The sequence below is a fragment of the Polyodon spathula genome, chromosome 21 (assembly GCF_017654505.1).
Source record: "Polyodon spathula isolate WHYD16114869_AA chromosome 21, ASM1765450v1, whole genome shotgun sequence".
NCBI classification, from domain to species: domain Eukaryota; kingdom Metazoa; phylum Chordata; class Actinopteri; order Acipenseriformes; family Polyodontidae; genus Polyodon; species Polyodon spathula.
Window position 1 is genome coordinate 22,360,826 of NC_054554.1, and position 72,089 is coordinate 22,432,914.

The window sequence follows — 72,089 nt, forward strand, 5'->3', positions numbered from 1 at the left end:
GAGGAAGGTGGCATAAACATGCAGCTAATATTGACTGTTGATTGTCCACATGATAAGATTTCAATGCAAGTTTTGTATTGCCCACCCTATGATTTTATCAAGCTACAGTCAAACTGACTAGTGCTAATGTCACACCCTGTGTTTGATATCATCACATTGAAATGTCGCTGTCAATAAGTAGCTCCTGAAAATATCACTTTGGTTATTAACATGAATCACATTTTACAGTTTCACGACTGATCTTCAACCCACATAATATCACTTCATGGAAATAAAAGCATATTTCCATGAAGTGTTTACATGTATGCTGCTGTAAATATAAAGTTGCACAATATAGCATGTAGAACCCTGTAATGTGTATATTTCTAATGATATCAATGTATAATATTGATAGTAAATTGTAGAGTTTGAAGTGCTATAAATAACTGTGTATTTTGGGTTCTACAGAAATAATAAAAAAACAATATGCCAGTTTTGTTTTGACATATTTGTGTTTGTTTTACTGTTTGTTTGAACTTCTGATGAAGCCAGCTCTGCTTATTGTCACCATAGTGCTAGTAATATTAAAAGGGTTTGACTATATATAATGATGCCTCTGCAGAATGTTCCAGAATGTTTCACACAGGAGGAGCCAGGGTTATCCTCTGTGGCAAAAGCTGGGAGAAGTTAGAAGCCCTCTATGACACCCTCAATAGTGCAGCAGACCCCAGTGTGGTAGGTATTGGGGAAAACAATGTGTGTTTGTATTTACCTATTGTCAACAAGTATTGAATAATAAACCAACCCAATCACTGCCCTGGATAAGACTATTCAGCTTTAGGGTGCAAGTCACTAACTGGTAGTTAAAAAATGGTCTACTTTCATATTCCTTATAAAAATGAGTTTTGAAAGATTTACTCATGCTAGTTGTTTATCTTTTTACTGATAATTTGTAATATCTATAGTTCTTTCAGCTTATTTCACAATTTGGCTGTTCATGATCTCAAGGTTGGGCTATGGTGACTGTAAACACTATGGGTATTATTCTATTTTTTTTTTTTTTTGCCAGGGAATGGTAAGTGCATGGAATTGGTTACCAAACCATAATGTGGCACTGGGATACTTACAGCAAAACGAAGTTCAGGGATCAATCAGCAACTAGGAACCAGGCGAGCAATGATGGGCAAAATGGCCTTTTCTTCTTTGTAACTTATCTTTTTAAAGCTCCAGTGAGACCAATCAGTAATAATCAAAGAGAAAGAGAGAAAACACACTAAAAGGGCAACAGATCAGAGTGATTTTCATATTGATTTTCAAATTGTGTCAACCTCAGATTGGTAGCCACAGAAGCCAGGCTGCATTAGAGGTCTACAGCAAAATCACTTTTGTAGGAACTGTATTGTAGCAAATAGGGGTAACAAAACACTACTTCATAGCTCTAAAATCTAGTATTTCAAGTAAACTTTAAATTTAAATCCATCTACATACCACTTTGGTCTATATTTTACAATACTGGCAGATTATACGAGTGAAGCAGCGCCTACTGTAAGGAAACCCAATAAAGTTGTACTGTAATGGATTAGCAGTGTTTTTTGGCATGTAAAAATAAGAACATTATGTAACATTCATTCAATATTGGATTTTGTGATGTTGTTTATGTATTTTCATGTATTTAGTGTGACAATGAACCATCAGGATTAATTTGGAGTATGTTTCTTTTCACCGTTTAGACATTTACACCAAAGTTAGTTGTTCTGGATTTTAGTGACATTGATGCCATCCCTGATGTGACCAAAGAAATCTTAGAGTGCTATGGCTGTGTGGACGTGCTGATCAGCAACGCCAGTATGAAAGTGAAAGCTCCGGTTCAAAACGTGTCATTAGAAATGGACAGAAGGATGATGGATACTAATTACTTTGGACCAATTACATTAATTAAAGGTAAACTGATGATTTTGGGCACTTAAATGGTCACTGTAAAAAATGCCATAATAATGAAGTAATTTGTTCTATGTAATTAAGGTCACTTTGGTTTACATTCTTATACCCTCAATAATAAGAACGTTTAATCCCAACTGCCAGTAGTTCCCTAGTAGTTCCCTCAAAATATAATCATTGACACCTTCCATTATTTGAATATGATTCCCCTAAATCGCATGTAATTAATAGTAGATTTTGAGCAATGCTTCTGAAAAGACTCCTAAAGCGGAAATTCTGAGGTAAGGTGGTCTCGGAAATTATCTCTGGTCATTTCTGTGGCAACTGAGAGTTAAGAAATAGACAAAATCTCAATACAAGCTCACAGTTTCAGAAGTGATGGAAATTATAACTGCTCTCCCCTAGTGGTCATTTTTGTGGTAGTTGAAAAACGAAAATGAGTTGGTAAACCTGGCAATTAAAGCTGAAACCACAATGGAGAAGGTTAGAGAACCTTTATGTGTAACTCAGCTGATAGATACATTTGCTTTAATGTTAAAACATGAAGTTCTATATAGATAGAGAACATATACCTGGAGAATGTCATTTTAAAAACTTTTTTCTTTGTTTTTAAGGCCTTCTTCCCTCGATGATTTCAAGAAGATCTGGCCAACTTGTGTTGGTTAACAGTATCCAAGGAAGACTTGGAGTCCCATTTCGTACAGCTTGTAAGTTTAATACTATAAATAGATTTAGTACACAGAGTAGGAGACACTTTTTTACACAGAGAGTATAGAATGGGTTACCTAGACATATTTTCGCTGCTGAATCATTGAGATCCTTTAAGGCTCAACTTGATAAAGTTTTGGGCCAAACTGATGGGCCAAATGGCTTCTGAATACTCCAGTTGCTATAAGAAAAAATACATTTGTTTTATGTGTTATTCCTTAATGAAGTGATATTTATTACTGAAAAAACCTTAAGAAAATGTAATTTGAAGATATTTACTTTGCTTTAAAAGTATGAACTGTATTAGTATTTATTTTTAGATGCTGCCTCAAAGCATGCAGCCCAGGCCTTCTTTGACTGTCTCAGAGCTGAGGTTGAAGAGTTTGGTATCTCAGTGAGCACCATAAGCCCTACCTTCATCCGATCCTATCACCAGCAACCTGAGCCTCGCAATGGGGAAAAATCCATCTGGAAATGTAAGAGGACAATAGATCACAAAAAATCTGAAATAATGTATTTATTTAAAATTCTTTACCAAGGGCAACCATCAGATAATGTACAATAACATTGCATTGGATGCTAAGGTTTTAAGCACATCAACTATGAAATTCCTTCAAGGATTTCTTTTTACATTGTATTGATTCAAACACCCACACAGGCACTAACATGGGTCCTTAATAAGAGTGAATGCAAACTTTGAGTTCTATGACTGCTTGGCCACGAATGTGCTACAGAAGAATCAAAAAGCTGTGACACAAATATTAAAAGCACTAGCAGCACTTGCATTTGTCTGATGTGAAACATTCTTCCCAAACTTATTCCCATCAATGAGAACCTTTGCAGTTGCTAGGTTACAGTTAATCATAATGGCTTTCTGCAAAATAAACCAAATTAAATGAATTTATATATATAAAATGCTCGTGGTGCAAATGGCAAACATTGTAAAAGGGTGTAAAAGGTCTCTAACGTACATGGCTATTACAGTCTTTTTCAGGAAGTTTGCCCATGGAGTTCACCCAGAGGAGATGGCCAATGAGATCCTCCGAACAGTGAACAGGAAGAAGAAGGAGGTCCTCATGGCGAATCCCATTCCAAGGGCTGCTCTCTATATCAGATCCTTCTTCCCTGGGCTTTTCTTTGCAGTGGTAGCTGCAGGTGTCAAAGATGTCCCGTTTGTAGAGGAAGAAACACAGTAGATTTGGAGCTGTGAAAGAATTTGAAACACACACACACCAAATCTTTGAATTCTCAACCTCAAAATAAAAAAACCTTAACACTCTATGCCTAACACTTTAATGCTTACGCCTCCATTGACTCTGCATTGTATTTTTTTTCGCCTAACTCTGTATATACCACAATGCTTTGCATTGCAGTGAGACTGAAGTTTCCATTGAAAATCAACAGAGTTGAGTATCTCGTTAAATAGAATATCTTTTGAAACACCCTTTCTAATAAACTGCAATATTATTGGCTGAAGCAGTTTTGATTGAGGTGGATTTTCATTGGTTAAAATAGTAGTGTGTGCTCCCATTAGCTAGAAAGGTTGCAGTGTTTTTGGCACAGTGCGAGGTTAACATTTGGAAGTTTGTCTGTTTGTTGGGAAGTTTGCAGAGAAGTTCGTCTGGTTGATTGAAAATTTGTAGGTCCGTACAGCCTTTCGTATTAATGTATTTACAAATTAATGATTGAATTATTAGATGAATTAACAAATTAGTTTATAAATTGACCAGTTTTATGGATGAATTGCTGGACAAATTGACCAATTCATGAATTGACAAACTAATTGACAAATTAATAGCTGGATAGTTTTGGCACAAATGGCGCTCCATAGTCTGCTGTATCCTAGGATACAGTGCATGGCTGCTTATTACAATGTTGGAGTCAAAATAAAACAGCATTTTAATCAAACTATTATGTATTTCCTAGAAAATAGTACTGGGATTATATTGAATTATAGACCAAAATCAGGTATAAATTAGTAAAAACCAACATCCATTTAAAAAAAAAAAAAAAATCCTGTAATTGTCCTGTAAATTATCAGACAGTTTGTATTGGATGGCTTGTATCACATGCAAATAGCATCACATTAAAATTAACTATACTGTGTAATTAAACGTATTTGTCTATATACAGTACTGTATTATATAAATATACTACCGTATGGGGTTCTATTGGTATACAATATAATACTGTAAAGGGTGCTCATTTTCATTCAAGGTCAAATCTGGGCTTTGCTATAAATGTGTAATGTACCTTTTGTTCACTGAATTTGTTTGTTCTGTATCTGGCCTGATTCCCTGCAAAACCTGTTTATGTGATGCAAATGTTTATAAATGCAATGAATGCATTTTATTTAAATGAGCAATACATTGTGAATGTGATGCATGCTGCTGATTGGTTGGAGGTTATAAATAGGGCAGCATGTTCTTTCAGCACCTACCATTGGGAAAGCTACTGTTAGTGCCAAAATAAATGTGGATTGCTGATTATTATTTACCTTGTTGACTGCTTTCTTATACAGCTCTCAAACTATTGGTAAATACACAGCAGGTTGATCATGTGATCATGTGATGGTCTTTTCCAGCCATGACAATTGTGGCCAAGGAGCCTGAGTAGGGACAGCTGTTGAGGGTTAGTAGATTAAGCCAATGCCACCTTAGCTCTACTCTTCCTACAGCTTCAGGGTTTACGAAGGACAATGGTCTCACACACACACACACACACACACACACACACACACACACACACACACACACACACACACACACACACACAAACACACCCCAATTGAAGAAGAACTTGTAACTGTAGTCTTGAAGGATGGTACCATCGTAAAGCGGCGGCCACCTTGTGCCCAATCAAACACTTGAGCCTGGGATGCAGGCGAGACAGCCGTCCTGATTGGTGGAGTGGGATGCCACTCCTCTAAATCAGATCCACAATCTCTCACAAGCGTACTGCACACCCACTACTGACTTTCCAAAGCCACATTCAAACAGATGCAATATTAACCCAACCTTTTCAAGCTCCTGAAACTAATCTGGACACTCCACCTGTAAAATGTAATTTACTGTAAAGCATGACAGATTTTTGAAAAACATTAGGTGTAACCCTTTAACATTCGATTACCATTAAAACATACTTCAGTCAAGCAGAGGCAAGCTATTACAAAAGGATATGCAAAAATCTAAATTGTTCTTAGCTACTGTTAATAAAATAAAACAAAAAACAAACAGTATTGTACATAATGGCTTTCCATTTTCACATGCCCTTTATGTCTTTACATTTAGATTTACCACCATTATTTTTTCCAGTAGTAGAGGAAATTAGGGTTTCTTTATGATAAAACCAACAATATCTAATAAATATTATAGTTTTGGTGTTGAAAATATCTGTACTCTGCTCAACACTGTACACTGGCAGCCTTTTCGAGCACGACATCCATGTGCAGAATCATTTGTTTTGTAAACCAAAAGTTGAAAACCAAATTCGGATTCAAGTGTGCCGTTTTGTAAACATGGCTTTAAAATAATTTTTGTCCAAAACAAAAACATTTAGAAAATCGTATTTTTTGAGTTGCCATTCTTCTTGCACTACCAGTTCAAATACTAATTTTACTGTAAAACACGAACGGGAAAAACAGCATTTCACTATCAAGCTGGAACATGGTACGTCCATATATAATTCTGCTTGTTGTGCAAACTTGCAGAGATGGCTCCAGGGCTCAAGTGGGGCGGTGTTTCCAACTTGATTGTGGGGCGGATGCAAAAAAAGAAGGCCGACTAGACATTAGAAATTAGTTGAATGAAAATATATACAATTTCTTTTCCACTTCTGAATCTTTAAATAATATCTGAATTAATGTACAATTTAACTTATGTTTACAATAAAGAATACATTTTGTTTAACATTTTAAAAAATATTTTACAGTTTAAATATTTCTTTTTAATTTAAAAAACATTACAGTCATGCTGTATTATGAGTACACTGGAAATGAAAAAGTAATCCTTCTGTCTACAATAGTACACACTGAATTCAAAGGAAAAGGAGTTGGAAAACTTTTAGCTGACGTGCAAAAAGAAATCTTTATATATTTAAGAAAGTTGAATGTGTGTAGCTTTCAGAGCATGTATACCTATTGTTTGAACCCCTCTAATAAAAAAAAGAGTGTGCCTATGAGTACTAACATGCAAGAATTATTACAATCACTCAAATATTATGTTTCTTTTTATAAGCCTCTGTTAAGTGCTCTGACTGTGAGTTCAGGAGCTTGTCTAAAGTTCTAGTTGCCTGCCATAGACGTATGTAGCACAGGCTAGATCAGCCGAAGTGTTTCTGTAGTGAACACCAGTGCAGAGCAGTGTACTGCCAGAAAATACAAAAGGTAAAAGGCAGACCACTATATGGCGCTGGCTTTTACTTAGCTGATGTTAAATACCCTATATCTTTAGCAAGGCAGCCATAACTAAAGAGTTGAAAGCACACTCACCAAAAAAAAAAAAAATAATAATAAAAAAAAATACACACACGAGTCATGAAGGGAGAAGTGAATATTCTTAACAGACTTGTAACAGATACATGTAAATTATGTACAGCGAAGCGGCTGTTCCATCTGGATTTGCTGTTGAAGAAAACCTAAAGGCAGATCTAAGTTGCTGGTATATAAAGCAATGTGTTGAAGCAAACCCTCTACCAAACTACAAGGATCACATTTCAAACTGAATGTCATCACTGCAACATGGAACAAGTTACTAAGAATAGCAGTCTCTCCTGGGAAGATCCCTGTCTATATACAGGTGTTAACAATTAAAATGGGTTTCAAAGAACAGCTGCAGTTTAAATTGATTTAAAAAATGATTCCAGATTAAATAAATTACAGACAAATACTGTGCTAACTCATGTCTAGGAAAAAACTGATTTGTGTAACATTTTAATTAATGTGCCATTGTATATCCTTTTTTTTACTGAAAAAGAAAATGTGAAAAAGACTGATGTGTCACACTATACATAATTCAAGCACAGCAAGATAATTCTAACTTTATTAAATGCATACTGTTTTGAAGCCCCATACAAATGCCACTGAGATGGCACGCTACAGAAAATGGAAATGTGGTTTAATTATAATCTAATTTATGGTTAAAAAAAATAAGTATAGTTTACATGATCACAGATCCATAAAGTTTTTGTTTTTGTTTCACTGAATAAATATAACTTTAATATTGAAACTATATGAAATAGTATTGAAATAGTTTAGAATCATTATGTAAATACAGTACTTTGTATCATTGATATTTATTATATTAAATTACTGGTTGAATAGCTAGGGTTTGTTTTATTTGTAAGAAGTCCACATACAGTATTGCAGATTTTAATCCGGGGTACTAACAAATGTGTGTAATTGTGTAATTGTGTACTGTGTATTCCAGTTTTTGTGTATAATCTGATAAACTGCTGATTTTATACAAATGTATGATTTACAGAGGTCGTGATTGCAGAATGCTGGTTAATGTTTGTACTTAATCTGAATATCATGGCAGATGATCGGCAGTACCAGGGCATCAGTGTCCTTATCCACTGTTAATTTTTCTGATTTTCAATTAAAAAAAAGTCATAAATTTATTAAAGGAAATGCTGTAGCCAACATTAAGCAACGCTAACTATGTTGTGACATAAACAGACCAACTTTAGGGAGAGGTAATGTTGACTTTTTCCACTAGGTGGCACCAGACTACACTTTTTGCGGTTTTTGCACTATAACAGGGTTGTTAATAGATTTCCCTTTCAATACGAAGACGACCATCAACATACTTATGGGATATGCCTGCCTTAGGTAGATATTCACTGAGCTCTTTATATCAGAGCTGTCGATAGGCCCCTTCCTGTGGTGACGCACTCAGTCCAACCTACCGAGGGATTAAACAGTCAACCCACGGAAGCCATTTTCTCTTTGGCCTCTCACTTACGGTAAGGTAAGACCTCCGTGTATACTAAACTGAGTGTGTTTTCCGAGTCGACTGCAGTTCCCCTGCATTCATGCTGAAAACCTGCTTACCACTTTTGCGGAATCAGCTGCTCTAAAACCTCTTTCTACTCCTTTCCTCAACAGCCTGTCTCGCTTGCATTGTAGGCTGGCTTTATTACAGTCTGTCGTATGTGTGCGACTGCCTGTGCAGTATTGATTTAAAGTGTGTCTTTTTTAGCCTACACTCCTGGGGAGAACACAGTTCCTCAGCTGGGGATAGGTTTTGCTGTAGCCCTGCTGTTGAGCGATTCTGCCGGCTGCCGTGCCAGCAGTTGGGAAAAATACTGTTGTTGTTGTTGCGTGTCCACCCGTGTGTTAACCTGGTCGCACAACCCCGGTTTGCCTGTATTGTGTTGTGAATTTTAGCTGCAGTGCAGTTAAAAAACAAAACAGAACAAAAAAAAAAACAAACAGCCAGTCAGCCGTGTAATTCTTCTACCGGGGCTGCGTTTTCACCTGCTCCGCTGTAGAGTAGACCTCGTCGGCTGCCTCGGCCTGTCCATCCTGGGCCATCAAAATAAAAAAAATTAAAAAGTGTGTTCTTCCCCCTGTTGTTTTTCAATTTGTTCACTGCGGCTTTAGCCTGTGTGTCTCCCTGGTGTATGCTGCACACTGACCAGGTGTGTGACCACACACGGTTAGGGTAGGCACCGCTGCTTTAGCTGCCTCTGGGTGTTTCGGTACCTCAGTGCATGGTCAGCCCTTGGTACTTCGTTGCCTTGGTGCGCACGGTAGAGCTGAAGTGTCTGCCTATGAAGACAGTCTTCCTCTTGGCTATCACCTCCACAAAGCAGTTCTGTGAGCTACAGGTGCTGTTGGTGGAACTGGAGTCTTTCAATCCACCTCCGTTTTCTTCAGAGGATAGGAGACTGAACTTCCTCTGTCCAGTGCGCGCATTGAGGTGTTACGTGGATAGGACAAGAGATCTACTTCATTCTTACAAGCTCTTTGTCTGTCACGGTATATGGACCCTAGGACAGCCCCTCTCAAAACATCAACTGTCGTACTGGATTGTGGACACAGTCTCGACTGCCTATGACAATGCCGGCTCGCTCCCACCTGGGTGGGTAGTCGCGCACTCTACCAGAGGGTCGGCTACATCTTGGGCCCTCTTCACAGGGGCCTCGCTGTCCGATATTTGTACTGTGACTAGCTGGGCTATGCCTCATACTTTCTCCAGGTTCTATCGCATTAATGTGATAGATCCTTCCTTGCCTGCATTAGGCACGAGGGTCTGCTAACCTTGGGTTATGCGGTTCTGATGTGTTCCTCATCTGCTGCTGTTCCTTCTCCCTCACGACTGCTCTGGTATACTTTCCCATAAGTATGTTGGTGTTTAAAGCTGTTTAAATCTTAATACCACACAAGTATAAAATGTACTGTCGTTTGAAAGAGAAAGACAATACAATTATACAATTCTAGTATATTACCTCAAAGCAGGAGTGGGAAATTCCAGTCCTAGAGGGCTGATGTCCCTCCTGATTTTTGTTCCAACTGTACCCTAAATTACTTAATTGGACAAATCAGTGCTTATCAGAAGCTTAATTTGTCCAATGAATTCATTTAGGGTCAAACTGGAACAAAAGCCAGGAGGGACACAGCCCTCCAGGACCGAAAGTGCCCATCCCTGCTTTAAAGGAATCCTGGCACAGCCATTTGCAGGCCGTTGTTAAATGGTACAACCTCAGTACTTTGTGGAAATCCATATACACAGCACTTGTCAATACAACTAACTCATCACCTGCATTTAGTGTTTGGTTTATACTCTTTGATGTAAAAATCCACTGCTGCCATCATCTTACATTATGAGTCACTTGCTTTTGTGTGCAATTTTACTTTAATTAGTAAAGTAGTTGATTTGCCATGTCTTAAAGAATTATGCCACAGTGGAATGTTTGGAACTCCCACAGCCAGGAATATACATGTTCCAACTACTCGGACACTCACTACTAGCCACAGACAACACTGCTGTTGTATGAAATGCGCAGATGCGCCGGTTTATTGTCAAATAAAAAGTTTTAAACAGAAAACAAAACACTGAACAAAACAAACGGTGCAGTGGCCAAAACAAACAAACAAACAAACAGTGGACGAACAAACAAGTATTGTGCTGGTTTAAAAGCAAGCACGTTTAGCAATTGTCATTTCTTTTCTTATTACCATATTACTTCGAATTAGCGCCACTGCGTTTAATTAAAATTGTTGAAAACAGCTGCTGCATTTAACTGAGGGCGACGTTTATTTGAGGGCAGTGTTTATCACAAATAATGGTGCAATATTTTATTACATGATTTAAGGCATTTTAGAAGCGACGCCGTGAGAGCCTCTGATCTGAAGCAATATACTCTTGTGTGTTTTAGGCGCTTGAATTCAACACATTTACTGACAGTTAACAAGAGTTAACAAGGGCCTATTAGGTGGCAGTTGGGAGTTCAGGGAAGTACTGTACCAGCGTATCAGGAGTGTGTATTGGTTGCTATGAGGCAGGACAAGAAGAGGAGAGAGAACAGTAGTTGAGTGTGATGCTTTTGTTTTTCGTTAATTCGAGGGCGACGTTAATTCGAGGGCGGCGTTAATTCGAATTAATACAGTATTTTACCTCCTCTGCACACCTGTTCTCCACTCTCAAACACACAACCACGAGTGAGTGAAACGTCTGTATGTACAGTTGTGCCAGGATTTAATTACAAATTAATTATTCACTTGAATCCCAGCACGTGAACTCATTTGTGCATCCCCGTGCTCATATACTAATACACATTTTGTCTGCACATGAAGTGATTGTGCAATCCCTTTGCCTAAATACATATTACAAATATGCATTTTAAATCACTCATGCTCCACATAGCCCCATTATATCCCGTGCACCAATACCTGTACACCAACTTCAACACACCACACACAACATATAACACCAAATATGCACAGGGGCGGGGCACACTGTCACATGTACATTTACATTTATCTAAAAAAGAAGCTTCACTCAAAGAGGAAACCACCAGAATCCTCTTACTAATATTAATATGATATCTTGTCATACCGTTTCATAAAGTTGACAAAGAGAGGTTATTGTATTAGATCTGAAAAAAAAAACCCCAAAACAGGCTAATCAGCTGCTCCAAACTTAAAATGGCTTGTCTGGTTCAATAAGATATGTATATGATAAAGAATGTCCCAATGATATATTTATTTATCACTCCAGAAAATGCAGAGCCACTTTAATTGGCTGTATCTATCCAGCAGGTGATTATGTCATTGGAAACCTCTATTTCCATATGTTAACATAACAAAGCTTTCTTTTATCTGTGCTCTCAGCTTCCACTGACAGTGTATAAATAGGCACTAAGATCTACTTGTCAAAAAAAAAAAAACACACGAAGGTTCCACACAGAGAGTCTAATTCTAGTAAATTAACATTTACCTCCAGGGCATCCTTTAGATCAAATTCAAAATCTGATCACAGTTAATCATCCTCTGGCTTGAGGCTGATCATGTGTTACCTGAGATCTGATTGAGATTAAATACAGGGGTGGGTTGGACAAAACATTGGAAATACCTGCCATATCACTGTCAATGAGGTGTTGAGCATTGATTCAATAAGAAAAATGACAAGTATGTGAATAACATACCACCCCCCAATAAAAAAGAAATTGTATAGTTACATATTTACTAGAACTGGAACTATTCGAGTGTGATTCTACCATTTCGTTAATTCAATGTTCAGCCATGCTGATTATACTGTATGGAACCTGAACTATACTGTTCAATACCCCTTTGCTAATGCACTACCCTCATGTTTTAAAAGTCAAATATTAATATAAAAAAATATTAATAATATTACAGTCACTTTAATATGAATGAAAACAATGTACTGTATCAACAAGGGAAATTAATAAAACAGACTGTTCTACACTCTTAATTAAAGTACAGTACAGCACACGAATAGGAGTGCTCTACTATTAATGTTTAAAGGCCTGTTGGATTGATAGATGTCATGATTTATACAGATGCTGTAGAGTGCAAGTTAATGATTTTTTAAAGGTTCTTCTAATTTGAAATTCAAGGACACATTCCTGCATAGAAAAGCTTACTGGTACTGACAGTGTGTCAATTCTTTAATGATACTAAAAAACATATTCTTATTAAAAATACGTCATCATAACATTATTCATAACAATATGTAAAACTGTAAGAGCTTCCCGATACATAATCATAATTATGTGCTGGAAATCATGACAAGATACCAAAGTTCTGAAGGGGGTTTCAGGACTGGGCAGCAATGCAAATAAAAGCTATTATTTTACTGATTGCAAACAAATTATTAAGATAATACAGAAGTTTACCCAGAATGTCTTTGCATACAAATACATTCTACTAGGATAGCAACAATCCAATGTATACAGATCACAGTGATGATAGTATCAATTTTTTTTTAACATATATACAGTAGAGTATGTCCCTTTAAGAGTTAGGGACATATCAGGTTAACAAGCACCCTTGTTTACAAGAAGTGCTGATTAGGGGAGGAAGTGTACTGGGTAGTAATAATAATAATAATAATAATAATAATAATAATAATAATAATAATAATAATAATAATAATCGTTGTAATGTGGTGATATCCCACATTATGATGTGAAATAGACAAAAGTTTTAGTTGATGGAAGGGTTGATCAACCCATAGCCTGACAGAAGCTGCAACTGGATTTTTAGAGCATTTTCCTGTAACAGCGAATCCATCCAGACTGCACCATCCACTATGCCAGCATAAATGGGGAGACAAGTCACAGGTTTTGATGCAAGCATGGATTCTCCAATGCTGTAAAATAATCAAAAAATATGGCTGTGTCTCCTCCCAAGGGCATACAGTTGATCACACCAACCCATTAGTTTCTTCTAAATGTTACAGTATATGGACAGCACTGTTGTTTTCTCCTCCCCCACTCATCTTTTGCTTTTTTGACTCAAGGAATGTGCAGGCACTGCTGTCGTTTGCATTTAAGTGGACTGTATTCCTAATTGTGTTAATTAATAGTCTTTTCCCTGATCAAGAATTATCACTTTAAACTTTAACCCCTATAAAAGCATCCATTGTAATCCATAAAATGAACTAGTCACACATGATAGAAACTAAATTGTAGGAGATGACATTCTACATAAAGTATTAATTATGTATTTGATTGTAAGCTTCTTTACTTCTATGTTAAAGTTTTATTTTCATATTTTGATATAGCTTAAAGCACATTTAACTAGCTAAGCAAGATTTTTGCAGTCTCTCGTATCTTGGCATCTGGGCAGACAGCCAAAGTTAGCAGGTCTCTAATCAAGATGTGTGGAGGAGTGGAGACACAGTGTGAAAACAGAACACCACAAACAAAAGAGTAGTTTGAAACTGTTTATAACTGATTAGGTTAAGACTGTAAAATGCTTAAATGTGACTCACTAGAATGTTTATATGATTGTATTAATGTGTTGTATATATATATATATATATATATATATATATATACACACACACACACACACACACACACACACACACACACACACACACACACACACAGTGGTCAAAATCATTGTAATGTGACATTGGTTTTATGTTTGGAAATATTTAAGAAATATTTTTTATTAATCAAATGTTTGACATCCAAATGCAATTCTTAGAATTATATTATGATTACTGCAATGCACTTCTGAAGTCAATGTCCTCTCAATTTTTTAAGTTTTTTTTTTTTTTTTTTTTTTTTGCAGATTATGTTTTAATTTGGAAGCTACAGTCAGCTCTAATCCCATGTAAAACCTCACTGAGTATCGAAGGAGCCTTCTCAAAACAATCTCTCCACAGAATGAAAATGGTTTTAAATGCTTTGATTCTAATCAAGAAGAAATTGTCCCTGTGGGTCACGGTATGGCAATGAATGAAGTCTGTCGCGAGTCATGCTAATCTTTGATTTACTACTCATTCCAGATCGAAATAGCAGTTGTCTACATGTTGTAAAATCATAAAGCTATTACTGGTGTTAATAATTTTATTGTTACAAAATTTTAAAAAAATAAAATAGCTTTTCTCATTTTCTTTTTAGTGTTAGCTTTCTTTTAGAAAGATCTTCCTGTTGGATAATGACCACTCTCCACCAAACCTGATTGGCTGAAGTTTGTTCATGATGAGCTCAAACTTTTGTCTTTGTGAAATACTAAAAGACACTAAACAAATGAATTGACAAACTCTTTGACCGGAAGTCTCTTTTCAATGTCTTCAGTTTTTTCTCTCTGATTTTAAAGTATGCAGCTGCATCAACTGACTGAGAGATCTTGTGGTAGGTGCACACTTACCAGTTGCATGACATGGAAAAAGCAAGCTTTTGACAGGTTTGAATGAAAAGCTATTACGCCTTTGAATATTAAGTACAGGCATCGCTTTACACCAGAGCTTCGGCGCCTGATAGTGGTTTACTCCCCTGTGACTTCCTTTGGGAAGCAGAACTATAACACATGCCCTAGGCTTATTACGACTCCCACAGCAGTGACCCAGATTGACCCTTCACGGAATGCTGTATTTGGATGCAACCAATCTATGTAAAGTTATGTCAAGTATAACACCAAGTCCCATCCCATTATTATTATTATTATTATTATAAACCACCGCTCAACACCAGACCTTTGGTGCTTCAAAAGTCAAACATGTCGCATACAGGATTGTGACAGAAATATAATGAGTTCTGGTGATAAATCTTCCTCCCGACCTGTGAGGGCGCTAAAGAACGATAGGAGAAGTATCTGGAAAGACAGTTCGTTCCCTGGACCGGGAAGTGGGTCAGCCTGGAAAGAAGCGAGACTCTGTTGTAAGACTGTATTGACTTGAAAGGTAAATGAGGGGCAGTTATAAGCTGCAACCATTTACCTAGATATCATGCGGGATTACATATAGGGGCCAGGGTAACGCTAATCTTTTCCTTCGTTTGGGTTAACGTTTTGAGAGTGAAGGATCGAGAGAGGAGCTCTCATTGTTAAAGAGAATTATGTGTTGTGTTTTGTTGTGTTTGTCTTTGTAATTGTCTGTGTTTTTTCACCACCAAACAGTTAAAGCACTACTCTGGAGCTGTCGCCAAGGGTCAGCACTGCCCAGAGCACCACTGCACACCGCACTATCTGTGTTTGCACTAACCATCATCACGACTGCACTCACCCAGGACTGGTGACCGTCTGTTCGTTTTTATTTGGGACTGTGCCCTGTTTATTGTTATGCCCGTGTGTTACACATTGTTGTGTATCAACGGGTATTTGTTTATTTTTCGCTCACCATATATATATAAAACATACCCCCCTGGTGACTTTATACATACCCTTGAGATGTGACAGGGTTTCATTAGGGAGGCCTATTTTGAGATAGAATCCGTAGACATTATATATCCAGATGAATTTCAATACCAGTAGTTTTACATGTTAAAGTTCAGTTGTATCATGCCTACCATTTGCCTTGTTTTCTCGTTATATTATATATCGTTATAATATATAACTCGTTATAGATTATACATTATAAAAGGGGAGAACTGTTAGTGTCTATAAGTGAATGTAATTACGATTGAACAGGAGTCTGATTTCCAATTGCATGCAATGAACTAAACAATAATCCCCAGATACCTCTTACCAGTATAAATGAATCATGATTAAAAAATCTCAACAATAGTTTGTATTGAATGTTTTCTGAATTGATGTTTATATCATATGAATTAAATAGGAAATATGTTGGTAACACTTTGTTTTGATTGAATTAACATGCCATTAACCCTTTGAGCTCAAACAGCAGTCTAATGATACACACACACATGCACAGCTTAGCTGTTGACTGCTTATTAACATGTAACCCAAACTTCAGCAAACGGTTAATTGCATATTCATTAAATATGTATTTTGGACATAAAGTGTTACCAAAATGTTAGTTCATAACTAGATATATTTTAATTAGTGACATTTATAAAATATCATGTTTTATGTTCTTGTAATGTCTCATTGTCCCATGTTTGCAATGCTTCTGAGTGTATCCTGTAGCATTTACTTGAATGATGTGTTGTTGTTTTTCATTGTTTGATAAGTCTGTGTATGACACAATTTCAGGTCCATTATCACTCAGTAATGGACTATTTGATCAATGGAGAATGAGGTATGTAATGTATAGTCTTTTTTATTGGCCATTACCACTGAAGCTTGTCTTGTAAATAGCTTGGCAGATTGTCTAGTGGAATCTAATCAGTTTAATTAGCATGATGTGTCATTTAACACTGGTTTAGGTCTGCCATCTAACATGTCAGAATGATTTTTAGTAAGAAATAATATGCTGTGTATATCTATTATGTAGATGTTAATTATAGAATAGAAATGTGATTTGAGGGCATTAACATCAGCTTCAATAGTAAGACCACTTCTGTAACCCCACTGGATCTGTAACGCTCAGTTTATGGCTCCAATGTGTAAAAACGATTTTTTATAACAATATCGGCAACTCCATCCCAGAAACGAAGCCTCTGTTGAATGTGGATGTGGGAAATTAAATAAAACATATACTGGCACCAGAAACAAATAACAGAATATTTATTGAATTCCTTCATGTTAACAGCCTGAAGTTGAAACAGAACTAGTGCAAAGTACATGCAAATGTAAGACATATGAGTGGTGATTTTGATGCACCATAGTCTTTTATATTGTCTCAATTTGAATGAATACCTTATTCATTTAAACTACAACTAATCGAATGAGTTCCTAACTGATACAAGGACAAGAGCTAGCATCAGATACAGAACATTATTTAAACAGTGTTGTATTTGTTATCATTATTCTCTAACCTACACTTGTGATATTGGACACATTTTAATAGAAACATGATCCTACTTCTTCAGAACTGCTACTTCCAGTATCATGAACATTCATAAATACAGTATTAAATTAATAAAATTTGCACTTACAGATTTTAAAAAAGGGATCAATAAAATAGACATATTTATGGCTTTCGTAAGTTAGAAAAAGCAAATGGTGCAGCGACAGTGTTAATACTGATGAGATAGTTGGATCTTCCTATAATGAGATGCATTGTACAGTACGTCTCCTTATATACCCCCGTCCCCCACACACACTTTTTAAAAATAATAGCTACAAAATCATATTGTTTCAAATTTCAAAGTAGTAAAATATGAATTTACTCAATTGAGTCACACATTCCAAAGAAATTCCAAAATAAACTATAATTCAATGACAAACATTTCGAAGACATTGAAAGACTTCCAGTCAAAATGTCTGTCACTGAATTTGAGTTTCTCTTAGTATTAATTCAGCACTGTTGAGTTTTTAATAGTTATGGAAAACATTCCAAATGATCATAAAAAAAACTAGCAAGAAAAAATTTAGGCCTGGATTAAATCAAATGATGGTGCTATCATAGCTATTATAAACTATAGCTATGGCACCATCAAAGACTTTAATTTAATTCAGGTCTCAGTTGCAGGTAGATGGGGTTCATTCTTGCTTTTGCACTTCATTCAAAATAGGACACAGTTCCAAAAAAGGTTAATAAAGCAATGTTATTACCTCATCAATTTAATACAATATTTAGAACCACCCAGTTGAGAATTGAATAAAAACAGTATTATTTGTGTCCTTGGAAAAATACAATGGACTGTATTCCTAAAGCATTGGTACCTTGATGCTACAGTATATACAATAAATATTAATATTGTGGTCCAAATCACATCTCCTTTAAATTATTTTTCTTTTAGTCTAATGGGACTTTTTGCCAGAATTCAAATCAATTCACGGAATCAGAATCAAACTACTTAAGTCTCTTCATGAAATGACCTTCATCTTCTATATAGTCTTTAAACTAATATACATACTGTATAGTATTTAAGCAAAATTGACTATTTTAAATGACCAGGAATGGATTGAAACTTGCTTGTAACAGCGTATTTATTGTAAATAGTTGCCTTTCCTTAACATTGTTCAAAGGATCTGTAATTTTGCACAAACAAACATATGTTCCGGACAAAGAATTTGTCACTGATCTACATGACAACAAGGAACAGTAAGGATAGGGTCTTGTGAAACTTTCTGTATTGCAGCAGCTGGTGTACGGCTTTTAGATGGTATTTTGGTAGTTCAAGTAAAGAAGACTAAACACATTGCACATGTGTTTCTTTATAATAATTTCAAATGATGCTTTGCGGTTCTTTTCCTTAAAGAAAGTGTTTCTTATTGTCTCTTTCATGAATAAGCTCAGTCTAGTTTACTGCCAACCAAAGTCCTGCCCTGCCATTTGGTAGAATTTCAGATTATGAGGATGGTAGAAATCCTTCAGTTTTTTTATTACTTCCGTGTGGATTTTTGGGTGTGTCCTGCCCTTTGTCTTGCCTAGGCAGTGAGGCTTACTGCTTCCTTCTGGTTTCTTCACGCAAGGAAACCCTTTTGTCTTGTTAAAGTAAAAGTGTTTGTCAGTAATGATTCTTTGGAGGCCAAGAAAATCCTGGACTTTTCCTAGTTCTCCTGCTGGGTCACTTATCAGCTTTTCCCCATGAACAAAGTGGATCTGTGACAGGGGAAAGTAGGCGAGCCATTTCTCTAAGTGTTGAGCATAAAGTCCAATCCAGATTGGACTCCAAAGGGAATCAATTTGTCCTGTAGTCCTGTTTTTAAAAGTAAGCATTTCAAAACTGGGGATGTCGTGAGTTTTAGATATAATCTGCGTATAGTCGGAAATTGCCCTTGTAATTGGGTCCCGTACCACAACAATTAACTTGATGTCCTTTGACATGGAATGGATGCGTGCAGGCGTCTCAGCTGTCACAAAATATCTTGGAGTCTTCTCCATTACAATCTGTCCATCAAGGGCTTTAGGCATCATGCTCCTGCAAAGAAACAGAGAAGACCATTTATGTTCATGATACAGCTTGATAGGTTGGTCTGCATGAAATGTATACATATGTATAAAGCATTGTTTCCATAGTTCCGTGAGTCATTCCCTTGTCAGTGAATTGACAGCAAACAGCCAGGTTGTTGTCAGCATGCTATAGAAAATTAATCATTCATCAGACCTTCAGGCCAGTGATTCTATTGTGCTTGGTCAGTCCTCTGAAGCTCTGAATTTATCGTATCTCACAAATATATGACCTATTCTATGCTATAGTATTTAATTTATTTTTTTACATATTTTGGAACTTTTTGGATTACAATATACTAGAAAATACCATATGCAGTAAAGCATGTAGGGGATGTATAGGTGCTAAAGTGAAAACCAGCAGGAATTTGGTTATTAGGGGAACATTATTGCACATAGATACAGGATCAGGAAAGGACGTCAATTTGGACAGCCTTCCTGGTTACTATAGTAAGAGCTCTAGTAAATAGTTTCTATAGAATGTACCTGGCTACATTCACCAGTTGATTAATGGCATAAAACATGAGAACATTCATGTTAAAACAATTGTGATTATGTTGAAAAATATATTGCTTTGATACATACAGTACAAGAATAGTAATCTATACTGTACATTTGTATTAATTACATTTACCCTCTATCACCATCTCCCTCACCCGCCATCTCACTTTTAATTGCCTGCAGATTAAATTCCAATTGAGAGTATTTTATTGACCAGAGAGAGCTGAGTTTAAATGTTCCTATTGCCCTGTAATTACCTGACTTGATACTGAGGCCAGTGGGAGAATCATGAGCTTGGGCAGCTGTTGAAACTCATGCTGTTTTAAAGTATGGCAAACTCAAAGCCACCCTCTGTCAGGCAGAACACTGCTTACCAAATGGTCTTCAATGACAATGCAATGGCACAATAATGGAAATACACTGCTTCTGTACTATGAGGAAATGTGAACTTAAGCCACATAGACAGATGTTTCAGTTAATACATATATAGTATATCGGTGTACACTGATGACTGTATTAGGACCACAATGACATAATGGATCCATTCTTCAGAATACACTTATGAAGAAACTAACCAAAACAAGTGTTTACTTGACTACTAACTCTTACTGAAGCTATGATTTGAGTGTTTCAAGTTACAGATGAAGTATAAAATGTATTTTGACACATCGGTGTCACAGTGGTATGAACCAATGTTTATAAAAGTTCCCAATAGCAAAAGCAAAGCACAGTGAAAACACTGCCCGGTAAAGCATAGGTAAGCTTTGTAAAGCAAAGCAAGGTATTGTAGGGTGAACTATGGTAAATCCATAGTATAAACATGGGAAAAGAATGGGAAAACTGCAAAATAACTGCGCAAATTTACCGTGAATACACAATGGTAATCTAGGATCATATCAGCACCAGAGCGGAGGGGAACTGGTAGAATGGAACCACACATTTTAAGGTAAAACTTAAATAAACCAATTCAAGTAGACAAAAATGTCACCTAAAACCTAGATTGATGGACACTGATGAATACAATACCACTGTGTCTGGGTCACTGTTTAATATTTGATCCAAATATGTTTTGCTGCGGTCATACTAAAGCTAAAAATTCTACTAGTGGTTTGGGGGTAAAACAATGGTATTATAATAGCATCCCAATTGCATTATTATTATCCAAAGTTTGCTGTAAGGGATGGAAAGATGTTGGAGAGAAAGTCATTATTTGGCAGTTTTAGCCTAGGGACACCTCAATCAAATTATACAGTTCATGACAGAAGATACTGTATTGTTTGCAATGTCCCCTGCATGACAATGCTATGAGGGCTTCCTGAGGTTGCCGCCGCCTGTGACACATTCTGTTCTTTAAACCCTGTCACCTCCGTAATCAGTGCCAACACATCTTAATCAGAACTGTATTAGATCATCTTCTGTCTGTCTTCCAATTCATAATGCAGATCTGTTTAGAATGGACAGTGCCCAAATCTTCTCTCCTACTGACGACACTTGACACATCATCTGAATGAATTATTAAAAGCACAATTCATCTAATGACACAATGCTAGCCTACTGTACATGTCAGGGGTAACCCGGCCAGAAATCACGTCTAACATGATATTGTGTGGAAGTATTGTAGGAGACACCACTTTGTGTAGTTTGAAATGCCTCATCCGAGCCTCTAAGACCAGGTGGAGAGCTTTGCCTGACCCCCAGAGGGGGATGCAGCTATAGAGGTGGTGAAGAGGAGGATGGAGGAGTGAAAGGGCGCATGACAGGTTTTAAATAGTAAGGCTGATTGAAAGTATAGGATGGGGAGTAGCCGTTGCCTCCTGAACCACCCCGTGGTTACAAAACAGTTGATCAACATGAAGTAAAATGGATAAGTGAACATAGATACATGGCAATAAAGGATGCAGTCTTCATCATTAACCAGGAACCAAGTCACATGACCACAACTCAGCAGGTATATTAGGACATAGGCCAATGTGAAGGGCACAGTTTGAGTTTGCCAGAAGAGTTTAATGAAAGTTGAAGAAGAAATTACGGATTTGCTTTGCTCCAATGAGGAGGTTGCTTATTAAATGATAATATGCATGTAATAGAAAGCAGTTCAGCACAGACCTACCAAGGATGCAGAAAGCGTTCCTCAAAAATAGATAACATTTTGGGGAGCCACTGTAACTATACTGAATTTGACATGATTACTCATTCAGAGATGTATTTACAGTAAGCGACTGGTCTACTGGCAACAGAAGTACAGTTATATGCATTTATTCCAGTTATATATTAGATGGTAGTATATCCTCTTTACAGTACATTATGAAAACACAAAAATAAATACAGATTTCCATTCGAGCTGCCCATTTACCTTCTATAACATGATGTCCACCAGTATGTATAATTTCTACCAAGGCTGGACAAATTAGATAATTTTAAAGGCTCTAGAGTAGGTGTACCTTGGGTTTTATATCGCTTTTGGGCAGCAAATTAGTAGCGATCCCTCCTTCAGTCTAAGTGGTACTTTAAATGTGCATTAATAATGAGGACTGATGGGCAGATGTGCAGCTGGCATTAATCACTCTGGGTTACTGACATACAAGGGAAAACAAATGGACTGAGTGCCATTCTTCTCAGCTCCAAGAGGAGAGTGGGCTGCAGATGCGACTAATCTACATTCCATGGCTCGCGTACATGCGAATCCAGTTGCATTTTTAATAAGGCCTGAAGTACATCTGCTCTCCTCCGAGCAAGGACTTCCTGGAGTTTCCTCTGACCTCGTTTAATTTGACTGTCATTCTGCAGATTGCTGTTTTACAGCACCTGCTTGTCAAAGACCATATGAGCCTGTCTTGATTATTTTTTTCTGCTTACTGCTTCCTCCCTGACAGGGTTCTGTTACTGATCCTCTGACAGATGTATATATATATATATATATATATATATATATATATATATATATATATATATATATATATATATATATATATATACACATACATACAGTGGCTTGCAAAAGTATTCAGACCCCTGACCAATTCTCTCATATTACTGAATTACAAATGGTACATTGAAATTTCGTTCTGTTTGATATATTATTTTAAAACACTTCAACTCAAAATCAATTATTGTAAGGTGACATTGGTTTTATGTTGGGAAATATTTTTAAGAAAAAGAAAAAAAAACTGAAATATCTTGCTTGCATAAGTATTCAACCCCCACACATTAATATTTGGTAGAGCCACCTTTCACTGCAATAACAGCTTCAAGTCTTTTGGGGTAAGTATGTACCAGCTTTGCACACAGTGTCAGAGTGATTTTGGCCCATTCTTCTTGGCAGATTTGCTCCAAGTGGTTCAGGTTGGTTGGACGACGCTTGTAGACCGCAATTTCAAATAGTGCCACAGATTCTCAGTGGGATTGAGATCAGGACTTTGACTGGACCACTGTAGGACATTCACCTTCTTGTTCTTGAGCCACTCCAATGTTGCTTTGGCCTTGTGCTTGGGATCATTGTCCTGCTGAAAGGTGAATTTCCTCCCAAGCTTCAGTTTTTTAGCAGACTGAAGCAGATTCTCTTGCAGTATTTTCCTGTATTTTGCTCCATCCATTCTTCCTTCAATTGTAACAAAATGCCCAGTCCCTGCTGGTGAGAAGCATCCCCACAACATGATGCTGTCACCACCATACTTCACTGTAGGGATGGTGTGTCTTGAGGCATGGGCAGTGTTAGGTTTGCGCCACACATAGTGCTTAGAGTTTTGGCCAAAGCTCTATCTTGGTCTCATCTGACCACAAAACCTTTTCCCACATCGCAGCTGGGTCACTCTCATGCTTTCTGCCAAACTCCAGACATGCTTTCAGATCTTTCTTGCCACCCTCCCATACAGGCCAGTATTATGCGGAGCTCTTGATATGGTTGACTGGTGCACCATTACTCCACTCCCAGCCACTGAACTCTGTAGCTCCTTCAAAGTGATTGTTGGCCTCTCTGTGGCTTCTCTCACAAGTCTCCTTCTTGTTTGAGCACTGAGTTTTGAGGGATAGCCTTTTCTTGGCAGTGCCTGGGTGGTGTGATGCAGCTTCCACTTCCTGATTATTGATCCAACTATGCTCACTGGGATATCCAAACACTTGCATATTATTTTGTACCCTTTTCCTAATCTATGCATTTGTATTACTTTATCTCTAACTTCTGTAGAATGCTCTTTGGTCTTCATTTTCCTTCAGATTCACAGACTTACCAATGATCCTTCAACAGTGGAGTTTTTATCCAGAAAATGTGGCAGCAACTTTAATGGTTCACAGGTGGACGCCAACGGTAAGGTAATTGTGTCCTCGTTAGGGCAATTTCTTTCATCGGTGCAAACTGGGAGCTTCCACAGCACAGGGGTTGAATACTTATGCAAGCAAGATATTTCAGTTTTTTCTTTTTCTTAAAAATATTTCCCAACATAAAACCAATGTCACCTTACAATAATTGATTCTGAATTTCAGTGTTTAAAAATAAAATATGAAACAGAATGAAATTTCAATGTACCATTTGTAATTCAGTAATATGAGAGAATTGGTCAGGGGTCTGAATACTTTTGCAAGGCACTGTATATATATATATATAAGAAAATGTTTTTAAAAAATGTACACAAAAAGTTTAAAAGATTAAAAAAGATTTTATTTTCAGTACGTTTCGGGCAAAAGCCCTTCTTCATCTGTTTAAAAAGAAACAGCTTTTTTTTTAGTATTTGCTTAATATTCGATAGCTTTCGAGAAGTTCGAAGTTGACTATAAAATCCGGTCCTGTGAAAGTCTTGTGATGTGATTTATAGCTGGAATTGAGTAGATCTGGTCGGGCAAGAGCAAACCACTCCCCATTCTCAACCCACTTATAGTCAACAAGCAATAGCTGCTTTTTGAACAGCGAAAAGGGCTTGCTTTGATTCCATGAAATTTTGCTTGAAATTCTTCTTGTATTATTACCACGAATGCTTTCATGTCCTTGTTTTCAAAGTGCTAACTTTGATTTGGTCCAGCCCTAAGTTTAAAATAGTTAGTGTTGCATTTCTTTTGTGCATCAGTATGTATATATATATATATTATATATATATGTATATATGTATACCATATTCATAATATGTGTGTGTGTGTGTGTGTGTGTGTGTGTGTGTGTGTGTTATATATATATATATATATATATATATATATATATATATATATATATATATATATATATACACACACACCAAGACATTAGCCTGGTAGATGCGGCTAGGTTATACACGATTCATTATTTTATCTGAAATCAAATGTCAGGCCATAAAACAACATTGTCAAAGTCATTTTGCAGAAGAAGCAACCACAAGGCAGACAAATTGAAAAAGAAGGAAATGTTAATGGGTTCAATGTCTTGATGCACTCTCTGCTCTCACCTTTCAGTGCAGCAAATGCAAGTGCAATGTGACCTCATATCAATATTAAGTAATCAAACTGAGGCTTCTGAAACTTCTAATGAGAAGAGATTCCTGATAATCCCTTACGATAATACATTCTCAATTACCTCACCCCGGCAAGTACTTACCCTAAATACCCTTACCCTTGCCCATTAGAAAGCCACGAAGTCTCTTCAAAAAGCTCATCAATAATTCATAGTATTTTAGTAGCCTATTAATCCCTGGCATGTTTTTTTTCATCTTTTATAACCCCTTTCCCATACAAAGACAAACTTAGTTTATCTTGCATCTTTGTCACATTAAACTTTGAAATATAATTAGACCACGAGGAGTGATTTCAGATCAGGGATAAATAAAGCTTTAAAATGAGGATTACATTTTTGGAACAACAAAACACATTGATTTTGGTACCAGAAAATGATTCTACTGAGTTGTATTTGAAATGCCTGCTTATCCAGAATTATAAAAACGCAAGCCAAGATTTAAAATTGCGGTTTTGAAACCATTTTTTAATTGATTATCCAATTAAACTGAAAACTGTGAGAAAAGTACAGTGGATTTGTCAGAAATATGTGGATTCAACTAAGAAACCACAGTCACATGCAACAGCACTCAAACACAATACATTATCTTTCCCGATTTCATTATTTAGCATTGTTTATCCTTAACTGAAAATATACTCATGTAAAGAGTAACATTCAAAAAGATACATTTCTCTGATCAATATGCACTGTAGGTAAAACACAATATGTACAGAAATTATATATCTCAGAACTTTTGTCCTCTGTTGATTAAATGGCCAACTCCAGGACCATTAGTGGGTGATAATGAACCTCAAAACATAGTTGCCTAATGAACTATGTCATTTGAGATTAATAATCACAGACAGGCAGAATCAATAAATGTTCTTTCTAATCAGGACTATTTAGAATTGTCAGTACAAAACCATCTTGGTACGATAGCCTGAAAAGTCTTGCCAATAGTTCCTACTAACAACTGTTTCCATCTTTTTAAATCTTTATCAATATATAACTGGAAAAAAGACCCTTGCCAGCTGATTCATGACATCATTTACCTCAGGCAGCATTAAGTACCTAACTGCTATTTGGTTCTTTACTTGGCCCAATAACGCTGTGATACTGCTGGGATAAAAACAACACAGGAAAATAATTCAGCATGGAATCTATTTAATTGATGTCATTTACAAACAGAAATGTATGAAATAGATTAATATGATCTGCTGGAAGTTTGTTGAGGGTTGCATTAGAGTGATTGAATGTTTAATACATGCGTTTTACTGTTGAATTCATAATACAAAAGAATCTCCCATCAAAATAACGTACAAAAAAAAAAAAAAAAAACTCAAAAAGGAAGCCCAATCCTGCCTAATCCACTGTATATATTGACCTTTAATATCCATATTGTATTCTCTTTGTATTCTCTTTGTCCTGTATTCCCTTTCCCTTTTGTGTTTTGCAAACCCCTTTGGGAACTGATATCCCAATTAGCTCCCCAAGTCATGGTCCAGCTTGAATTAGCGTTCACTGGCTGTTGAGGGTTCGGGACCATGGCTCCCCCAAATCTTCAATAACAAAAATATTTACCTGCATACTTTTGAAACTGATGAAGGGTCCTCAATATGATCTCCTCCAGGTCTTATCATACCACAGCTGATCAAGCTCACTACCACTACTCATGACTGCTGAAATGATTTACAGTATATACACACACACACACACACACACACACACACACACACAATGTTGTTTTGACTTTGATTCGAAACTGTGAAATATTGAGGGTAGGGAATTAGGGCAGTGTCCTTTACAATATACCATTTACTGTTAATGAAGGATCAAATTGTTAAACAACAAGAATTCACTGTACTGTATATATCTATTGGTTCAATTGGAGGGTATAGCACTAAAATGGTCAGTGTCAACTGGTCTTGATTTAGAGAAAGGTACCAGAAAGATTAAGTTAATATACAATTGTAAAATAAAGATGCATGGAAAGTATTAATGAACAATTTCCACATTTAGCCCTTTCTTGGTCTATACTGTAAATCCATATTTGCGACCAAAATATTTGGCGAATCACACCCATAAAACCTATTTTGCTCCATAAATGTTGGTGACCTGTTGCAATATACAAAGTATGTATTGTTAGTGGAATTTGACTTCGTGCCAAAAATCTTAGCAGTTCATAGGCGAAAATCACATAATAAAAGGCTCACAAATATTTATGACTTTACAGTCTCTTCTTGAGAAATGCAAATATTGTGTTTTACTATTTTAAATCTAGGCCTTGTTGTTATTATTATTAGTTTTATTCTTTTACACCCTGGTTATCCTGAGAGCAGGATAACTTGCTCTCGTTGTGCTAAAACTATCATTGGCAGGCTGTTTTCTCTGAGGTATTTTGAATAAGCTAAATTGCCTCCTCCTCTGGCCAGGGTATTGATTACGATGGGGTATGCTAATGTAGGCCTCAGCTGGTTAAAAGGCGGCAGGTGGAGTTTATACACAGAGCCTGCTGGAGCCCCATCAGTAGCTTGCTGTGCTGAAACAGATGTGTGGCAATTACTTCATCGTCTTCTGAGCAGAGACACCAGCAACAACAGCAGAGGCTTTACACACACCCCATCACACACACACACACGCACACACACACACACACACACACACACACATATATGGGAGCCTTGGAGTCTTACCTTAATAAATATACAAGCAAGATATCTTGAATACCAGTGTGGACAATGTTAAATAGAAATGGAGTTTATCCCTACGCCTATCTGATCCCACTATATATTTTGTGTATTTGCGAGCATTTTGTTTTATGAATCAAATCTAGCCATATGACACAAACATACACCAGAAGTCAGAAGTAAAACGATACTATTTTTAGAGAGATTTTAATCGGATTGCTTTAAGACTAAAATATACAACTCATTTTCCAGTGTTAATAACATTTTTCTATATTTAACTTATTTAATAAAGTTATAATTTTATGAAATTATAATCAGAATGCTTCATTACACAAGTCATACTACCTTTACTTGATATCCTGGCAATATTTTTCTACATATAAAAATGTTAAAGTGTCTATATACTGATAATGATTTTAACCAGCTTGCTACACTGTTAGTTAAGTAATAACAATGAAGTGATACATTTATATAAAGAAGATGGGGTGTGTGAGCTTAGATCCAGCCATCCATTTCATTGCACAATAGCCATTAAAAAAACAATCAATTGTAACAGTGCCCTGCCCACTTGCAGCCCCACATCCATCACGGGATCCCTGATGCTGCAGCCCCTGTTAATTCCCAATGGTACGTTAATGGGGATTGAATTAAAAACAGACTGTCTGGTCCTCAAGGTGATTTTATAAAGTGCAGAACAACATGTGCAATGAGATGCACCTGTCTTTATCCTGTAATACCTTAGCTGAACCAACTACAGTAAATCTTTACTAAGTAGCTAAATCAACTTAAAATAAGCTTACATTTTCAGTAATTCATGTACCTAAACACATACTGTAGATAGCTTTTTTTATTTATCATACTACACAAATATATTCGCCAATATTAAATTATAGTAACATACAGTATCTGGTGTTAGTTAACATCTTGTTTAGCTGAGCAAAAATCACAATATGGTGGATAACCTAGCGTGGTTACCCTGGTGATATTTGGAAGGTCATTTGAAAGTTTTTGCTCATAGAAAATTGTTTTGTTTGCAGATGAAATCTTAATAAAAACTCCTATTTCATAATGATGCATTGATTGCTACTGCATAGGTCCTTTAAGTACCTTTGGGGACTCAAAACTGTATAGCTTCTGTTTTACCATACAGCACAACACAAGCTTTTTAGATTATATACTGTAAAAGTGTCAAAAATTGCCTTTTTCTAACATCACCTTGGGTGGCCACTGTGTTATTATATTGTCATGTCACAGAAGGCCCTAAACAAAAAATTAAGTAATAAAATGCCTCCTAGTTACAACACGATGCAATAACTGAGTTAATTCACGGTTAGGCCCTGTTTATAGTAAATTATCACATAGATATATACATATACATGGCCTTCATAAATTCACTGTTTTCAAAATGGGAAACAACAAGGAAGCACAGTATTTATTGTATTATATTTTTGGTGGTTCATATAGAAAAAAAAACTATAAATATGAATCTATATTCATAACAATGAATAACAAATATTAGATACTGTAAACACTTATTCCAATAAACATCTCCCCCCAGCAAGATTCCTGGAAATGGATTGATCCTTGGCAAAGGACCACTTAAACTGACTGGATCCCTAACCTTCTACCGTTAAAAGCAATTGAGCTTTATCGGCCGTCAGTCCCACGAAGGACTGTGTACACGACACTTCACTTTTACTCTCTTTTATCCTGTCACACACTCCACTGAGCAAGCAACTAATGCTGTGTTTCTCTTTTAGATCTGAAAAGGAAAATAAAATATTAAATTGATCTCTTTCAAAAACAGACTGTACTTAAAAGTGAAACATGACCTCTATCCCTGTGCAAGGATTATAGCAGCACAGGATGAAAGCCCTTGCTAATTGTAACTGAATCTGCTCTGAAACCACTCTAATACCGTATCAACTCAAGGTCAAACTAGGGCTATCGATTGAGGACACACTAGAAGCACAAAATCTGATCTATTTTTCTTAGTTTGCCATAGATCTAATCTTTGCAGAGTCATTTATTGTGCTTTTCTTTGAGCTCAAATTTATTTGTCTATAAACATCTGTTACACATCTCTTTCTTTTAAATCTGATTTTTAGTTTTAAAAATGTTTTAGCACTTGGGATTTCTTATTCTAGGGCCCACTTATAATGATGTCCAGCAATATCCCTGATGGTACACATGAACTGGCCAAGGAACATCATTAACTTCTATAGAATAAATGACCTAGGGTAAAGGTCAAGTGACAGGACTCACAAGTTTTATGCAGTGTTGTGGCATACATATGGTACTGTAGGGTTGGCATGCTCCACAATACACTTTATTCAAATACATATATTGAAATGTTTCAGATCGAACAAAGAAACATTGTACAGTATATGTATATGTATGTCAATCCAGACTGATATAAAAGACAATACATATTTAAATAGATATTAAAATATTAACCAAATGCTTTTAAAATATATAAACAGTGTACACTTATTTGTTTAATAAAGCTGATCTGTATGTACTTATGTATGTATGTATGTATTTCTAATTAATATTATTTTTGTAATTAATTTTGATTTGTTTAGGTTTCATATGTTTACAAGGAATAGGAACAACCCAAGCATATAAGTTTTAATAATATTTACACATTTGTAAGCTTAAGTTTCTTATTTTTGCCAAACAAATATTTATTTAAATGCTATGCAGAATATTGTGAGTGGATGGTAAATATTATCTTGACCTTTCTGCACATAGTCTTAGAATATAGATGTGTTAAAACAATCTGTGATTGTACTACGAAAAGTCATCTTTTTACAATTCTTGCTGAACAAATTCCTATTTTTCCAAATGATAAATTATTTTAATTTTGATTAATGCTATTTAGATGTGTACATATTTTTAAAACTGACCAGAAACAACAATTTAGATACATTTATTTCCATATCACATGTAAATGGCCCATACTATTTATAAAAACTACAGGCCATACTGTTAGTTAGTTAACAGAGAAAAAAAATAAATTAGAAAGCTTTAACTGAATAAAGGCAACTACACACTAGACGTGATGTGACAAGCGAATATGTGCAATGATGCAACAAAATGAATAGAACCTATACTTTTGATAATTATCTTTCACACCACAGGCGATGCGGGGGCGACACGGGAGCTCCACCAGGGCGACACTGGAGTGACACAAAATAAATAGGAATCCTATTTTCTGTGATTTGTTCACATGACAACTAGGGAATTGAGCAATCAGAGAACAGCTTCAATGCACATGGTGGTCCACCAGGTTGAAGCAGTCTCCAAAAATAATACCCAGAGCTTAATCACAATTATAAATATACAAGTGAAAGATAATGAAAGAGTCTATTTCGAAGGAACTGGATATGCCTGGTATGTATCATTTATTGCCATAGCTGTTGAAATACTGTCAGAGAAGACATGATGTTGACGGATTTGTACCAGTCTTGATTTAAGTCTTGCCAATAGCAATTTTTTTATAGTTTTATATTTGTTTTGCGTCAGCATACATCTGCATGGATCTGACAGTTTTGGTGTGTAGCGGCCTGAACGCGGGAGTTTCAAATAAGAACCCTTAGATGCGCTGTTGTTGTTTCTTACCTGTAACATCAGCAGGTTGTTTCTTGTTTTATAAAAAAAGGTTGTAAACTTAACCGAGAGGTAAAAGCTTTGTGAATAGGGCTCTGTACATCACGCATCATCCATGAGTCCAGATCATCGCCATTAGATAAAAGCAAGATCCCTACACAGAAATTACATTGAAACATTTGGAAAACACCTAAACCAAGCTTAGCTTGCAAAAAATAGGGGTTTCAAATATGAAGCATTGAATTATGGAATCCCTAAACCAATCTCTTGTTCATTAAAAACTACAATATCTTGAAATACAACATCACTGGAAATAATAAAATATTGCTTGAAACAAACATTATTTGTCATCTTTCAAAGAATGCAAAAGCAAAATTTTGTTCTACTTATTCTGTATTCCAGTTTAAACCCCCAAATGATAAATGAAGCAGAAATTGAGTGCAAATAGCCTTATTTACGCAGCTATAGAAACTTCTGGAGGTCATGTTATTTATCTTGTCCATATAAGGATCTTTGTTTTCTGGAGAAATTTACAAAGTACATTGACAGCGAAATCCAGCAGGAAGCATCATACATCAGTTTGTACAGTTTCAATATATCATTCTTCAATAGAAAACATGCCTGTCCTTTGATTTGAAATAGGGTGCTGGGTTTTTATAAAAACTTCACTAAGATCTAATTCAGTGTTTTCGATTGTTTTGTATTCTACTAGGAATGAGATTTTATGACTTCTTGATCAAAGCAGAGTAATAATGATTGATATAAACACTGTCTTAGTATGAATAATCTTCTGTTGGGAAATATGTGCATCAGCGTTTTAGCACATGAACCTAAAAAAAGAATGATGCTGTCTACATTCTGTTTCTGTGGGTGAATGTATTTTTTTTTTTAATCTTGTATTGAAAGTTCACCCATTACTGTAAAACGCTTCTAGTTAGTATTTTTATATTAAAACTCACCCTAACAAAGTACCACTAGGAAGACATTATAAGGTAAACTTTATACTCACCTGCCTAAACATTTGCCTACTTCACCCATAGTTTGAGCACAGAAATATAATAAAAGAACAAATGTACATTATGGTTCTAAAACGTGTGTTATTTGTCAAAGCACGGTTTTTCCTAAGGTTTCTCTAATGCACATACACAGACTGCGATTCAAAACTTTACCTCATGAGTGATTTAAAGAATCTTTTTTTCTAACTTTTTTTTTTTTTGTTATGAATACAAAACAGTTTAAATTCTTAAGAGGCCAATAACAGTCTACAGTTTCAGGACTATCAAACTGGATTTTATTAATAAAAAAACATACTTACATTTAAAAAAAAAAAACAGTATTTAAATAACTTTTACTTTTACTTTACTGTAAATACTCATAAACTTTTTAATTTATGAACAGGGTCCAGTGTTCGTAAACAAACACACCTCAGACTTAGATTCACCTTCTAAACTGCTTCTCAACATTTCAGTTTTATAATCATTTTGGGGAAAAAATTGTACAAGAAATATTTGAGTAAAGACTTAAAATATCAAATTGCATTATTTTTAGAATGTAAATGTAACATAAGGGCTACAGTATTTATGTATTTGTTGATGTACGTTATTAATTACTAAATCTCATTGTTACACTGTGCTGGGATTAGGCAAGGAGCCAGCTGTCCCGTCAAGCTCTCTTCTGAGTAAAGATATTCTGCCTATTGCTATGACTGTCAACACAAAACAAATGTTAAGATTCTCTCTGTGTGTTTTACTGCTTTTATTTCTTTAGATCATCCATATTGGACGACAAACCCAATTAACCCTTTCTACAAGCCATGAAATTAGGTTTGTCTTGTAAAAATTATATTATCCAACAAAGTAAAGATGTTTCTTACTGTCATATTAACATAAGTGACTGATTACCCTAAATTATAAAATGCAATTACCACCAAACCATGCTGATGAGAGGCCACAGATGGGGTATACTTTTACCACTGCCGGCTTTCATAGTGCCTGGCAACAAATATTGGCAATTGATGGTGGGTACAACATTATTTAGCATTACATTGTACTTTGCATCAACACCTTCTAAGTAAACCTACTCAAAATTTCAAAGTTTTATATATATATATAATGCACAGCCCAAATTTACCACCCTCAATTTGAGGAAAAATAAAACATCAAATAAATCTGCATTTACAAAGATACCACCTCAGTTACACTGTTGTACTGTAAAAAACTGATCCGAAACAGTGTTGTTGTAGATTATCCATGGCGCTAGTTTATTGTGCTGCTTACTATAGTACTTAAGATGGCGTCTATGTGGTACACACACCCCTCACTCACTTATGGCATCACACATCCCGGCAACAGCAAGCACGACACAACACTCCACTACACCAAGCAACATGTGACCCAGCAACCACAAAAAGCATTGATCGCATTACAAACACGTGTCAGAATGGTATGCACACCACCAACAGAACATAACATACGCACATGGAGAATACTAACACAATTTGTAAGTGGTGCATCCAGTAAAGGCGCTCTGCGTGGAGTGCAGGATGTGCCCTATAGCCTGGAGATCAAATCCAGGCTATGTCACAGCTGACTGTGACCGGGAGTTCCTAGGGGGCGGTGCACAATTGGCCGAGCACTGCCTGGTTAGCCGAATGGCCTCCTCTCATTTGTAAACTTTCTTATGTTCTTATATGACTATACAGTTGATGTGTGGGTCTCTAGCCAGCGTAATAAAGACAACATTAAAACAAGCTTTGCATTAAGCCTTTTCTTAACTGACAGATTATCAATGTTTTATAGAAAACAATAAAACACAGCGATGGCAAGAACACCTCAATAATAAGAACTGTGGCAGCTATTCTTACTAAATCAAAAACATAACAACATAACAATCTGTTGGTCTTATGACAGTGATAACTCTGTGATGCATAACTCTGTGATCCATTAATAATAACCGTGTGGCTTCCTACAGGATGCTTTATCTACAGTTATTGGGCAGACATAGTTACCAAAAAAGATAAAATAAGTAGCCTTTATTTAAAAATACAAAGAAAAAGCATACGCACTCCAAAATTTTTTATTATTATTGCTGTTTTTTCTCCCAAAACTTTAAACTATTCCTGTTCACATGTGGTGTAACCTATCAACATGTAACTTGGCAGGTATCATCCCATGTGGATCACAGTTCAGATGCAAAAAAATATTGAGCTCCTGAGTCAACCAAGACGGCGGCCTGACACATTTTTTGGAAAAACTTTTCAAAATCTTCTTGGGAACTGGTGAACCGGTTGATCTGAAACTTCACATATGTCATCAGCAACCAAACCTGCTTCAAGTTTGCGAAGCAGAAGTTGCTGCGATACATTTTACTGTCAGAATGGCTGCCACCAAATTTGCCAAAATGCGGCCAAACATCAGACTGCTTCTGTTTGCAAACCGTTTAACCACTTGACCGTTTAACTTGGTAGGCATCATCTTGGGAACAATGGAATTCAAATATGGCAAAATGGTGTTCTTTCTTAAGGCAATGATGGCAGCCAGACCTAGGTTTCGTTATTAAGTTTAAAAATGCTTCAGTTGAATATGGTTTAGTTGATTAACTCCAAAATTGACAAGCATCATACCTGTGTTAATACGATTGACTTTTTCAAAAATGGCATTTGTGTGTAAAGCAAGATGGCCACCTGACGCATTTCTTTAAAAACCTTTCAAAATCTTCTTGGGAAACGGTGAACTGATTGATCTGAAACATTGCATACGTTACCAACAACCAAACCTGCTTCAAATTGCGAAGCTTAAGTTGTAGCCTTGTTCACCTGGTAGAATTAACAGTGCCATTTGAGGATGTTGTGGATGAGGCCTATGAGAGGAAGAAACTTTGGTGTGATCAACTAGCTGCTGAAGCGGAACAGTGAGGATGGAGAGTTCAGGTTCTGTGTAATATATATATATATATATATATATATATATATATATATATATATATATATATATATATGTGTGTGTGTGTGTGTGTGTGTGTGTGTGTGTGTGTGTGTGTGTGTGTGTGTGTAATTTGCAATTTAAACCAATTCTGAATATTCGCTGTACACAGTTTTACTTTTATAACTATTTAAAATGTCCGTTTGCATCGCTTATACATTAAGTCATTTATATAATTTGATATACCAACTGGACCATATAACATTTAACCTAACTCTTGTTTATGCCTTATCCCACTGATGTTAACACACTATTGTGCTGTCCAATACACATGACTTCACACGGTGTTACATTTCTAAAACGTGTGAATCACATGCAAACGTGTGAATGCCATGCATTGCTGTCGTGTCACCGTTAATTTCGTTGAGACAGCGGACAATCAAACAATAACACAACTGTAAAACTGTTCTGAGTTACACTGTACCCAAAGCATTTAACAAACAACACGGTTAATGGACATAAAATACAAATAAAAAATAAACCTTCACACAACTGTATTGGTTTTGTGTTACTTGTAAGTACAGATTTGCGACATACTAAATTATTTTAGTTTTTCAGGCATTTTCAAGATCAGGGATTTCATTTTTGCGCATATTTACCGAACCATTTAATTGAATATAGATTTATGGCATACTGCCTGCGTGACCACCAGGTATGCAGGCTAACAAGACACGCACAAAAAACAAAACAATGAAGTCTATTCAAAAAAAGTTAAACAATAAATAAATAAAAATAAAGTCATGCAGTACATACTGATATTCTGAGATCTGAAAGTGCTTAGATCCTACTGTACCCATGAATCTATGAAAATGTGCCTTATTTCTTACCTGTACCAGTTCATCCCTCTTGCGTAATGTCTATCAAAGAAATGCGGTTCGGATCCCAAGGCTCGAATGTCGGGATGAAGTCGCAAAAATTCGAGGAGTGCCCGGGTTCCTCCTTTCTTAACTCCAAGGATCAGCGCTTGAGGCAGCCTTCGCACCGCTGTCCAGTCCTTGCCAGGATTGTCGTTTTCCGGTCTAGAAGCACTTGTACCTTCTAAAGATGTCATAACTAAAGCCGGGGCCACCATTCCATTAGTGGAATTTGATACATTATTTTCAAAGCTTTCCCCATACGTTTTGTAAAGTAACTGGGGAGGCTGTGTCACAGCAATGCTGGCCACAATATCCAAAGGCAAAGAGTTGCAGCAGCCTGCCAATAAGTAAAACAGGGACGCGCACAGGGTGAAAATTGAAAACATGACCAACATTTTTTGCAGAACTCTTCTGATGTCCGAGTAGTGGTTACAGAGACTTGCCATAGCTCTAGGTAATGACAAATGGAAGCCATGCTTTTAAAAGACCTGTGTCAACTTTAAAATGCACATGCATTTTAAGCAAAGAAATTACTGAGAGACACGACATAGGCACGTTATTTGGGGTGCTTTAAATTCCAAAGTCTCCAAAAGTGGTTAATACGTTTCATGCTGTTTTATAATGAGCCTTAACATTGTGTTCACCGATTCGATCTCCTCCTAAATCCGCCTTCTGTGAGCAGCGCTTCTGCAGTTCACACTGACAGTGCAGAAGATGCTGCATTTAATTTCCGTGCGGGGGTTATCGCAGCATCTGACTGCCCCTCGCCTCTTTATAGGTCTCCCGAGTATTACTGTCCTGAAACGGTGTCATTCATTCATTAAAATGTACTCATCAGCCGGTGTAAGAAAATATATTACAGCCATGATTTGATATTGTTGTTTTTGCTTGTTTGTTTTTAATACTGTAAATGAGTTATATAAACTAAGCACATACTTACCACATACATTCTAACAGTATGCGATACTATATTTATAAATACATTTTATTTGACATTCTCCAATATACTGACAGAACATGTTTTACATTGTTTTTAAACATATATTGTACAATCTTTTGGTTAACCTACAGTAAACATATTGCAATAGATGTACTCTACCAACCTATGACATAATATCTTTTCAATGCATTGTAATTTATCTGGGTATGGTGAGATAAGTGGTTCTAAGACATATCGAAAAAAATATCCTAAATAAAATACTGTGTGCATTTAAACACACAACAATTCAAGTAAAAAATCTATCTATCTCTTTCTCCCTCTCTCTCTCTCTCTCTCTCTCTCTCTCTCTCTCTCTCTCTCTCTCTATATATATATATATATATATATATATATATATATATATATAGATAGATAGATAGATAGATAGATAAATAGATAGATAGATAGATTGATAGATAGATAGATAGATATATAGAGGAAGACCCTGTGTTTATTGGTTTGTTGCTATAGGTATTGTATTTCTAATGTGACTTTCAGAAATATAAGATTTTAGTTTTTTTTAGTAGTCCATTAAAAGGTTTTAATCAGGTACTCTATTCATATAGCAGTATACTGCATTTTATCTTTAAAAACAAGTGTGACAGACCCAGTACAGCAGAAAATATTCTTAATTCTGCTGTGGTATGACAATATTCACAAAATAGACATACTTAGACACCAATATGGGATTCATAAACCCTTATGGTTCTTGTAAATGCAAAGGGCATCAGTGTAATTACTGGCAACCTACTTTATGAATATTGTGATTTATTGACAGAACTGTACATCATAAAAGGATCACTTTGTATTATTATGCAGGTGCAGGTGATCAATAATCAGACAAACGACGATAATCCAGGTGAAATGGTGGTTTATTTTGACATCCAATGGCCTGATGGCAAACAGCAGTAAACAATAAACAATGATTTATTTATAATCCACGTGTGTCCCGTTTTAATTCACCCACACGTAACACGTACACAAACATAAACACCAGTCCACAGTGCATGTTCCTAGTGAATACAGTTCTTTGTATCTGGGTTTAGTGCTGGCTTTTGGCTACAGTTCCTGAAAGTGTTAACTTTCTAAATAAAAATACAACAGTATTTTAAATAATGACAAACAAAACTAATGCGTCCCCTTAAATACTATCAACCATGAGCCCTTGGTCAACGAATGCAGCCTCTCATCCAATCCGCGGATGCCACATTGTTTCCCTTCTGGGTCAATGATTTAGTGCACTGTAGTTCCATCCCCATTCTAGATGGCTGACTTCCACCTAACCCTGGGAATGAACTGTTGGGCCATCCAGTCCAGCGCCCTCGCAGGTCGGGAGGGAGATCTAACACCAAAACTCATTAGTCATAAAAACTCCAGCCTCTGTCATATAGCTGATATAGCTCACTCGGTCATTGGCAAGATTTACGGTCCTCAACATAAATTGAATTAAGCAGGGGTAGTTGGCATTGGCATTTTAATGATGTTCCTCTTACTGCATGATTTAGCTTGAAGACAATGGAAAGACAACTCTACTGTTAAACAAAAACTCCTGGAGATATAAGCAATTAAAAACAGCTGTGATATAAAACCCACAATACCTGCGGCTAAAGAATGCCTGTACTGTACCAGGCTTTGTGACTATTTGCTAAGCGGTTAAGTATGCAGCACTGTAGGTAACAATGTGTAAAAATACTGTGAAATAATCTCAAATATTACACATGCAAGGCCCGATCTTCGATCTTTGCACAATCCCCTCGCTAAATTTGTGCCTCGCAAAAAATAGTGCTTTGGCACAAAATTAGATATATTCCAAACCAGCTCAAAGCAGTTGCGAGACATTGGAATATAGCACTTTTTTGACAATTCGCAAATCTGTTTGTGCCTTGCAAAACCGTCTGCGCATTCGTTACCAATATAGCAACTGCACACAACAGCCAAGCGAGAATGCAGAATGATGGACAGTTACCATGCGATAAGCGACAAGCTGCTATCATTGGTGTCGCCACAGTATGTACCGATATGACAGCAGACGAGACCACACAATATATCGTGCACACATACATACGGACCATTCAAATACACAATTGGCTCCATAGCTAGGCGCAGAGTTTTCAAATGAATGTACTGATAACACCACTGTTTTATTGAATACAGACAGTATTGTATCACAAGAAAATACTATATAGGCTTCTTTAAAGGCCAGCTGATCTGACATAGCTGTAAGTTTTTGAAGTAAAATAAATAAAAAAAAAAAGACTTGGTATACTGTCTGAGTTTTTTTTTTTATATATAAGTCATGCCGTGACAAAGTCTACTGTGGTAGCGCACTTTCTGATTTGTAAATGTAACGAGGTCATTCACCTGCAAAGTAAACATCAATCAAGCATTTTTATATACACAATACACAGAAATGCGTTATGTTATCCATTCTACTCACCCATTTGAACATCATGATTAAGCCCAGTTTCTAAGGTTTTGAGTGTCGCCGTAATGGATTTTTTTGTTATGCCATTTTTTTGTAAGAATCATAATTAATTCTAAATATGCTCCTAAAATGTTAATTGTAGCCTACTATGATTTGTCAATAACTGAACAGTCCTTGCACAATTAGCAACAACGACATTCAGCAAACTCGACAGCTGCATAAAAACGGCCAGAAATTACAGTTAATAGAACAGATTTCCCGCCTCAGCTAACTTATGATTGGACTGCTGCAGAGAAAATGTAGGTCTTTGATTGGTTGACCATATCATCGGTCTGATTTTAGGAAAACATTAACTGCAGCTGCCCACCCCTCACCTGTAATGCACAGCAACCTATGGAAGAGCCAAATAAAGAAATTGGCCACAAGATGGGTGTATGACGTATTTATACAATTAATTTACAGATGTGTAGCAACACACAGCAAAGACAGGCAGGACCCCCTTCCCCTCTTCATCCTTCTCTCAATCTTCATTTCCATACTCTGATGGTACACGTTGGATGCCGATATGCCATCCAGTCCAGCGCCCTCGCAGGTCGGGAGGGAGATCTAACACCAAAACTCATTAGTCATAAAAACTCCAGCCTCTGTCATATAGCTGATATAGCTCACTCGGTCATTGGCAAGATTTACGGTCCTCAACATAAATTGAATTAAGCAGGGGTAGTTGGCATTGGCATTTTAATGATGTTCCTCTTACTGCATGATTTAGCTTGAAGACAATGGAAAGACAACTCTACTGTTAAACAAAAACTCCTGGAGATATAAGCAATTAAAAACAGCTGTGATATAAAACCCACAATACCTGCGGCTAAAGAATGCCTGTACTGTACCAGGCTTTGTGACTATTTGCTAAGCGGTTAAGTATGCAGCACTGTAGGTAACAATGTGTAAAAATACTGTGAAATAATCTCAAATATTACACATGCAAGGCCCGATCTTCGATCTTTGCACAATCCCCTCGCTAAATTTGTGCCTCGCAAAAAATAGTGCTTTGGCACAAAATTAGATATATTCCAAACCAGCTCAAAGCAGTTGCGAGACATTGGAATATAGCACTTTTTTGACAATTCGCAAATCTGTTTGTGCCTTGCAAAACCGTCTGCGCATTCGTTACCAATATAGCAACTGCACACAACAGCCAAGCGAGAATGCAGAATGATGGACAGTTACCATGCGATAAGCGACAAGCTGCTATCATTGGTGTCGCCACAGTATGTACCGATATGACAGCAGACGAGACCACACAATATATCGTGCACACATACATACGGACCATTCAAATACACAATTGGCTCCATAGCTAGGCGCAGAGTTTTCAAATGAATGTACTGATAACACCACTGTTTTATTGAATACAGACAGTATTGTATCACAAGAAAATACTATATAGGCTTCTTTAAAGGCCAGCTGATCTGACATAGCTGTAAGTTTTTGAAGTAAAATAAATAAAAAAAAAAAGACTTGGTATACTGTCTGAGTTTTTTTTTTTATATATAAGTCATGCCGTGACAAAGTCTACTGTGGTAGCGCACTTTCTGATTTGTAAATGTAACGAGGTCATTCACCTGCAAAGTAAACATCAATCAAGCATTTTTATATACACAATACACAGAAATGCGTTATGTTATCCATTCTACTCACCCATTTGAACATCATGATTAAGCCCAGTTTCTAAGGTTTTGAGTGTCGCCGTAATGGATTTTTTTGTTATGCCATTTTTTTGTAAGAATCATAATTAATTCTAAATATGCTCCTAAAATGTTAATTGTAGCCTACTATGATTTGTCAATAACTGAACAGTCCTTGCACAATTAGCAACAACGACATTCAGCAAACTCGACAGCTGCATAAAAACGGCCAGAAATTACAGTTAATAGAACAGATTTCCCGCCTCAGCTAACTTATGATTGGACTGCTGCAGAGAAAATGTAGGTCTTTGATTGGTTGACCATATCATCGGTCTGATTTTAGGAAAACATTAACTGCAGCTGCCCACCCCTCACCTGTAATGCACAGCAACCTATGGAAGAGCCAAATAAAGAAATTGGCCACAAGATGGGTGTATGACGTATTTATACAATTAATTTACAGATGTGTAGCAACACACAGCAAAGACAGGCAGGACCCCCTTCCCCTCTTCATCCTTCTCTCAATCTTCATTTCCATACTCTGATGGTACACGTTGGATGCCGATATGCCTGTGGAGCAGTGAAGAACACATATAACTGTATATGTAAACACACTACCGCTGTCCATCATATCAATACAGTGATAAAACACATAACTGATCTGCACATCCGGTGTGTGTATATGAGGGGGTGTCCATCATCTTATATATCTAGATTATAAAACGATGACTCGTGTGTCTAGAAAAAAAAAAAGGTTTTCTGAATAAGGTGTCTAGAAGGGGTAGCATTCCGATAGTATCCTAATACTACGTGGGTATTCGGTATCAAGTTTTCGGAATACTGGTATCAAGAATACGGATGGATTCATTCGGAATACCCTTTTTACATGGCATGGAATATCTGTTCAAATTTCCCACTTTTCCAAATATAACTGGAATCCTGATAGAACAGGACAACTGGAACAAGTGCCCGGATAGCAATATGGGTGCAGTCAATTGCACCTACCACGTGTGGCAGATGCACGACCTCATAAAAACCCTACATTATCTCCTCCGTTTGCTCTGGTACTGGGGAAATGAATATGCTCCTCAGCACGTCACAACAACGCGGTTATGAACCGGTCGAGGTGGTGGACACGGCTGACTGGGTGATCCCCACTGTATCACCCGCTACCTTCTGGAAGGTCCCAATAGCCAGGATACACATACAGACAGACTCTACCAATTGCTCAGACAAGACATGACTGCGCAGGTTTGTTCTAGCCAGGTCATCATGTGGCGTAGATGAGTCAAGACGATACCTGGACACAAGTTGCTCATTACTGAGCTCATATGTGTGCCGACACACCCTTTCAGCATATATTCACCTATGTTGGGGTTTCTGTTGCTGGGTGTGCCTTGCATCATTCACATCCACACGTCGACGGACGCGCTGCATGCTACCCACGTTTCCCATTGTTGCCTGTTTGTAGTCAGTGCTGGAGTGGTAGTGTGCACGGAGTTAACTCAGTCCTTTTACAATCCTTATTCTGCACGTCACAAACCTGGTTTTGTGCTTGGTGCATACCTTCGAATATACCAGGATCACGCATATTGTCGGCCACTCCCCCCATATTGCGCGATGCATACATTTTATTTCTGCACAGCGCAGAATGGATTGTGACGCACAAAAGGACGTTTCGAATATGGCAACTTGGCACAATTTCGGCACAAGGCCATTTGCGACGCTCATACCCCTCTGTGTGGTGCGCAAACCTTTTGAATATTGGGCTCGTACTGTTTTAAGTTTGTAAGACTACCATTAATATGAGCAATTCATTTTGTGGCAGCAGGACAGTAATGACAGTGGATATAGAAATGCTAATGACTCAAGTAAGCACACCTCATGGGGATTCTTGATTATCAGGTTTCTTAACATTTTAATAAATCCTCAAGTAAATAATAGCAATTTAAAGGAGCAAAGTCAATCCAGACACCACTCTGTCTTACTGTACTTGATGAAAGAGAATCCTACAGAACACAAATGAAGGGAAGTCAATCAGTTAAGAAAATATACCTTATAGTTTCCTAATTATATTTCTGGACATCTGCTGACGTTGGTGAGGGGGTGTTTAGATTCCTGTTATATAATGAGTCCCAGGGCCCTCTTAGCTTGATGTCAATAAACTGCAATAAACTGATGTCATTATGAACAGTTCAAGCTATATGTCTGTTTAGCTGAAAAAAAAAAATAAAAAAAAACTGTGAAGATATTCTAAAGCACAACCAGGTACAGGTCAGAAATACCAAGTTGATCTTAACTAAAGTATTTTCATTCATGTTTAGATTCACTTTGTATATCATTTTCTGGCCCAGTCATTACATCCTGATGACAATTGAAAATGCTGAAGTTTAAAGAATCCCTATGGACTCAACAGAGCTCTCAAACATGTCTTGAGCTGGTAGACCAATTACCTTTAAAGGCTGTATAAACGAAGCTTGGGTTTCTTGTTATTGTTTGCCAGCTAATCTGTGTGTGTTGAATATCCTTTTCCTGTGCTTGTTTTTCACTTTAATTGGGGTCATATAGATATTCCCAGTCCTACTCTATAGCTTGAACCTCTTGGTACTTTTTTACTCTACCAGCGTATGGTTGAGACCATGGGAACAAGGCCTCAAGGCCAGACAATAGAAATGAACCTTTACCACAATAAGAAGACAGTGTAAACATTCTTTTACTAGATTGTGGTGAATAGCAACCAATTAAAGTAAATACAATATCTTCAGCACACAAGTGTGATTGGAAAATAACCTTCATAGCAAATGCTTGGATTTTAATAAAAAATGGATCAGAGATTTCCTTTAACCTGATTGGTCAATATGAGATAACTAATCTCTGTTCATGGAACTTAAATGCTATCTCTCAAACTATATTTAATCACTATTCCAAATTAATTCACCAGAAAATACATAAATACAGTATTTATTTATGTATTTTACCTTTTTTCTGCTTGATAAAAGAAAATCTCCTTTGGCTTGGGCATTTAGTGGCACAAGACGAGCCTTACCAGACACTAAAGCTCTCTTCTTCAGGTTCTATTGCTTAACTGAATACTGTGTACCCTGCATAGAGAGAAGAAAAAAAAACATATGTGCTTTATGTTGGTTAGGTTGTTATTTACTGTAACCTTCATGGAACCACACAATATTCTAAATGCACCTTGCATCTCAATACAATAGAACTGCCTGATTCTGAGAAGCTACTTCAATAGGTGGAAGTAATAAAGCTGGAGAGATGCATCTATCTTCAACTATCAATACCTTTTGCCATTTAAACTTGATGAATTACAGATTAAAATGATCCTAAGGATCCATTTCCAGTCATTTTTGAAATACATTATAAAAGCAATTCCATCTTGAAGCGTCTAGGAATTCACTGAATTCATAAAATTGATGTTTATGTAAAACTGTGTAACTGTGATGAAAGCACTTGATGAAACATCCGACTTAGTTTCTTTCAAGTTTCTCACAGAATGCATTATTGAGTATTTGGATTTTTTTTTTATTGAGTTACGGATTCAGTTGACTTTAAATTGACTTTGGGAATGTAGCAAAAGAAGAAGTAAGCAAAAAAAACAAAAAAACAAACACACACAACAATAGTTTGTTTTATGGATCAAAATAGACCTTTTTTTGTATAAATCCTACTTTAGCGTAGTTTAAGCACTGTATAATCTGTATTATAGGTTCACTTTTAAGTAGTGTTTGTTCATTTTGTCACTGCTGATACATTCTTATGACTCTTGGAGCAGCCTTCCAACATGACTGTCCTTGTTATTATGGTCCCTGCTCAATGTGTACCCACCATTATGCCTCTTTTGAATGCTGTTAGATCTTTGCCTTTCCCCAATTTAAACATCTTCCAGACACAAGCTTCTTGTACAGGCATCTATGTTCCATGACGATGTTCAAGCCTGTAAAAATGATGCCATGACAACAGCTTTCACTGAGTAGGATTCCAGCTCATGTGTGGATAAAGAGTGGTTGGTTATCACCAAAAGTCAATCATAGACTATTGCCATGGGGCTTAATATAAACTATTTAAAGTCAAGTTAAAGTGCTGCTATGGCTATTGCTATAGTAATGCCATTAAGGTACAGTGTCTCTTATCAATCAACCAATCAATCTGTATTTTATATAGCACCTTTCATAGTGGAACACCACCACAAAGCTTATAGTCTGAAGTAAAGAAGGATATTACCTAAAATGTCCATATTGAGAATTCACCCTGCTGGTTGTAAGTATCTATGGTTAGAAGAGTGTTTCATTGAATAAGGAGCCCTGACAAGTTTCTGAAGAGGCAAAAAACACTTACGAATCCCCAATTAAAAATGTGCAAATCATGAAATAAGAAAATGATATTATAAAGGTATTGCAAAAACAGTGACAATCACTATCCAAGAAACATCGCCCAAACTCATTTTTAGCCTTCCAGCAATACAGACAGCTTGTGCAAATACACACCTATATATACAGTTCTTAAATAGCGAACCAAATCTATGAGCTCTGCTAAAGTTGAATGCTTAGAAGACTTAACCAAGGAAGAAGCAAATCCTGAGAATTGTATTTTGGTGTTAACTTGATTGTGGGACACTGTGCAATTCAAAATGGTGACAACTGTCATTTAGTATAATTAGGCAAAATGGGAACATGGCATGTATGGCGTGTACTGAAATTTCACACAATATTACAAAATGGATATCTGTAATAAACAATATCTGCATGTAGTGTTCATAGAAAGTATGGATCAAGCGGATCTAGATGTATTTGTATTTGAATTACACAATTATATTGAATTATACTGCTACTCTGACCTGAAAGTAAAAAACGACCTTTAGGATTACACTTAACAGTAATTTCCCCTAATCTTTCATCTAGCTGTTGCACTCTCTAGGATGGTGTTGATTTATATTGCCTTTGCTCTTAATAGCTTAGAGCAGATGGGTTTCATGCCTCTGGCCGATTCCATACTGTCCGGCTCTGTAGACGACCACATTTTTGTTTTTAAAAGCACCGTGATAATTATATTTTCTGGAACTAATCATTTTACTTTGTCATTAACTTTAAGATCTGGTTGTGGAATAATCTGTTATCATCCCACTTGAAATGAAGTTGTGTTGCTACAGACTTGGGTCACAGCTGTGTGCAGGGGATATTGTCGATACTGCAGTGCACAATACAGCATTAATCTTTACAATGGATTAATCTTTAGCATGTGTGATTTACCAATCTGAAGATTAACCAGCAGAGCTCTTATAGTTTCTAATAAATACTAGAAACTAAGTAGTAACATGAAAAAATCAGGTAATAGAAAATGTTCACAAATGTTCTAACTTAGTGGATTTAAATGCCTTATTTCAAGCATGTTTAATAGAATGCTTGATTTATTGAAATTTTGGAGTCAGTATTTTCTCATTGTGCTTTTTAACGGTTTCTAAGGTTACAGTTATCAATTGAACATCATGAAAATATATTTAAGGGAAATCAATGTTCAGTCACTTAAAAAACTAAACTAAAATCAAACCTTTCAATAACCACTTTTTGTGAATTTACATTTAAATAGTTTTTTTTTTTTTTATTTATTCCCAGAGCTAAATATATACAAATGGCAAGAATGTACGTATTGCCATTTGCTCACTTAATGGTCTGCTGCTCATTTCTTTCCTCACATAATCCATAGATTTGACACGGTTTCCCTATTAGGTCATAAATGTTGTGCAAATCAAGTTTAAAATAAATATATCAACATTATTAAATACAATTATGTGTATTAAACTAGGTCAGAATTTCTCATCAACTCAAATAATTTCCCTTGGTGTTTGTCCCTCTAGCTAATTAAGTTCTAATCCCCCTTTTTTATTCCATTAAGGATGATTATTTGCTGGTTAGCCTTGTCATATGCTAATAAGACAAAATGGTACCCCTAACGATTCAGTCAATATACAATGGAGATGTTATACTTCCATCATGTTTTGCAGTGCTTCAGTGGATGCCTTTGTGTTGTATTTCTGCTGTTTGTATTGCTATTTTTACAATGTATGCTTTCCTTGTGAAAATTGGCAGCTGTTTTAAATTCAACTCACACTAACAGAATAGTTTGTTACCATGAGACAAACAATTGAAATACGGTTCAACCCCATATCGCTGCCCACATCCTGAGTTAAGATCCTACCAGGGTTGAACTCAAGTTGAAATGGCTCCCAAATCGTGAGTTTTTAAGACTGAATTCAGAAGTGCATAGACTGTAGAAAGCACATAGGCAACACAAACAAACAAAATAACAAGGAGTCCCTTTGTAAATAAATGCTATAAGCTCTGCTGTAAGAAACATTCAGTAGTCAAGATAAGTGTTCTGTCTTGAAGTATAGTTGCAGAGAATACTTATAGAAAATACTAGAAGGAGTAGGCTAGTAGTTATTGCCAAGATCAACAGTATAATACACAAAAACAAGGCTCTACACATACTCTCTCCAACGGCTAAATCTCAATTCTCCAGGCCTTTATCTACCCTAAATATTAGCATGGCCCCCTTTATTTACCATAAGATAACCGTTAGCCATGCAAGACATTGAGAAAGACTCATCAGAATTTTATTTGAGAAGTTTCTTTAAGTGTTGCTACAATTAGGACCATATGGCTGTAAAGACACCATGCTGATTTACATTGGACTGTCAATATCAAAAAGTCTATGTACCATTTTAAATTTTGGCTCATTAAACAGCACAGGTAACCAAGTCCTATTATAATCAATATCTATAGTAGCTGCTAAGAAGGTAGTACAGTTTGACAAACATACTAGTCACTATCTTGCTGTAAAAAAAGCTTTTTAATGCGCGCTGTTTGTTAACCTAAGGTCTTGTGATATAGGTTGCTGTGAAATCAGCTACAGACACATACATTTCACATTCTTTTTTTTATTTTATTTTTTTTATTGTTTCTGCTCTTTAGTGGAATGACTTGTTTCCTAGATTCGGATGGCAAGGTCACTCCAGACAATGACATGCCATTGTGTGGAGTCCTGAGGAAGATTGCTGGATGATGAAGTGGACTTCCATGACAGGGTGACCCCGAGGTCGGGGGCAACAAGAAGCAGAGTGACTAATTAGCTGACAGAAAAAGGAAATAAATGTATTAACTGAAGGCCAAAGCATAGTGTTCTGACACCATCAGAATACTATTTTTGACTGCTTTATTCTGCTCTAATGTTTCCCTTTACAGATTTATTTTAACACATATTGTTTAGAACCTTTTTTTCTCTATTCTTTTAAGCAGTGCCCCCCATAGTTTCAATGCCACACTAAAATGTAATTCCTAGGTTACTACATCTTTTAACTTGAACTTTGTAGGGATGCAGGGGAAAGTAATTATAGAAATAACTGGAAAGAACGACTGGAAAATGATTGAATTAATAGCATAAAAATATCAAACATGTTTACCATAATGTGTTTGTTTTTTATATTGGGAAACATGTGACTTACAAAATGATGTCCATATCTGATCAAAGCCACCTGGTTGACAGTACAGTTTGCTTCCATTCTCATTTATGTTAAAGCATAGTCAAATCAAAGCGAGCATAGTAAATGTCAAATGTGTATTTTACAGAATTGTATTAAACACACAGTAGTTAAGCACAATAAATGCACATTATATAAATCACACTGCAAATGTACAATTGGCTATTGGCTCAAATACTAGTAAATCTTACATAATTTGTGCTGCCATCATTTTGTAAGTCACATCTTTTTCCATATACAAAATAAACATGTTATGGCAAATTGATGTATTTATTTTTTTATATTGTTTTTAAAGAGTAAGTAGCAAGGTTCTGAAAAAATATAGAGTAAAAACTGCTACCCACCAGATGCAATGCGACAAGCTAAACTGTGCAGCGATGCAACAAAATGAATAGAACCTATACCTCTGATAAGTATCTTTCACATCACAGACGACACCACAGGCTACGCAGGAGTAGCACCAGGGCGACGAGAAATTAATAGGATTGAATCCTATTTTTTGTGATTTGTCGCGCAACAACTAGGGAATTGACCAATCAGAGAACAGCTTTAATGTACATGGTCCAACAGGGTGAAGCAATAACCAAAATGACAGAGGAAACAATAACACTTGTCGTGGAAAAACACCCAGAGCTTTATGACATCATCGCAATTATAAAGACACAGATTTGAAAGACAATATATGGGAGTCAATTTCGAAGGAGCTGGATAAGCTTGTATGATTTATTGTCATATATGTTAAAATGCTGTCAGAGAAGACATTTCTACATCATGTTGTCGAATATGTACCAGTCTTGATCATATTTTTGTCAATAGCAATTTTGAATAGTTGTATAGATCTGGTAGTCTTCAAACCTGTCACATCGCCTCTGTGTCGCTTCTGGTCTGTATGGTCATGTCGCTGTGAAAATACCTTGTCACCCAGTGAAAAATTGCATCACACCTGGTGTGTTTAAATAATTTACCTGTAATTTTTCTTTTCATTGTTAACATCCTGACAACTTTTTACACTTAGAACTTTAAAGTCTGTTTCAAATCTCTTTTCAAAATGTCCACTCTAGTGCAGTGGATAGTGTAAGGATCATTGCCCACATTGTCAAACAAGTAACACAGTAATAATAATCCATGATGTGGTATGGAACAGAAAAGCTAGTGCACTCCCTGCTCTTCCTGTAATGATTTAGAAGACAGATCTCAAACCACAGTGCACTAGAGCAGCCATTTTGAATAGAGCTTTGAAACAGACTAAAATTTTAAGTATAAAACGTTGTTAGGATGTTAATAATCTAGAATCTTCCATAACCAAAATGTTATTGTCCAATAATGCCATATTGTTGAATATTATTTGGTGTCAGTAGTGTCTTACCATGGGCAGCACTAGAGAGCTTTAGCTGTGTTTACTATATTACAAAAACGAGAGGAATACAGATGATACTGTTTTGAAAACAAAATCATTAAATGTGGCATTATTACTCTCCAGATCTCATGGGTAAAATTTGAATAGAAAAACAAGCTAATTGGAAATGTGGCATGGACACAATTTTCACCATCCGTCATCCCACCAGGTTGCCACTTTTTAGACGTTTGAAATTAGTCTGAACTGAAGAGTTTTCTCCAGTGTTATGTTTCTGCTCTTTATTGTATTGTTTGGAGTTACAATTTTTTTTTTGTTAAAGACTGTACAGAATGGAGTCTATTCAATTGATCTAAACAAATTATTAAATTGGCACTAAACCTCTAAAATTTTACTTAAAGTATGTTTAAAGACAGAAATCCAGTACTAAGCCTCTTTCAAGAAGACTAAGAGATGGGGTTGTAATGTAGGCTAATTTGAATCCAAGGTTCTAGAAATAGATGGTGTAAGAAGCTTGTGAGTTAGTGCCACCTGCCCCCCCCCCCACCTTTTAAGCTTTTTCAAGTACAAAATGGGACAGGATGGATCTACATTGCATTAAGAAATGGAAATGCTGCCCTTAATCTACATATATTCACCCCCTCCCACACACGCACACATCCAGAAACATCTGTATGCATTTGTCTCCTCTCTCCGTTAAGTACAGTATTCCATCAGAACGCAATATCTTTGAGCATATGCCACAGTGATTTGTGAACCCAACAGACTCACACCTTATGTTCATTTAGGTATTCATAGAAGGTAGTGTGTACTGAACCTACACTGGAGCCAGATTCTACACTAGCCATATTCAATATTGTCTAGCAGTCTTCCTGTGTTTCTACATAGGACTTCCATGATCCTCAAAGTGGATACAGCCACCACTTACTCTACTCACTTGTGCACCTTACATCTGGCTAGTCATTTGTAATTATCCAAAGACTTTATTCTTTGGTGAATTTCTGCACTAGACCCTCTAAACTATTCTAAACTACTCTCTTAATTTAAAGCGATTAAGATTGTACTGCTTTTATCTTGATAGTTGATTGTTCTTTACCAGCCACCAGTAATCAAACAAGAAAATGATATGTTCTCAATGTGTGCCTGATGGTTAATAAATCAATAAATGAAGCTCCACATATATAACTTTGTGGTAAAAACAAAAAACAATTGATGAGCAAAAAGCGATACAAGTGACAGCAAGGAAAGAATGCTAAACCCCTCATGCTTTTGCAGAGCTGTTTGGTATTGATTTGGTCACCTGATTGTGGAAACGGTTGCACAGTCACAACTAGCCTTCTTGGAGTTAATCAATTGGTAATTTGGTAGTGTTATTTTTTGTTCCAAACTCTGCCAGTCAGCACAATATTGTTTATTTTCTTGGCATCATCCGTTTGTGGGAAGCCTTCCTGGTTCAATATCTGTTGACAGTTCCTTAATCTGTTAATAAATTGCTACAAATTAGATTTTGAATAGTAATCTTGGCTGAAAAGTATTCCTTGTAACACAATTAGAACAAGCTAGGTATACTGAATTAGACCACAGTCACCCTAAAGTTCTGGAACACAATGTAGAGGTAAACTTTGATTATCGTCTTGTGCATTCTTCCATAAACAAATTGCTATTCTAGCCTTATTTTACCTCCTGTCACTGGACTTGAGAATTTTGAACTGTATGGTATGTGCATGCTTTTACCCAAGTTCTTGAGCATATCAGAATGTGCTTCTGAATGTGTGGGTGACGTTTGGTTAGGATGATGAAGCCTGCATCTTGAAAACAACTTGGGTACGGTAGTGTGTATTATTTTGCTTCTGCATTGATCTGCCTGGGGTAATGTCTGCAACATACATGCATTTGTGATTGCAACCTCACATTCTTCAATGTAGACTATAAGCAGTGCTTTGTTGTCAGTTGTGTTTATTGCGTTGTCTCCATGCCAGTCTCTTGAGGGTCTACATGTCAGCAGCACTCCCTGCAGTCTCAATGATTCATTGTTTGCCACACAGCATAATGTACAGTATATTGTTGGATAATTATCTGATGTTCACAGTGAAAGTAAAACATTTGTATTAATCATTTTACAATATAGGTAATGGGAGCACAAAGGATTTCTTTGGAAACGTGTTGTCTTTCTGAATAGGTGAATCAGCCCATTAATCAATAACGTAATCATCAGCCCTATAAAAGCCTAGTTTGTCTATGCCCTCTTGTCATTTTTTTATTGTTAGGCGTCTTTTGACTTTCCTGCATAATGGCAACTCGTCCAACCGTTAAACCTAGCATTCCAAACTCTGAGAATGCTTTATCATCAGCTCCAAAATCCGACAAGCAGAAAAGTCCAAGGCTGGCTTCCCGTTAGGATTCCGATAAAAGATATAAATCTTGGTCAATTCCAAGCTCAAGCTCTCCAGTCACTACAATCCACTATTTCTGGTTTAGATAAGCGCCTTTCTACTATTGAGATCCGCCATAAATCATCTCAGCCCACTCACAGTCTTTGCTCTGGCAATGCTATCCATTCTACAGACATTCCTTATTCAAGTACCCTGCCCAGTCCCAGCAATGCTACCAGTGCCCTGCCCTCCTTCAACTTTTCTATGACAAGCTGCAGCAGCGAATTTCAATCATCAGTATCTCCGTCTCTGGTTTCCAGTAGAATTTGTGCGCAAATAGGTAAGGTAAGGACGTTAATTTGATCCTTCTGTTGCTCTCTTCACTAGAAGTCTACGACCATAGAGTTTTGGATTGCTGCCAAGTTTGTGTCATACTAAAATCTAAAGACCCATGCCTGTTAAAAATTAACCCTCTCTGAATTTGTTACTGCCTTCAGTCTCTACAGGGACATTCTCTCTGACGCATACCCAACACTCTGTCAGGAACCAGACGCCTATCTCAGCGTGGTTACTGATTTATCAATGAGATATGGGGGTACATATTTTTATGACTACCATAAGTGATTTTCTGCTAAAGCAGCCACAATCCTAGAACAGTCTAATATCAGGGTAAACTGGGGCTTCCTGGACAACAAATTGTTTTGTCAGCATTTCGCAGGTTTAAAAGCATTCTCCTGCCAAGTTTGTGGCTCTCTACTCACCATAAATCCACTCTATTCATTTTAGCAGCACAGTCATATCAAACTCAGTATTTTTATTCTCATCTCGCACCATCTGCAGATATTGTTACTTCCTGTTCGCCACGATCAATCTATTCTTGGTGCTCCCAAATACCACCTAAACATACACACATGATTCACTCTTCTCATTCAAATGACAGACAGGTCTTTTTTTTGCAACTGGAAAACCGATATGCAATTTTTTTTTAATGCAAATGTCTGCTCCATCAGCTCTTGTTTTTTCCTTCACATCTGTAGTTTCTGTGTTGTAAACCCTCTCACTGTTCTTCATATTTGCCATAATCTCAAATCAGCCTTAAATGATCCAGAAACCGTCAAACTGGTAAAAAAAGAAATATAAAAAGGCTTAAAAAAGAAATACAAGGAGTGGTGGTCCAGTGCTTAAAGTCCAGGGCTTGTAAGCAGCTCTATATAAAAATAAAGATATTATTATTATTATATTATTATTTTACTCTATACTTTATTAGTATTTATTTAAAAACTATGTCCAGGTTAATACTATAGTTAGGGTGGTTCAAGCACTCCAGAATTCGCTAAACTGCAGGAAGGTACTCAATTTTATGTGTGTGTGTGTGAGGTTTTTTCCCCCGCTTCATTTAATGCAGTTTTGCTTCAGATTATGGCATTGCGATTTCTTATTTTTAGTTAACACAGTTGTTTTTGTGGGGCATTGTATTAGATGTGAAAACACTATAGAACCCCTGAAGTACCCCTCCATAATTACATTCAGGCCCCCTTGGTGTCCCCCACTGTGTGCTATACTCTAGAATCGCCACCTTCAGAGATCCTATGTTTTATTTTACACACATAAATGTTTCCTTGGGCTGAGGGAGAGCAATTCTGTCTCATACATTGTGCTTGCCACAAATGCATGTTTCTTCAGGCAGCTATGTAGAAAAAAGTATGATATTGAGGTGCGTTACTTGTTCAGTGTTGTTGCCCATGGACCACCAAAAGTTGGGGACCACTGATGTACAGTAAATTCATATGGTATCGCACCGTGGGGTCGGTGGACGGTCATCACAGCTTGAAACATTTCCAAAGGGGGTCCCAACAGAAAAAAATTGAGATCCCCTGGCCTAGAGGAAGGGCTACTCTTGGCCATGGATTCCCTATGGTTTCCCCCTATGGTTTTTCTTTACCTGAGTGTCAGGTGGTTTTATTCTGTGAGGTGGTGGAGGTAGAGGTGGCCTTGTCCTTTTTGCGGGAAGGTGGCCCAACATCAAGTGGATGTTTCCTTTAAACCAATAAATGATCATTCTACATCAATCATGGATTCGCATTTATGAACTGGAAACCTGTTGTCTATCTGAATAGGAGACACCACCCATTAATCAATAATATAATCATAAGCCCTATAAATGCCTTGTTTGTCTACGCCCTCCTGTCATTTTTTTATTGTTTGGCCCCCTTCTCCCCTTTTTTTTAGATATTACATATTCTGCCGGCATAGGGGTGGCTAAAAAGCTCCTATGGACAAGGCCATGGGACAAAAGTTTCATACTGTATATTGATATGGGAATGTTTCCTTTAAATCAATAAATGATCATTCTACATCAATCGTGGATTCTCATTTCCGAATGGAAGATTTTATTGCTTACTTTTAGAATCCTTAATGACTTGGCACCCAACTTAAACATTGGAATTGACCATGTATTGAATGTTCAAATGGAAGAGCGTTCACGCTGACTGCCAAAAAACAAAGTAGACAGATGCAAGACAGTTAGTCGGATTGAAAGCTTATTATAGAAGTCTGTGCTAATCCCCACTAATGCATCCTTAATGTTAGTACAGCAGGGCGTCATTCTCATTGTAAGGGTAATCATCTTACTCAAGTGGCTGTTTCAAGGAGGTTGAACACTTTTGTTTCTTTAAAATAGTGGATTAACACTGGGATGATCCCTAAAATTCTTTCCAAGCAGCTTAAGGAAAGGTTGTTACAGTCCTTAAAACGGAAATATTCTTGATGTCTTTATTTTACTTTATTTTCTTGTAGTTATGTCTTTGAATGTATACTGTAAGTCAGTGTTTTATTTTCAAGGCTACAACCAGTAACAGGCTGTGGCAGTGTGGCAGTGCGAAAGCTCTGCCGAAGCACGGTGTGTGTGTGTGTGTAATTTAAATGATTAAATGATTAATTAATTCTTCAGCCACAGGTGTATAAACAGAGTGCTCATGGGTTTAGAATGGTTAGTTTGTAGAGAAATTAAGTTCATAACTAAAGTACGGGAAGCAGGTCAGACACCAATCTTCACTTCACCAAACTGAATCATTCAATTTACACATTAGCTAATTAAGATAGTTAACACTATAAATACCCTCTTCATTTACCTCTCAGTTGCGTTTCGATTTCATCGTAACCCACCACCTAACCATCTCCACCTTTCTTAAAAACTATTTCTAGGTTTTGTCAATGGGGGTCTCCGCTTTGTCCAGTTGGCCAGGCAGCGAGTCCTCAAACCAAGTTAGGTTTGATGCCAAATTAATGTGTATACACACCATAATTCTCTGTAAAATCACATTCTTCACAACAAATATTTGTACTAAAACATTTTGTGATTGGTGTTTGTCCCAAACTGCTTAATTACTATTGGTCTTGGTAGTGCAGGGTAGTGTTCCGTGTTCTGTGCGGCGCTGTCTGTTTTGTTTACATTTTCTTGAGTTTTCGTCACCTTTTGTTTTGGCCCTTGTGCCTTTTATTTTGACCAGTGTGGTTTTGTCAGTGTTTGTACCATTTGTTTTTGTTTATTTGTTTAATTAAAAGGCACATTAGCACATTCAAACTTGCAGCTTCTGTTTCTGTGTTTACTTCCTGATATTCACCAGCCTGGGCTGTGGAGTCATCCTGTCACACAGGCATACACTAGTCTGCAAGGTGGAGGGATACATGTCCATTTCTCAATGACTATCTGTTCCTTCATGAATGTCAGATCTGTTAGCCTGCCCAATGAGACTTGCCTATAACTGACAGCTCTGTGTAGTATGGTGCTTTATTTGGATGTTGTGTTAATGTCAAACGAGAATAACTAGCCAAAACTGGTTCATGATCAATGATATATCAATTAAAATATAAAAACAATATGTTTAAAACCAAATTATAGAACTGTGACAGAAACAGAATGATTCTTGGTGATAAATCTCCCTCCCGACCTGTGACGGCATTGTATAAAGAGAGACAGAGTGCCCTGGACTAGATGGCTTGACAATTCATTCATTGTTATATGATAAGCCATTTCAAGATTAGTCACTGATAAACCGTATGTCCAAGATTTCTGTGCTTTTGAGAATGACAAGTACTTTACATGCCGTGATTGGAAGAGAATGAAAAGCAGGTCCTTTTTATAATGTACTAAATGGTAATTTTGGAATTTGTCTTTGAAATGTTTCCTTTTAAAATCAATTACTGTCTTGGTACGTGATAATGACGTCACTGATAGATCGAAGACAACAAACATGTTGATAAATAAGTGGGGCAATGTTGCCGCGCCGATGTGTGTATTTTTGTTATATGTTGCATGTGGTGTGTTAATGTTGGTGTATTGTAGTTGGTACAAGGGATATAATATGGGTTATGTGCACGAGTGTTTAAAATGTATATTTGTATTTGCACAGCACTTCAAGTGCAGGTAAAACGTAATAATATGTGAGCATGGGAAATTGCACTAGATTAATTCCCATGCAGTTGTACCAAGACTCCAATTGAATGACTGATTAGCAATCGAGTCTCGGTACAGCTGCATAAAAGCAGCATGTTTTCACTCACTCTGGGTTGTGTGTTTAATGAGTAGAGAACGAGTTTGGAGAGGAGAAAGTAATTATAAATAAGTAAGGAATTGATTTCACTCACTGTGTTTGTTTGTCTGTTCATCCACTGTTTGTTAGTGTCTGTTTTGTTTAGTGTTAATTAATTTTGTTTGTCTGTTTATTTTGGCCTCAAGTGTCGTGTCCTGTTTTTGTACAACTGTTTTATTTTCTAATAACAATAAACCACACAGCAGCGCATTCATTCCATTCACCACATCACCAGTATTGTCTGTCTCTTCCTGCTTCTGGTCTGACGTCACCCACTACAGCTGTCTTTGTGACAATAAGGTAATAGTAAAAGACTAAAAAAGGTTCAAACATCATAAGGTAATATCTATGTAAGAAGTAAGTGAAAAGAACACATTGAATTAGTAGGCAGGAATTAGCAGTTACACGCAAATTGCTAAATTTTACGCTCCCAGGTGATTATATGGTGCTATATTCTTTGTGTTAAAAAATAAATTATTTAATTCAAAGATGCTAACAGCTTTAGTTGGATAATCATATCGAAAGCCTATGCTTGTACAGCTTGACCCTTGTAAAATAATGGATTCAACATGTACAATTCTACTGTTTTTATCAATTCAACTTTACAATAGTAGATATACAAGAAAAATCATCTTACGTAAGGTTTTTCTCTCAAATTACACTTTATTTTTGTTTTGCCTGTCCCTTAAATAGATAGGAGCTTCCCACTACATTTTCTTCATTTTGCTGCTTCCCTTTTCATGCAACCATTCTGAAAAGCTTGTAAAGCAATTGCTGAGATGAGACAGAGCCGAGTAACAATCCCTGCAATGTATTCTCGTCCATCCTTCATCAGCAACATGCTCTTCTACATCTTCTCCTTCAGGCTCTACTATGTTGTCGTCCTCAGGCAAAAGTGCTCTTGCTCAAACTGCAATGTTGTGTACCATTGCTGTAAACACAATCACAGCGCAACATTTAGCTAGTGTGAAGTGTAGTCCCCCACTGGACCTGATAATGCATTGAACCTCATTTTCCACACACCAAAGGTACGTTCAATGATGCACCTTGTGGGCCTTTGCGCATTGTTGAGTCTTTCTTCAGTGGCATTGGTGGGATGCAGAATAGGGTTGAGGAGATACGGCCGTAATAGATATCCACTGTCCCCCCGTTAACCAGCCATCGCCAAATTGCCTGTTCTGTGCTGCCTGGGATATCGCGGAATTGGACCACATGAAGGCATCGTGGGTACCTCTCGGCCACTTTGCCACAATGTCATTGATAATACTCTCATGGTTGCAGGTAACTTGCACATTTATTGCTGAGTAGCCTTTTCTGCAAACGTACATAGGCTCATCTATCAACGGGGTTATTATGGGAATTAGAGTACCATCAATTGCCCCTATAACTGCAGGGATGTCTGCAATTGAATGGAATCCTCTCTGAGTGTCACTTCTGCCTGTGTTCTTGGGAAAGTAATGTACTCAGGTGTGTGCCTTAAAAGTGCTGTCGTCACTGCTTGGATGCACCGCGATACAAATGCTTTGCTGAGTTCGTTGACTGCTCCTCCTCAAATCTGGCGAGAATAAATTCAGTAAAGTTAGAATTTCATGTCGTGGAAGCCAACACGTTGCTCTTACAATGATGTTACGATGTTCGTTTGGCTCAAGTTGCTTTTGGGAAACAGCCCCCAGTACATTTCTAATAAGATAAATTAAATTCCACATGTCTTGTTATATGGAACGTCAAAGAAAATATTAAAGGAAAGTTGGTGTTTCTTATGTGTTTTACTTAAAACCAGACATTAGGGCTCATTAATTCCTGCCACCTGGACACAGATTCAATTCCCAGACTGTCTGGGCCAAACCCGGAGGTGGCAACCCTACGTGCATCTGAGCCACAAAAACAAATACACAAAAAACAAATATATTTTTTATCGGAAAATAGGTCCCTATGCCTTTGATGTCACCATTTCTCTTATTTTGTATAGATTTTGTGTGAAAATGTTTGTTTACTGCAACGAGTAGGTCTGTCTTACAACATAGCAGTAACATTGCAAAACACTTGCATTCACCACTGTCTCCTTACATGGTCCTTTACCGGAAATATGCAAGGACCCCCTTTTGAAGATCTGAATCTCCTCTTTCCAATGACGCAAGCAGGGCTGTCTCTTACAGTGCCTGAGTAAAAAGAGTTAAAGGGCCAGGTCCCTGGCGGGATATTTAACATTGGGCAGATGCTAAAGAGTTACATTAGTGCCAACACTTTCTACAGCAGTGGTTTTCAACCCTGGTCTTCAAGGACCCCAGTTTCTTCTGGTTTGCATTCCAACTGAGCTCTCTATTACTTAACTAAGCCCTTAATTGACCTAATAATTAGCTTAATTAGACTTTTTTAGTTGTTCTCAACTCCGAAAAAGTTGCAGATTTCAAATTATAATATTTTTTGTGATCAATTTTTAAAACTTTTCTATTTGAAAATGGGAACAGTACAACTGTCTTCCCAGCGACAGCGAGTGGAAGCGACAGCGAGTGGGAGAAGTACAGGCATGGAAAAGTACAGAGCAGTTTAGAAGCAGTAAGGAGAAATTGCATCTTGAATTGCTTTAATCAGAAAACACAGGACATTGGGGAAACACAGCAGCAGCTCAAAGTCAAACAGTCGCGTATGTTTTTCTGATAACAAACAAGCTGAAACTCGAAGCAACTGATTCAAATTCAGCACCGTTCTGAGACACGGGCGAGGGGAGGAGCCAACAGCACAGTAGAACAACGCAGTTAAACGAGGCAGTCTTCCCAGCGACAGCGAGTGGAAGAAGTACAGGCATGGAAAAGTACAGAGCAGTTTAGAAGCAGTTTGAAAGCAGGTTGACGGCTGCAGAAGAAACTAAACTTAACAAAAAAAAACCCTCAACATGGTCTTCAAGCCAGTAATCTGTGACACCTGCTTGATGTGGGAAATCCGAGAAAACCCAGCGGAGCTAAACCAAGTGTGTGTAAAGTGCCGCGCGATCCAGGATTTGCATAAACTAGTAAGTATGCTAGAAATGGAGCTGGAAGAAGTGAGACAGCAACGGGATCTTGAGGAACTGGCACACCCACAATTCATGAAAGTCTGCATCACCCCTAACAGACTGAAAGCCACCAGGGAGATAGACGGTCAGAACAGCTGGAAGCATTCAGAAGCAGGGAAAAAAAGAAACTTCGTCAAACACAACCACCAGAAATCAAAACAACCAACAGATTTGAGTCACTTCAGAATTTTGATGAGCAGAACCAACAACAAGAGAACAAAAGGAACAACATCCAGGACCCTATTGACAGTGGTGACCAGACAGCAAAAAGAAGGGAGGTCATGATTGTTGGGGACTCCATATTGAGAAACACAGCAAGTTCAATTCGCAGTTTGGACCCCCTTACTACAACAGTGTGCTGCCTTCCGGGAGCCTCGGTCAAGCACATCACTGAGAACGTGGACAGGCTCCTAGACCGAACAGGAGACGACCCGGTAGTAGTCGTCCACATCGGTACAAACAACATTGGAAGAGACAGACCAAAATTCCTGCAAAACAAATTCAGAGAGCTAGGAAGGAAATTAAAAGAGAAAACCAAAACTGTGGTATTTTCTGGTATACTACCGGCACCTTGCAAACGACCATATGGACAGCTGGAAATAATTAATCAAAACGCATAGCTGAAGACGTGGTGCACACGAGAAGGCTTCACCTATCTTGATCATTGGACCACATTCTACAACGAGGACTATCTGTATAGACGGGACGGACTGCACTTAAATAACAAGGGAACCAGTCTACTTGGAGAAATAATCCTCGAGCAGGTTCAGAAGCATTTAAACTAGAAAAGAAGGGTGGAGAAATCAACAAAAAAACAGAAGGGAGACCACATCAAAACAAGAACAACAACTCAGGTAAGACAACCATTAAATATATTTATCTAAATGCTAGAAGTATCAGAAACAAAATTCTAGAACTTGAAGCTACTGCACTAACAAGTAACTATGATGTGATAGGTGTTACAGAAACTTGGTTGTCTGAGAGTGATGGGGACGAATATAATATTTGTGGGTATACACTGTATAGGAAAGACAGGCAGGACAGAAGAGGAGGAGGGGTAGCGCTATACATAAGAAACAGTCTTGAAGCCCAGGTGTTAAACCTGGACAAAGAAAATAAAGCCGAATCAATATGGGTCAGAATAACGGACAAAAATTCAAAGGGCATATTAATAGGAGCATGCTATAGACCGCCAGATTCAGACAGTGAGCAAAATAATTTGTTATACAATGACATTAGAAATGCGTGTAGCAAAGGAGAAGCCATACTAATGGGGGATTTCAACTTCCCCCATATAAAATGGGAAAACCCGATGGGTAGCACGACAGATGAAATTGAAATGGTGGAAATGACAAATGACTGCTTCCTAACACAATTTGTCAAGGCATCGAATAGAGGGGAGGCATTCCTTGATTTAGTCTTTTCAAATAACGAAGACAGAATAACTAAAACAGAGGTCAGAGAACCACTGGCAAACTCAGACCACAACATGGTCTCATTTGAAGTTTTTTTTAAAACCCCAAAAGTAATGGCTAAAGCTAAGGTTTACAATTTTAGAAAAGCAAACTATGAAGGTATGAAATGGAGACTAACAGAAGTAGATTGGAGTAAAATAGAGAAAACACCCACAGAAGAAGGATGGTTGTTCTTCAAAAATGTAGTACTAGAGGCGCAAAACAATTACATCCCTAAAGTAGACAAATCTAAATGTAAAACTAAATTGCCAAAATGGTTTAATAGATCAATTAAAAAAAATATTCAGTGAAAAAAGACACTTTACAGAGCATTAAAAAAGGACCAAAAAGAAAGTACGCAGAAAGAGTACACAGAACTGCAAACGCAAGTCAAAAAGGAAGTTAGAAAGGCCAAGAGAGAAATAGAAATGAACATTGCTAAGGGAGATAAAACCAATTCCAAAATGTTTTTCCAATATTACAACAGTAAGAGAACATTCAAAGAGGAGATTAAATGTTTAAGAGATACAAATGGCAAAATCGTAGATGAAGAAAAAAAAATAGCAAATATATTAAATGATTACTTTTCACAAGTTTTTACAAAGGAAGATACTGACAACATGCCCCACATGTCATCCAGTTCCTATCCAGTTTTAAATAACTTTAGCATAACTGAGGCAGAAGTGTTAAAGGGACTAGGAGCTCTTAAAATAAACAAATCCCCTGGGCCGGATGAGATCCTCCCAGTAGTACTCAAAGAAATGAAAGAAGTAATTTACAAACCGCTAACCAAGATCATGCAGCAGTCTCTTGACACAGGGGTGGTACCGACAGACTGGAAAATTGCAAACGTAATACCGATCCACAAAAAGGGAAACAAAACTGAACCAGGTAACTACAGACCAGTAAGCCTGACTTCTATTATATGAAAACTTATGGAAACTATAATAAGATCCAAAATGGAAAATTACCTATATGGTAACAGGGTCCTGGGAGACAGTCAACATGGTTTTAGGAAAGGGAGATCGTGTCTAACTAACTTGCTTGATTTTTTTTGAGGATGCAACATCGATAATGGATAATTGCAAAGCATATGACATGGTTTATTTAGATTTCCAGAAAGCTTTTGACAAAGTCCCGCACAAAAGATTAATTCTCAAACTGAACGCAGTTGGAATTCAAGGAAACACATGTACATGGATTAGGGAGTGGTTAACATGTAGAAAACAGAAAGTACTGATTAGAGGAAAAACCTCAGAATGGAGTGTGGTAACCAGTGGTGTACCACAGGGATCAGTATTAGGTCCTCTGCTATTCCTAATCTACATTAATGATTTAGATTCTGGTATAGTAAGCAAACTTGTTAAATTTGCAGACGACACAAAAGTAGGAGGAGTGGCAAACACTGTTGTAGCAGCAAAGGTCATTCAAAATGATCTAGACAAGATTCAGAACTGGGCAGACACATGGCAAATGACATTTAATAGAGAAAAGTGTAAGGTACTGCACGCAGGAAATAAAAATGTACATTATAAATATCATATGGGAGATACTGAAATTGGAGAAGGAATCTATGAAAAAGACCTAGGAGTTTTTGTTGACTCAGAAATGTCTTCATCTAGACAATGTGGGGAAGCTATAAAAAAGGCTAACAAGATGCTCGGATACATTGTGAAAAGTGTTGAATTTAAATCAAGGGAAGTAATGTTAAAACTGTACAATGCACTAGTAAGACCTCATCTTGAATATTGTGTGCAGTTCTGGTCACCTCGCTATAAAAAAGATATTGCTGCTCTAGAAAGAGTGCAAAGAAGAGCGACCAGAATTATTCGGGGCTTAAAAGGCATGTCATATGCAGACAGGCTAAAAGAATTGAATCTGTTTAGTCTTGAACAAAGAAGACTACGCGGCGACCTAATTCAAGCATTCAAAATTCTAAAAGGTATTGACAGTGTCGACCCAAGGGACTTTTTCAGCCTGAAAAAAGAAACAAGGACCAGGGGTCACAAATGGAGATTAGACAAAGGGGCATTCAGAACAGAAAATAGGAGGCACTTTTTTACACAGAGAATTGTGAGGGTCTGGAATCAACTCCCCAGTAATGTTGTTGAAGCTGACACCCTGGGATCCTTCAAGAAGCTGCTTGATGAGATTCTGGGATCAATAAGCTACTAACAACCAAATGAGCAAGATGGGCCGAATGGCCTCCTCTCATTTGTAAACTTTCTTATGTTCTTATGTTCTAACAATTCAGGACAAAAGCACATTCCCATTTTCCCCCCGGTATACCCCCCCTCCCCATCCGACCCCCTTCCCTGTCCCTCGCCCCTCTCTCCAGGCTGTGACCTCCCTGTCCATCCCCAAAGAACCACATCAGACAGTGACAGTGATTTAATGGTATCTGCGGCCGCATCCCAGGCCCATACCGTCCCCTCCCTGGCCCCAGGAACCAGAGCGATACAAAGCTCCATATAAATAATGTCAAGGAATGTAAGGGTCCACTGACGCCAGGGCAGGGAATACAGAGGCTACCAGCACAGGGCCAACATTTTGATGGCAGCAGTAAGGCTGGCCAGCCAAATCCGCTTTTGCTGTAGAGAAAGATCAAGTGATGAATCATCATTCAACAAAAGGACTAATGGGGAACAAGGAATGATTTTCCAGAGTATAGTGGATACAGTCGAACAAACCTGATCCCAGAATACAGCCACATTCGGACATTCCCAAATCATGTGAAAAAAGGTGCCCATGGCTTCCTGGAGACAAAGCTCACACAACAGGGTATCGGTGAGTTTAATTTGGAATCGTCTCTGAGGGGTTATATATAGTCTATGAGTACAATTGAAATGGATCAGCTGGTGATTAGGGTTTTTGGAAGCACAGCATAGATTATCCCAAACAGTATCCCAGCAAATGTCTACACTTGCAGAAAATATGTCTCTATTCCAAATAGTATCAATCACCTATGGTTTATATGAGGCTCTTAATAGATGAGTAGAAAGTGTGGAGACCAACTCCTTTGTTTTACCCCCTGTGTTCAGCACATCATATAAAGGATGCAATGGTAACTCTGTCCCCCAGGGAACACCACAGGCATGCATTGCAGAGTGAAGATGTGAATAGAAAAAGAAAGAAGTACCTAGTAAATTATACTGCAATTGCAGGTCTTCGAGTGTGCAACGGTAGTTGTTTTTTAGTAACATCCTCCAAATTATGGACACCCCATCACTCCACTTAGGGAAAACAAAAGGGCGGTCGCCCGACACGAGTGCAGTGCTGTTAAAAATAGGTGAATGACAATACCATTTTGTTTGAAGTTCGGTGTGTTTTTCCACCATTGCCATACTGTGATCAGATAAGAGATTATAGGACCAAAATGTAATTTGCATTGCTTAGGGGGAATACCAGAATAAACGAAATCTTGACGTCTGTATGGAGACACAAAACTTTCTTCTAGCTGTGGCCATGAAACATTGTCAGCATCAAACCACAATGTGATCGCAACACAAATGACCACCTGTAAAAAATGTAAGAATCTGGTGTCCTGATAACACTGTGTAACAAGAATTTTTTTTTTTCTGTTCCGGGGTAGTAAGTGTTATTTCCTAATTGCTTATACCTCAAAAGTATAGAACATGGCTATTATTCCCCACAAACTTTGCTTTTGTGACCAGGACAGTGATATTTCAAAATATCACTATTTCCAATGGGAAAATGGGCAAATGTGTGTCTTTTCGTTCACATAAAGTCAGAAAAAAACAACATATGAATCCAAATTAACATGTATTTATACTAAATTAATACAAAGATGACTACAAAAGATTTAGAAGTGAGAAAAACTACTCACTTCTTTGCCCATTTTCCCATTGGAAATAGTGATATTTTGAAATATCACTGTCCTGGTCACAAAAGCAAAGTTTGTGGTGAATAATAGCCATTTTCTATACTTTTGAGGCATAAGCAATTAGGAAATAACACTTACTACCCAGGAACAAAAATTGTGTTACATAGTGTAATTAATATGGAGATTATTAAGCCTTCCTGTGATATGGATCTTCAAATGCATAGTTCACAAGACAATACACTTTATTATGTATTTTATTGTCCATTATAATATGGTATATAATGTTGCATATAAAAATGCAAAGAAATTGACATTATTGGTGCATCTTAATATCTGTATACATTCTATTCTCTTTTGTGTGTTGACAGATGTGTGAGATTGTTTTAAGTCAAAAAGGAAGGTTGATGTTACTCAAGAAAAAATAGATTACAGCAATCCTCATTAGATTGTAAAATGTATTTCCTACTGGCATGGATTGCAATTTATATTTTATTATCCAAGGCAAAGATTATGCCTTAATGCAATAGCATGCAGTTGAGCTTAACATGGAAAATTACATTATACAGAGAAGCCTAACTAGGCCTGAAAAAAACTAAAGTGTTTTTTTTTTTATTGTCTTTGTTTCAATATATCTAACCCTGTCTTTTGCTATTACTTTTATCAATCATTTTAACCAAGTTTCATTAAAAACAGTACATAAAGATTTTTAATGCAAAATCAAGAAGTACCCACACAATGCTGTCGATGTAGGTCACTCAGAGTGGGGCTGCTTAATTTACGCACCTCAACCCAGTGGCTCTGACAGTTGCAAATAGCTGAAGACCGATGACCCTTTTCATATGGTTAGTCCCCAAGGCTTTTTCTTCATTGTTCTTAATAGGAACTGATCAACGCGTGGCCACTCAGCTGGATCAATCCACATCTCATTTACTTTGCTTTACTCCTGATAATGAGTAAATACAAAAGAAAAGCATGGTTGATTCTGCCCTTACAAGTCTCTACACGCAGTGTAATTGTGCCAAACATCTTCAGTCCCTGTATCTTTTTAAATGGTTATTGCTGCTTTTTTACTATTATAAACCATACATGGCATGGGTAGGGTCCTCAGACATCTCGGTTTTGCTGGCACAGTCCTACTTTAGATGGACAGTCCCGGTTTTCCAAAGGTCTCAGCATCACCTTAAAAAGTCCCGCCACTTCATGTAGCGCGATACACTCTAAATACCTTTTGCCAAAATAATGTAAACATCTGCTTTTAGTGTGTAACACCTGCAGTGAAAACAAAATAAAAGGCTGGTCAAGCCAGTTGAAAACAAACCAAAAAGAAAAAATAAGTAACAATTGTGATGTATTTGTAACCTTCAAATAAATATTAGTAAACTAATATCGCATCTGTGTTGTAGCTTTGACAAGCATTCCCAGGCACCTAATAGTTTTTGACCATGATCCGTTTTCAATCAACCCCGATGGTGATTTATCATCCCATGCAAAGCAAGTGCTTCCCGCAATCGACGAAGCAGCAACTAGAACTAGTAGTATATCTGCAGGCATCGCCATTGCTGAAAACTGAATTCATTAACAAAGCAAATCTGGAATCATTCTGTCTACCACATGCTCGGTTTGTGCTCTCCATGTTTGGATACACATGTGAAGCGGCTTATTCCACAATGAATGCAATATTAAAAACAGATGCACGAAACAGGCTGACACAAGAATCTGCTTGCATATCACCGTCACATCTATAACACCTGGTGTTCCAAAGCTGATTGCAGGACGAAAGTGCCATTTTTCTCATTAAATTTGTCAAAACACAATGAAGCATTTAAAAAAGACAGTATGCTACATTTGAATTTTGTTTGTTATTCTACATTCCTATCTATAATGAGAGTTCAATTTCATATTAAATTTGTCAAAATGCAATGAAGCAATAAAAAAGTATGCTATTTTTGAATTGTGTTTTATGTTATTCTGCGTTCCTGTCTATCATATGAGGATTCCCGTACCATAGCGAGGCATAAATGAATCATCACAATCAGCAAGTAGGCCTACTGTACTTTGAAATCGATATTGCAAAACACTTAATTCATACATGCCAACATTCCCTATATGGTCGGGACAGTCCCAATTTCCTAGCAAATGTCCCGCGTCCCGATGGATAGGAAGAAAGTCCCGATATTTAAATATAGAAAAAAAAAAATTATTCTGCACAGTAGAGTTAGTGAAAACCACACACTGTGCATTTCGTGCGGCTGACCTGCTGATAACTAACTTACCGGTATGCAAAGGTAAGAATGCTTCATTGTGTCTATATTTATTATCATGCTGGTCATGCGGTGTTGAGTTACGTCTATTATATGATAGCGTGTTTTTTGTGTATGACCCCTCCCATGTGTATGATGCGTATAACACCCCCTAACCCTAACTCTAATCCCCCAGGGGGTGAGTGTCCTGCTGAACAGTTTCCAATTATTGGTAAGTATGTTAATTTTCTGCTAGGATCTGATGCGTTGATTAAATTGGTAGTTTAATTAAGGTCAGTAATAAATGCCAGTGCCCCCCTCTCCAAATATGGTGGGGGGCCCCAAGCACATCAACACAGCTGAGGAGCCTCCTCTCTTGCAGCACACACACACACACACACACACACACATATAAACGCTTCTAACTTTTAACCAACAGGAACAACAGTTAAACAAAATCATTTAATTGAAATCAAACGCTTTCCCCTCAAAATATATGAAACCATTGCCTGGCCTTTTGCTGGGAACTGTTCTCAGTGAAGTAGCCCTTGTGTGTCCTGTCTGACCCCTGCAGAGCTGGACAATCAGTGCCTGCTTGCCTAACTCTTTATTAAAGCTTTTATATCTAATCGCCTTGCACGTTCACTCTCTATGCTCAAGGTTGACAGTCCTGACAGTCTCTCCTGGGTAATTGAACTTCTAAGGTAGTTTTTGATCAATTTCAGTTTTGAAAAGGACACAGCTACCTTAAAATGTTCCTCAGGGTTAGATAATCTTCACAGAGTTCATCAAAATGTTTTTGTACGTCGTAATTGTTTTTCGGTAAACTTTTGTTCAATTCCCCAACTACTTGCAAGTGAAGATGTGGTTGCTTTAGTTTCTTCAGACTGCTTCCTAAATCTTGTAAAGGTCTCAGTGGAACTATTTAACATTTTACCTGCTAGAAAAAGATCCATGTCCTTAGACTGAAGCAGTTTCAATACAATATCTACAGTCTCTAGTACTTTGGACTGGGTCACAACCACGCTTCCACTGTTTTTAAGCTTCGCTGCACAATGTCATAAAATTCCCTCATTTCAGAAATGTTCATGCAAGCGTCATTCAGTAAAAAAATTATATTACGAGCAGCACAGTGCACATAGACAGCTTTGAGTTCTTTTTCACGTATTTGTTTCTGGACACCAGAGTAAATTCTACTCATTGTGCTTGCTCCATCGTACCCCTGTCCTCTACATTTTTTAAGTGCCAAGCCTTTGTCTTCAATCATTTTCACTATTTCGGGCTCTATCCACTGAGCACATTGATCTGTAATGTTATGGAAACCCAAAAAGCTCTCATTGATTTTTAATTCAATTGGAAATTCATTAACATCCTGGGATACCATCACATATTGAAAAACTTGGCTAAGCTGGTCTTCCTTTTTTATAGCTTGTGTTGTGTCCATAACAACAGAATAAAATTGAACCTCTTTTATCTCAGTAACTATTTCATTGTGTATTGACAGCAAATCAATCAGCTCATTTTATATTCGAGGGCTAAGATATTTTACTTTGGTGTCCTTTTTCAATTAACTGTTTGAAAACTGGGTCATATTTACTTAAGAGTTCTATGACTGACAAAACGTTTCCACTGTTTTTCTCTCCTAACTTTTCTCTGTGTCCTCGGAAAGCTAGACTGCAAATAGCCAATGTAAGTATTATTATTATTGGTGAGATGCATGTTTGCAATCTCCAAACAGCCAACACGGTTCACAGTATGCACTATCTAGTTTTAAATAATAACACAGCCACTTCCTGGGAACCTTATCTCCATTCTTAGTCACTTTGTAATAATATTCACTTGAAAAACATCTGCTTTTGTTATCTTGAGGGAATGGTTCTTTGGGCTTGCAAGACCCGTTTTTAATAATTAACTTTTTTACATTTGCATCGTCTATTTACAGGATAATTTGGAAACAGGTCGTCTGGACAACAATCGCTATTTCAGCTTCCGGTTTGTCTTGTTTGTTTTCGATCAAACTTTCATTTTTTCCAGCACTTGCCACATCATTAGTCGCTAGTGACATGTCATCAGGGTTGTCTGTGTTTTGATTGGAGCAGGATAATGTGATGATGAGGCCTAAATAGAGTTATCATACGCTTCATACCTCATAATTGAGTCACTCACAATCTAAACTGAAAAATGTGAACTGAACAAAATGTTTGTTAACACTCGTTGGTTCTGCAGAATGAATCCTACGGGGCAACGACATGCACAATGCATTGACCTGCCCCCTGATGTGGCTTACACCACAACATTTTAAACCAATTAAGATTGGCAGATTGTCTTCCAATCTGAGGCCTCCTTTTAAAGAAGTGGAGGCGGGGCCCTTTAAAACACTGACCCCCCCCCCCCCCCCACGGGTCTGCGGGGGCTTACGTTACGCCACTGGTCTCATTTGCATTTGGCAGACACCAAATTGAATTTGCAGTGGATACAAAAGGAACTGAAGCGAACCAGTTTAGTCTCTGCTAATATTTTCAGTCATGACTTAGATTTGCTATTGACTGGTACTTGTAATTGCTAACTCTGCACTCAATGGGTTGTATTGTATTATTGGATTATTTTTACCTTTTTATGGTGCTGTTTTGTTTGTGATGTAGCTATAACACTATTTTATTTGCTAACTATATGTTGTTTTTGTTTGAGCCTTTTTGACCAAGCCACACTTGTCAATGAGAAACAATTCACTACTTTTACCTGGTTAAATAAAGGAATTGATTGATTAGTCCTGCTTGGAATTATGATCAGGGGAAGTCGCCTACTAAGGAAAAACAAAGGGAGGTAAATTATTATAAAATATAATTATATAAAACCCTGTGTTAAAAAAGGTATTCATAGAACCTACACAAAATAAGGGTTTTACCATTTTAACATATATGCAACAAACACTAACCTACAGCACAGGTCGATGGTGAATATTGGTTTTGCATACATGTATGTAAGGGCTATTTAATATTAAACATGTATTGCAGTATATGTATATGTATGCAGCATATGTTGACTATATGTAATGCTATCTTATTTAACTTTTAATGTTGCAGGTATGTGTCATATGTTAGGTTGTAAGACAAAACATTGTATTCTTTACTGTTCAGTGTGATTGCAGCTTGTGTTTTTAATGCTCCAGGGAAGCAACGCTCTCAATTATTAATAGGTTTTGCTCTTTGCTCAGTACTGGTTCTTTATGCAGACACTAACAGGATGTGGGTCAGTGGTCTGGAAAAGAGTTGAAAGTAGCTGTCATCTTTTCACAGAATACAAAGTTGTATGGAATTCCATTTTCACATTATATATATATATATATATATATATATATATATATATATATATATATATATATATATATATATATATATATATATAGTATTTTTATTGCTTATCTAGCAGCATTTCTTAAGCTGTTTAATATATACACAGATATACAAAAATCAATGTACAGTTCTACCAAATAGTTTGTGTTGCATATAACTAAGTTATATTCATAAGAATAAAGGCAAGCAATATTCATTTGAGCACTATAAAACACTTGGGTGTACATTATCACAGATCTGGGGGTAAAAAAGATGGTCACTTGTAATCATAATGAAAATAAGACCAGATTTTTCTTTTTAACCTTAAAACAATGAATGACTGCATTGTTATGCTGGTATGTACGTGTTTTCAGTTCAGTCCTTGAGGCTAACAATGCTTTCATAGGAGGCCGTGTGGTCCAGTGATTAAAGAATCAGGCTCATAACCAGCAAGTCCAGGGTTCAAATCCCAACTCAGCCACTGAAAGTAGTTTGATGCATAACATGTGCAATATTATATAGCACATAGTGTATCCCTACCAAAGCAT

The 72,089-nt window shown here is 37.0% G+C and overlaps 2 protein-coding genes across 4 annotated transcripts in view; one reads left to right on the forward strand and one right to left on the reverse strand.

Annotated features, from left to right (window-relative positions):
* LOC121296070 (dehydrogenase/reductase SDR family member 7C-like) overlaps window positions 1-4,441 on the forward strand; it is a 13,287-nt gene extending 8,846 nt beyond the window's left edge. For all 3 annotated transcript variants that reach the window (XM_041221238.1, XM_041221239.1, XM_041221240.1), the window contains 5 exons: window positions 602-714; window positions 1,710-1,920; window positions 2,532-2,624; window positions 2,946-3,101; window positions 3,610-4,441. In XM_041221238.1, the coding sequence (XP_041077172.1) occupies window positions 602-714; window positions 1,710-1,920; window positions 2,532-2,624; window positions 2,946-3,101; window positions 3,610-3,821 (785 nt within the window). In that variant the 3' untranslated portion in view covers window positions 3,822-4,441. The remainder of the gene's footprint in view (window positions 1-601; window positions 715-1,709; window positions 1,921-2,531; window positions 2,625-2,945; window positions 3,102-3,609) is intronic.
* A 14,479-nt stretch (window positions 4,442-18,920) lies between these two features.
* On the reverse strand, window positions 18,921-37,103 carry LOC121296242 (heparan sulfate glucosamine 3-O-sulfotransferase 3B1-like). Its single transcript, XM_041221585.1, has 2 exons — window positions 36,628-37,103; window positions 18,921-19,539 (listed from the first exon to the last, which is right to left on the reverse strand). Exons 1-2 carry the CDS (start codon window positions 37,101-37,103, stop codon window positions 18,921-18,923), a joined length of 1,095 nt encoding a protein of 364 aa, XP_041077519.1.
* Between the last annotated feature and the right edge of the window lie 34,986 nt (window positions 37,104-72,089).

Excerpts from the sequence above, each read along its gene's own strand:
- LOC121296242 (XM_041221585.1), bottom strand. The coding sequence starts at position 37,103 with ATGGCAAGTCTCTGTAACCACTACTCGGACATCAGAAGAGTTCTGCAA. Across the intron at positions 19,540-36,627 it reads AGAGGGATGAACTGGTACAG|GAGCATGATGCCTAAAGCCC; the intron begins GTAAGAAATAAG and ends GTTTCTTTGCAG.